The 60,948-nt window shown below is 38.9% G+C and overlaps 1 protein-coding gene and 1 long non-coding RNA gene across 2 annotated transcripts; one reads left to right on the top strand and one right to left on the bottom strand.

Annotated features, from left to right (window-relative positions):
• Window positions 1-2,257: 2,257 nt before the first annotated feature.
• On the bottom strand, window positions 2,258-7,416 carry LOC112172777. The gene is made up of 3 exons (XM_024310254.2): window positions 7,257-7,416; window positions 6,069-6,692; window positions 2,258-2,983 (listed from the first exon to the last, which is right to left on the bottom strand). The coding sequence occupies exons 2-3, from the start codon at window positions 6,608-6,610 to the stop codon at window positions 2,914-2,916; spliced, it is 612 nt and encodes a 203-aa protein (XP_024166022.1). The 5' UTR covers window positions 6,611-6,692; window positions 7,257-7,416; the 3' UTR covers window positions 2,258-2,913.
• A 19,421-nt stretch (window positions 7,417-26,837) lies between these two features.
• LOC112169432 lies at window positions 26,838-28,304 on the top strand. Its single transcript, XR_002924679.1, has 3 exons — window positions 26,838-26,976; window positions 27,991-28,055; window positions 28,264-28,304. It is a non-coding gene; the product is annotated as an uncharacterized LOC112169432 (long non-coding RNA).
• Window positions 28,305-60,948: the final 32,644 nt, after the last annotated feature.

Here is a 60,948-nt window from a genome sequence, read left to right as displayed (position 1 = left end):
CTCTTCTTCACGAAGGCCGAGTTTTCTACCTTCCTTTTCTCAAGTAAACTCATGAGGTATAATTTACTACCATCTGAGTTTAAAAGATTAACATGAATTTTAAGACTTTGACCATCCCATCTTGAACGTTTCAATTGTAATTTAAAAGTAGGAAAAAATTTAGTTTACTATCCTGTACTTTGCACTCAACATTAGTCCCTCCCCTTTCACCCTGCACTCTCAATTTCAATCAACTGTGTCCAAATTTTACTGTGCCGTCCAAACTAGCTGTTAAATGTTGATCTGGCAATGACCAACTGATTAACTGGGCCCACTTAAAGGGCTAAATTTGTCATTTCACACAATTTTCCTAAAAAAAAAATTATAGTTGAAGGACCCCAAATTTTGGAAGAAGACGACGACTTGTCGAAGATGGAAGGATGTTAAGAGGAAATACGGAGTCCATGAGTGACTCTGGTCTCAATCGCCGGTTGCTCAGAGCTCTATTCCTCCATCTCCGCCCACCTCCTCTCCCTCGACCCTCATATCAACACCTCGGCCTTGCCGGAGCTCTACAAGGTCGTTCTCCTCTTACCTTGCCTCAAGCCCAATCCCAGTGACTCCTCCTCCGTTGCTACTTCTCCAACCAAAACATTGAAGCCTGATCCTCGCCGTCACTGCCCACCTCATCTTCTCAGATCCGGTCTCTAACGATCCGGCCCAGTGGCTCGAGCTTTGCTTTGAAATAGATAATCTTCAGGGACTCATCCGCAACTGGAGCATCAAATTGGTCCTCCTCGTCATCCATTCTAACTCTACTAGTTTGTAAAAAACTTAAATCTCCCTGATTTATGCAAAGATTGCAATTTTATTATAGATTGATTCGATTCAATTCATTGTTTGATACGATTTATTGAGATAAAACCTCGAGTCTGACAGTCTGGAATTAAAAGGAAGGTGTGAAATTGGTGTGAATCATATTTGTAGTTTGATTCATTATTTATTGGTAGGATGGTTTGACTGTAGCATAAAAAAAATTCTTGATTAGTGAGGGACAGGAGGAAGCTTTTATTTTCCAAAAGCTCGATTTGGAGACTGAGTGTTGAAAGAGATCTGCTGCTCTTTACCCAAATGTATCGCATTGCAGATTTGTCAATGGTTTTGTGGGAGGCTTTTATCAACTGTCTCTATTTTGCTCTCTTTCTTAATTCAATTTGAAGCTTCCTGGTTCACGGTTTTGGGATTTTGGGGATTGGATTTTGTTGTATGATTTTCTCATCTTCTTATGAATGCAAGATTCGTTTTGGTTTGTGTTTTGGGATTGAAAGCAACAGACTTTAGAATTTGGCTTGGGGTTTGGCTGAAATTCACAAGCTGTTTTTGGTTTTGAAAAGCTGAAAAATTAGGTAAAGCTGAAAATTAGGTTGTGATGCCGAGTGACTTGGACAAGCTTCAATCTGCATCAGTTTTGCAATCTGGTTCGGTTCATAAAAATGACAAATTTAGCCCTTTAAGTGGCCCCGGTTAATCAATTGGTCATCGCCACGTCAACATTTAACGGCTAATTTGAACGGCACAGTAAAATTTGAACACGGTTAATTGAAATTGAGAGTACAGGGGTGTTGCTGATGAAATTGAAAAGAGAGGGACTAACGTGATGTTGAGAGCGAAGTACAGGGTAGTAAATTGAAATTTTTCCTTGAAACTAAAAGAAGAATATGAAACATGCTTTCCCTGATAGGAAGTATCAACCTGTGTTGCATATTTTCATTGCAGAAATTTGTAGATCAACATCTGAATCAAACACTTTTGGGGAATGCAAATGCCTTCCATCGCAACCATCCTTAAATACATTTCTTGTCTCTCACCTTGTGAGTATCACCAAGAAAACCAAGCACAAAGACCAACCGCAGGCAAGGAGAGTACATTTCACTAAATCTAGAAAGGGAATAAGGGATAGGTAATGAACAATTGACCAACTGAATAAGTCAGCAGGTGCTCCACCCAGTTTATAAGTTTAACACATTGTGTTAAACTTTCGAACCTCTAATAACAATAAAAACACCATTACACAACCAACAGACTTCAAGTTTATATGCTATTCTAGTATGCTCAATTCACTTCAACAAGTCAAGCCACCACAAGTCAATCCTCTATATGAATCTCTGATTTGTTTTTCCTTTTTCTTCTCAGAGCTTATACATGAACATCATCATGATATTGCTTTCTTTATAAAAAAATTAAAACAAAAATAAAAAAAACACCAACAAACAAAACAAACAAACAAACAAATTTTATTGAAACAAAACAGAAGAGGTACAATAAGGGAAAGGGGGACAAGAGGTCCACAAAATAGGAGCCAAACTGCAAAGAGCTCCAGCCAAAACAAACAAATAACAACAAAATGCATAAACAAACAAAGACATTTAGCACCCTTTTTCAAAATAATATCAGTGCTTTTAGATTATGGAGCATAGCATCAGTAAGGGACTATGGGCCATTTGTAGATTTTACTATAATGACCCCAAGACTCCACCAGAAACTCACATTTCATCCATGTTTCAAACATTTTAGGAGGAGAAATGAATAAAAAATTCATTAGACCAAATTATGTGAAGAAAAGAAACACATTAATTACGATAAATAATGAACAATGGAGTCACACAGAGAATAATAAACAAAACAACCCCAAACCTGGAGTGACAAAATTGAAACCCACAGCAAACCCGATATAGACAGAACTATTCAGTGTGATGAGCATAGCCGGAAAAATTCTCCTTGCTATGGTGGTATCCCGCATCAACTCAAAAACCACTTTTCTCCTTCCAGAAATAAGTAATCAACCGGAAAAGCACTGTTAGCGGTATGTTACCTGATGCATTGTCGCATCTAAAGAGAAGTCCAAGCCTAAATCATCATCAGGTACAAGCCAATCTACATAACCACACACGAACAACTTCTTTCATTCCCATTGTTGAATTCATCATCTGATCCATCCGCTTCACTGCCAATTGGATGATAATTCCAGTCAGAAAAAATGTATAAAAAAGTGCAAAACAAATACAAAATGAAAGATGAAAAAAACATATACTACTTGTATCACATAGGCTGCAAGAGAAACATCCTAGAAAGAACATAGAACATATGGAATGTAAAACTTAAGCTCTCAACATATCAGACAGGTATAGTAAAAAGATTTTTCCACAAGTATAATTAAGAGCGCAAACTGATCATAGCCAATCCTCTCGCTAGTTGTTTCTTTCTATTTCGTTACCTCAGCAGTTGATTGATGGTTGTTTACTTTTATTAACAGATATCGGAAGGAGGTCCTGAATTATATATGCACAAAGTTCATGGCTTTTATAGGAAACATAAAATTTTATCAAATTAAACAAAAGATGAATAACAAGAAATGGATTGACAAGATGTCCATCAAAGGTGAGCAGAAAATGAAAAAAGAAAAAGACAAAAGTAAACACATTAGCAATCAGTTGTAGCTCCCAACCAATCAAATATGGATTAGTCAAAATAGAACATCCATATTAGCATTGCAGCCCATGGAGTTTATTAAAAAAAAAAAAAAAAATACCGAATTCCCATATATTATGCCACTTCCTCCCCCTTGACTTCAAATTTTGTTGTTTCCTTCTAGGCATAATTATTATTTTTTGGATCATGTACTTAACCCCCTTTAGTATTTGATCTGTGTTTGTAGCTTACCCCAACTGGCCCCTGCATTTATCTCTGTTAAACTAAGTGGTCCTTGCTGTCAAGTAACTGTTTACTTGTACATGTGAGAGTACACCTTAAAATGCAACAAAATTGGCAGAAGAGGAAAAAGACGAACAAAATTGGCAAAAAGGAACAACCCCCACCTAAACAACTAATTGCCACTAAACAGAAATAAACACAGAACCAATTGGCTAAAGTGGTCAAACACAAGGACCATTAAGGTAACTATCCCTCCTTTTTACCAGACAACCCCAAAAGCATAAGCTGTTATGGAACCTTATATCTCAAACTAACACCCTCCCTCATGTGCAACCCCATCCTGCAGATGGAGAGGAAGCCAAAAGCAAGTAAATTCACAAGCAGGTAGGGAATGGAGGATTGGAGGTTATGATCCCAAAAAATATGCAACTAGGGCTATATACCATGATAGACAACCACTACAAGTCAACAGCTTGACTTGCTGGAAAAAAATAACTAAAATTTATATGTCAAACTCACACAAATTCCATCCAAGCAAAGCAATCAATCAAGAGGGCTACATCGCATATCTACAAAGAACAAAACATTCCCATTAACCACAAGAACCTAGTAACAACCATCAAGAATACACTTTCTTGGCAAAACTCGATCCTCCAAACACTTGAAGCAACCTAATCAAAAGTTTAAAATGGGAAGATAACAAGCACAGGGTCTTTCTTTTGAATGACTCACTAGTATTAACTTACAGTCCACAACCATGACCTCTACTTCATTAGCGACACTACGATTCCAAACATCCATGCTTTAGAGAGGGCAGCAGAATTTCAGAAAAAAAAATTGAAAAAAGAAGTTACAAGTAAAAGTTCCATAAGTATGACATGCAAAATTGGGGACGGACGTTAAGATATACAAGAAATCTGAAAATTATTAAGTATCTGTATTACTGAATATTTGTGTAACAGAGTGAGAAGGTGAAAAGGAAGCAAGAGAAAGAAAAGTAAAACACAGAAGAAAACAAAGATAGGAAAGAAGATTCACCAAACCATATCTTAGCCCATAACCAAATTTATCACCACTCACTACAACGAATTTAGACAACAAATAGAAAGAAGAAAAACCCTGAAAGTTATATTCCCAAGGAGAGAACATCTCGCTATTGCTTGTGATCCCCACCAATTAGATTGCATATCATACACACTTGTTCTAAGAAGGGATCGTCCACAATAATTTCCTAACAAAGCTATATTCTTTCTAAACATGTTTCCAGTGGAAAACCCGTTTTATCCTGGACTAGGTCCCAAATAACTAGATGATCTCTTCCGCTTGTCAATCCCCCGATACCAAAACCTCTCACAAATTTCTCTATATTGTCACCCAACTCAGCTTGCCAAAACTTAAAGTGAAATAGGTGGTAATACTAATCAAAACCAATTGAACCAAATTCCACCCAATAAGCACATCTCTTCCAGAAATCAAATCTTTTTGTCACTTTTTCCACCATTCTTTCACAAGAATTTATTCCTATATCATTTGTCAATAGACAGGGCCAATAGGCAGATAGTCCCTGACTAGAGAAGACTTAAAAGAATACTGTGGAGGCACCTATTTCTTCTTGCTAGTGATCTGCAGTCTTTACTACCTCAATCCGGCATCATCATCGAAGAATCGGACAGCAAACCAAAGTAATGACAAATTGGAATTGGAAGGAAGAGGAATGGGGATTGCATTAGAGTTATTATTCTCAGGAATCAGAATAAGAATCAAAACCAATATGATTACTAAAATACCCTTGTGCCATATGTTATAGTTTTTTTCATAGGTACTTACTACAAGACAAGAATAGAGTAAACTATTTCAATGCAAAAAATTGTCCTGCTAACAATAAGGCTACTAAGTAGTAAACGCCATGAGTGTAAACTATATAGTTTATGCTTTCTTAATCATTTTGCATAGAATAATAAAACAGGCAGTATCAGTAATCTAGTACAAGCATCAACAACCAATTGTTAAACTAGAGTTTTATTAAATTATCCTTAATTACTTTTCTAGTATTCCCTGATGATTTATCCCTACCACTACAAATCACAGCCCTCCTTGTTTCATGCTCCTTAGAGGCCTCTCTGAACCTCAGCATTCGCATAAATATATGTCATCACATAAATAAAATATTCAACACCAGACCTATCAAAGTACATTAAGAGAAAGTCAACAGCACTAGTGAGAAAACACCCAACTACAACTAGAAGCCACAAAGGAGGCAAGTTTCTGGAAAGCATGCCACTGTCATTACATGGTTATTCTTAATGCGCTTAATGCCTAAATCAAGCAAATTTTAAGATCATTGTAACTTATAATAGTTAATGAAAAATATCAATTACCTGGGTTCAAATTCTCTGATATCAACGAGCTCACTCCCACAAGTATCAGTCCACTGCACTTTTCTCCTTTCAGCATTGCCTGGAATTTGACTATTTGTTTCATGTTCATTAGAACTCTGGACAGGAACTGGTATGCTTTTTGATGGCTTCTTCAAGCTACTTTTGAGAGCAAGTTTTCTTGCAGTATGAAACTCCTCGGGGGTAGCAGCATGATCCTCGCCTTTATCAGAAGCAACAGACTCATGCAAGACATCCTGCTGTTGGGCAGGGCCCACTTTAAGGGGAGACGGAGTGTCAAGCCCGGCGGAAGCGCGACCAAAGCAGACAAAGGAGGCGCAACCGCGGGAAAGTCGGTTCTTCGTGGAAGCCAGCTGGAGGTGAGAGTCAGATTCTTGGTCCACCAACTGGTACTGATTCCACGGCGAAACTCTCATGGGTTTATCGTCGTCGTCCTTGTGACCCAAGAGTAGAAGGGCCAAACCTTTGCTATACCCAGAAGCTGAAGACGAGAAGAACCCTCCTCCTTCTACTGCAAATAACATCAGTTCTGCTCATCTGTGCACCAACATGAGTTTTTCTATCGAGTTGACCACTCTCCTAAGAAGAACCAGCTCTTCCACCCAACTATCATTCACAACAACTCACCATCAGACTAGTACGAAAAATATTAGCACTTGCAAGGTTACTGCACTAACCAGATTCACCCAATATAGCGAAAGCTAATATTAACTCAGATTAGATACATCATGTTGAACAATATTTTTTGTAAAAAGGTACTTCAATTTACATGGAAGTAGGAAATTTACAAACACACAAAACCACATGCATATAGCCAAGGAAAATCAACAATCACATAACTCACTACAGCTCCTAGTTAGTGAACATTAAGTAACTAATTTCCACTCGGTAAATAAACCAACAGTAAATTTAATATATATATATGTAAAAACAGTGCTGTTTGAATTCATTGAAATTTCAAAAGGGAAAGAAAAGCAAGCGTGGACCTAAATCAACTTGCTTTCACACTAGAACTTGCTAAACACGCTCAATTTGTGCGAAAAAGGAAGCGCAGAAAGGATCAAATCAAGTTGGGAATCTGCAACTAGTTTTTCCTTCTTCTTTTTTCAAAAAGAAGCACTAAATTCTTTTCCTTTTGAAGCATTAAGGGGAAAAAACAGATCAAAATACCTGAGAGGAGTTGGAGAAGTAGAGATCTCCGGGAAGAAGGAAGAATCGGCGGCTGGGGCTTGTTCGATGATGAGGGGCTCGGATTTTTTTGATTCGGACAGAAAGAAAGAAAGAAAGAAAGAAAGAAGAAAGAGAGAAAAATAAAAATGGAATAGGAAAAAGAAAAAGGATGGGGCTTACTTTTATGGTTGGTATTATTTAAAGGTTAGATAGGGATGGTGACTCCCAGGAACCATGATAGCGATGGGTCCTCACCTCTATAACTCTGTTAACTATATTAATTTCATTTCTATATATTTTCTCTTTTGTCTTTTGAGAAACTACACTCATTAATTCCAAGTAGAATTTCTCTTTTAAAAGTTGCGATTATAATATTAAAATAAATTCGTTGGAACAAAACTTTGAACAAAAACAATAATATCACCCGTAACTTAAGACACTCCTAACAATGAAATTTATTAAGAACAAATGGATCAACTTGAAGGGGTGAAAAAAACCTCTCTAAAACTTAGATCGCTTGGGTCTGAGGGGTTTGAAGAAATTTTTGAGGCCGGCGCTAGTCGCCTAGCCGATTAGGGGGTGCTATCGGACGGGTGATGCGATTGAGCCATTAACATGTGGATTTTTTGGCCTCTGGGTATTAACATGTTGGTTTTGGCGTCATTTTTCCGGATCATACTTTGTGGTCGGATGGCCATTGATCCCGATTCAAGAGACGTGTTGACGACGCTGGGTGGCGTGAACAACATCGAGTTTTGCCAGCGGCTTGGCGCAAGTCGAGTATTGTCGACAGCTTGGCGTGAGGGGATATGAGGCTTCATGGTGGGGTCTAGCTGGCATTTTTCCAGTGGTGTCTTCACAAGGCTTCGTGGTGGAAACAATCCCTTGTGGCTGTTGATTCGCTTGAGGCAGGCAGTGGTTTTAGTTGTGTAAAGTCAACGGCGATGGACCAGCTCAAGGTGGGTGGCATTTCTACTCAGGGGAGGTGAAGGAAAACTAGGCTGGGTTAGTTTGTTGGGCCTAGGGTTTTTTACTTTTCTTGGGCTTTTTAAGCATCAAATTAGTTGGATTTTTTCTTTCTAGTAGTTCTCTTTCTTTAGGGAACTTTATGTTAGTAGCTTAGTCTATTTTCAATAATTCTCTATTATTTTAGGGAGCTATGCACTTTTATGTGCTTTTAGCGAATTTTCTGAAGTATTATCGATAAAAGAGACTTGGTTTTCAATGTATCCAATGTCTAATGAGTGGACCTAGTTCTATGTACCACTGCGAGTACTAACACATCTTCTTGTCTTGTATGTCTATAGATAGCAGCAAAAGGGTATGTAATGGTCATTCTGGCTTGAGATGAATATATTGCCGCCCTTGTAGGTTTTATTCAAAAAAAAAAAAATGAAAGTTACTATAATAACTATAAGAACACTCGCTATTTCAAAATCAAAATAATTTTGCCAGAATTACTCAAGTTGGCTGTGGGATAGAACTCAAGATTAGAAAGACTGCTCTCTCCACCCATTGAGAGTGAAGACCGCCATCAAGATTAACATACTCGCTAGATTATTCATAACTACATATTTCAAATGCAAATGGGTGACATATTTTGTCCTTTGGTTAGTTAATAATATTTCCTTACTGTAGTGAGACAAGAAGCTTCACCTTATAAAGGCATAATGAGTCAATAATCATTCCCATATAATGCATAAAAATTGCTAGTTTTCTCATATTTTTCCTTTATGCAGTTAAGGATTGTTACTGATTTTACTTCATCACCACTTGATGCATTGGGTTTTTGTCACATTAGCAAGCTGGGGTTTCCATTCCAATGCATTCCTACAACTTTGATTCCAAAACATTTTTCCCATATGAACAATGAATTTTAGTCTTCTATCTAGCAACAAAGCTGACAATACTATCAGGGTCTTCTCGTGCTTTTTTTTTCTTTGTAGGTCAAATTAGTGTTAGGTCTTGTAGAACAAGCTAGGATTTTTCATTCCGAAGAACGAAAAATATGCTATTCACCTAGGTGAGGGTCACCTGGTGACGTGGCCGAACGACAGTCACGAATTGGTAGGCCTAGGGTATAGGTGTTAAAGTCTAACTAACGGTGCAAATGTCCTTGTTTGTTTGTTAACGTCTCTTTTTTGAAACGGGTTTGAAAGAGAAAAAAAAGGTTGTAACTTTGATTGAGAGAGAGAGAGAGAGGACGGGTAAAAAGTGGGTAACTCTGGAGCCGGCTATGTAAAAATAGTAACTCTTCACGACTTCACCGACACCGTGGTCGGATATAATATGTCACCTCTCCGCACAGAGACGCAGCTACCGGTACCACTGTCGGGAGCAGTCGTGGTTGATTCGAAAAAATCTGAATGGGAACCGCCATAAGCACAGTCGACTTCGACCGTCAGCCTGACCGGCACAGGTCTCCCGTTAAAGCGCGCAAAGCCCCGGTTCACACCTTGGAGACTATTCCAACGTCAACTGTCAACCGAACAGAGTTCGGCGGAATCGAAAGGAGGAATCAGGTCACGGTTATGGGGTAAGGGATTGACAAACCGGGTCAACTGGTCCAGCACTCACAGGTTGTTGTACACAGTGCGATATCAGTCTGCATATTTATACAACTAAACTTCAAAAAATGATGCACGGCAGAGATCAGTGGGTGACTGAAATCAACGGCTCAGATTGCACCGTGTAATGTCCATATATTTTAAATGAATTGTAAGAAAATCAGGAAAAAAAATATTGAAAACTTCTGAAATTCATAAGAAAGAACTTTGGTAGTTGAAAAATATTACGCAATTTACAACGGATCTAGCGCAACACATACTTTATTACGGAGCTCCCAAATAGGACATTCTCATTCAAGAAGTTTCTGAAAGATATGACCCGAGTGCAATACTATTTTTATTTATGTTTTTGTAAAAATGAATTTCTATAATTCCTAACTTCATAAATTCATTATAAATAGCTCAGGCGTCTGAAAAATTCCCCAAAAATTTTGACAAACTCATTGCATCACATAATTTATTTGAAATCTTTAAAGTTGAGATTTATCATTGTATCACTTATTGTGTCGACTTCGATTAATTTGGTCAACCGATTACACACTTATCATTCCCTAAGGGGGGTATACGACGGGGAACTAAAATTCTAAAATTATCTTCATTGGTTGATAGAGCACATACCCAACGATAGTGTGGGAGGTGACAGATCAAAAAAATAAATTATGAATTGTCGGTTATGAGCATATTAGTGTTATGCTCATATTAAGGGTATGTAGTTGACTGCTTAGATCTAGGGCGAACCGAAGGCGGAAGTGGCTGAAATTTTTACCACAGCCATATATTAGTATGCGGACGACATCCAACAGTTGATTTGAAGAAATTCCATCTCGTCCCCCATTTTGGTGATGGACGCCTTTTGTTTTCATTAACCTAGAGAAACAAGTCATACTACATTACTAGGCATAGAAAGATGAGGTGCGATCCAAAAATTCCTAAATGGACATCGATCAATCTAACAATGCTCGTACCCCAATACAACATTTGTATGTAATGTGTAAAAAAATTAGGCTGATCCGCATGGAATAAGACACGAAACGGAGCGGTCAACGCTGTGTACAATCTAACTTCCCTAAGGGGAGCTGCACATTTCGCTGAGAGATATGGTAGAATTTTGATAGCCCCTAATAGACCACCGCCCAACGATAGTGTGGGAGGTGAAAGATCGAAAAAATAAATTACGAATTGTCGGTTATGAGCATATTAGTGTTATGCTCATATTAAAGGTATCGAGTTGACTGCTTAGATCTAGGACGAACTGCAGGCGGAAGTGGTTGAAATTTTTACCACTGCCATATATTTGTATGCGGACAACATCCAATGGTGGATTTAAAGTAATTCCATCTCATCCCCCATTTGGGTGATGGACGCCTTTTGTTTGCAATAGCCCTAAGAAACAAGTCATACTACATTACTAGGCATAGAAAGATGAGGTGCAATCCAAAAATTCCTAAATGAAAATCGATCAATCTAACAATGCTCGTACCCCAATACAACAGTGGTATGTAATATGTAAAAAAATTAGGCCGATCCGCATGGAATAAGACACTAAACGGAGCGGTCAACACTTTGTACAATCTTACTTCCCTAAGGGGAGCGGCACATTTCGCTGAGAGACATGGGAGAATTTTGACAGCCCCTGATAGACCACTGCCCAACGACAGTGTGGGAGGTGAAAGATCGAAAAAATAAATTACGAATTGTTGGTTATGAGCATATTAGTGTTATGCTCATATTAAGGGTATCGAGTTGACCGCTTAGATCTAGGGCGAACCGAAGGCAGAAGTGGCTGAAATTTTTACAATTGCCATGTATTCGTATGCGGACGACATCCAACGGTGGATTTGAAAAAATTCAATGTATGCGGATGACATCCAACGGTGGATTTGAAAAAATTCAATCTCGTCCCCCATTTTGGTGATGGACGCCTTTTGTTTTCAATCACCCTAATTATGTAACAGTCATTATTGATTTACTAAAAACCAAAAAGTCAGGTTAATATTAAAATGGCGGTGTTTAACGATAATATAGTCGAGAGGAAGTAGTCACAGGTTCATTACCATACCCTCGCAGACAGCCCCCCTCCGCATATACTGTATAGGATGATTGTAATTGATACATTCCATCTCCTCTGGGAAAGAAATTTGCAGTGGATACTATTAGTGTAGTTTATTTGGGAGAGGATCTCGGAATTGACAGATGTTGGGCATCTAAATTTTGGTATGGATATTCTTCCACTGACTCAATCTCGACTTTCTGCGATCTGTATAATATTGAGGAAATTGATTGACTCTATTTAGGCAGTGAGAGTAGATTGAGTTTAGTTTGGGTCTTTTACGGCTGTAGTCTCTTGCATTTGATTTCAGCTCATACATGTAAACATCGGACTTGTTTATTTTCGTTTCAGCGTGAGTGTTTTTGATACTGATTTGCCGTTCCATTACCATACCGGCACAGGTATAATTCCAAACTCTGATCATCAAACTTCATGTTTTTGTCAGTTATTAAATGGGTCGATGATTGTGATATTTGGTTTGGAGCTGAGAACTATGTTATTTTCCAAAATCTACCGTGGTCAGACTTTTCCTATTAATTTCTTTGCGACGCAAGTAGATAGCTGTGTCATGTTATAGGGCAATTATATCATAATTGTCATATAATTAGTATTCACAATTTGTTTTCGCATTCTTATGAATGGTAGGATGTGAGCTTCAAGTCCTTCCTTCCATATGTCCTCATTAAGTGTTATATTTTTTCCAGAGATGAAGGACAGGATCTAGTTTTTGCGTTATAGGAATCCACTACGCATGTCTTAATCTGATGTAAGCTACTATACTTTCTGCATTGAATAATACGGCGAAGACTATTGTAATATTTAAGAAACATGGCAGATGTTATTCAGGTATTGATGATAAATGATGTATGTCTCGTTACCACATAATTTGAAGGCTACAATACAATACTTACATGTACGTATTTGGGAAACCTGGTTCATTTGTTAAAGGAATCATGGCCTTCATGTTTGCAGAATCTATTTATAATTCTTTTTCTTTTCAGTAATTGAATACCCAATTTATGCATCCACTGTTTGCATGAATCTTATGTGTTTTAACATTATTCGCAGCCACATAGCCAGCTCAGGCATCTCAAAGAGGGAAAGGAAAAGAGTTGATTCATACCAATTAGATATGATAGTGTGGGGATATAAACGCATTTATCATCTAATTATAAAAGGTACTGGAAACTTCAAATAATGTTGTGTGTCTTATTGTTACTCATATATCACGTCTACTGGTAAGATACACACGTAGTTTGGGGTCAATACTTTTCTGTTATGAAAATTTACTTACAGTATTGACATGCGAATTGTTATCGTCACATGACAGATTAGTTCCTTTCATGGAGGAGCTTGGGATGTGGATTATGGAGTCCAGTGCTGATGTTTATGTGGAAAGTAATGAAGTCCAGTCCATAGAAGAAGAACAATTTGAGTCGGACACGGATGACACTAATGTATCGATCTAGGGTGATAGGGCGAGTTGTTTACATTTCAAGGGGAAGCCATATGAAGATCTTGAGGCTGCAGACATGATAGGTGTGGAGTTTGGATCTGTTAATGAAGTGGATTCATTCTATTCATTTTATTCCCTTGCCATAGGTTTTAGCTTCAGAAAGCAAAAGTTGGACAAAGAGGTTGATACAATAGTACGAAGGCAGCTGGTTTGTAGTAAGGAAGGGATTAGAGAAAAAAAAAATGTCGTTTGGAAGAGCAGATTTCGGCTTCCTGTCTCCCTACTTCACGGAAGGGAGCCTTGAAAGCATCATTTATGCAGTCAGTTGGCATAGGTGCGAAGGGAAAAGCGCATCTTGGTGATGGGATGCAAACTCATGATAACTGGGCAGGCCATGGAAACAACAGAAATGGCTCACGATCCCACCGAATTACAAGAAGACATTGTAAGAAAACCGGTAAGATCTGAGTTGTTGAATTTATAACACAACACAAACATGCCTTTGTTCCAACGGAACTGAAATCCTTCCTCAAATCTCATCGAAACGTTTTAGACCATGCTTTGGCTCAAGTTACTTCTCTTAGGAAGGTGTTAGTCACCACTTTCCGTGCATATGAGTTGTTGGTTTATCAAGCTGGCGGGACATGAGTTTGTAGGTTTCACTATGAAAGATTTGCAAAACAAAGTTGATGAGGCACGTAAGGAAATGTACATTGATGGGAATGGACAGGCTGCTATTAGTTTCATGAATTTGAAGGCTTCAAAGGACCCTGGTTTCTACTGCTTGTTTAGTGTTGATGTGGAGGGAAAGCTTTGTAATATGTTCTGGAGAGACACAGTGTCAATGCTTGGTTACAATAGTTTTGGTGATGTGCTTATTCTAGATAGCACATACAAGACCAACATATACGGGAAACCGCTGACTGTTTTTGTTAGTGTGAACAACCACAGAGCCATAATTTTATTTAGATGCGCATTGCTTGTTGATGAGACGGAGGACACTTACAATTGGGTCCTAACAGCATTCTTAGATTCAATGAATGGAAAAAGACCAATATCTGTTATCACCGATGGGGACGAGGCAATGCGAAATGCAGTGAACTGGCTGGTACCTGAAGCCAGACATCGATTATGTGCATGACACATTACAAAGAATGTTGTTAAGAATGTGGGGAACGTGAATGTCCAGAGAGACTTTTGTCACTTAATTTTTGCTGGACTCAGTGTGGAAGATTGAGAAAAATCATGGCATTACATGGCCTACAAGCCAATCATTGAGTCTCTTCAATGTATAGCAAGCGAGATAGATGGGCGGAGACATTTTTCCAGAGCCACTTTTTTGGTGGTATATGCATCACCCAAAGATGTGAGGCAATGCATCGAAACATCAAAACCGGAGTTGGCAAGTTCATGAGACTATGTGAGTTTTTTCCTAGGATGGACAAGACAATTGCACGGATGAGATACAATAATTTGTATGATGATTTCAAATCAATGAACTCGGATCCTCTAATTGGTAGCCACATGCGGTGTATGCAAGAGCAGGTTGAGACAAAGTTCACACATGATATTTTCCTCCTTATCCAGGACCAGATTATGTTTGAGTCTAAGTTTGTTGTGGCTGATCATTTGGATTATCATAATGAAGCATCTACTTTATTCTTGGTCACACAATATGGGAAACTAGAAAGAACATGACATGTTAACTACCTACATGGATGCCAATGCATTTCCTTTAAGTTTTCATTTCAACTTTTTGAGTCCGATGGAATCTCTTGTTGCCAAATCTTCATCGTCATGAAAACCAAATTGCTCACTAAATTTCCCGATATATGGGTGATCCATAAGTGGACAAAGGAGGCATCTCCAAAAAAGACCCATTTGATAAGAAGAAGCGGTATTTCATCAGTTGACATCCAGCTTGCAAGATATGGACAGATGATGTCTGATTGTTCGGGCATATGTCACTTGACTTCCTTTTTAGATGATACTTATGAAGAAACTTTTGAAGCCTTTAGTAGGTTGATGGTTAGATTACAAAATTAGCAAGTTGCTCAGCATGACACAAGTGTTTCAATTGATGGTCTCCATGCAAATGTCATTCGCGATCCTACACCATGTCGTACAAAAGGGGCTCAAACGAGGACAGCTAACATTCTTAATGATGTGGAAGAGTCATCTGCTAGGGGATGTCAATATTGTAATAGACCTGGTCACAACGTCCCGACATGCCCTCTAAAGAAAAGAAGCTGATGTCAAATGTGATGTACATAATGCTACGAATCACGCTGCTAATTCAAATGTTGCTGAACATGAAAGGGGAGGTCATAGTTCGGTTTTTGCCTCCCCAGGCCCCATTGGATCAGTTGGTGTACGCCACTTCCAAAATGATGATGAGTTGGCCTTCCTTCCTCCATCAAGTATCCAACACATGATCCATCATGTTGAAGAGGCAATGACATTTGATTTCTTTTTCGGCCATGACAACATATTGTCATCTGTGTTAGGTGGGAATGGAAACCTTCGTATGGAAGATCAATCTATCTCTTCTAACCAACCAGGTGCATCACACAATACTGGGGGTCCAAACCCTTTTATTCATCAATGGTTTCATTGAGGTAAAATGTGCATATGGTACATACAGTTTGCTTTGGGAATTTCATGTACACCTCACACTGTGGCACAATAACTATCACACCAAATATGTCTTGGCAACAAGTTATAAATGAAACAAGTGTTATGGTAGATTTTTGTTTTACTTGATTATGTAACCGTCCATGTATATGTGGGTCAGTTATGTGTGATGGTACCCTGACTAGTTTAAGCGTCGGAACGATTTACCCGGTGTAGCCATATGTTTGGTTGACCTGTACTGCCTTATATGCATTATGTGAAATACCATCAATTGTCAAAGTCCAAAATACCAGATGCTGATACGGTTATACTAGTTTGATATTTTTATTCAAATTCTAATTATGTATTCATGTTTCCACTTTTACAGGCGGTTGAACGAGGACGCATCATCATATCGACGAAACTAGAAATTCAGCTGTTGCATGGAGAAGCACCATTTCCCTTTCACATTGCAGTGATTTCAACCGTTCGTCATTAGTATGTCATGAAATAGCTCATATTTGGATACCAATATAGAACTGGAATGATCCCTGCGGAAGTCATTTTCCGTTGAAAACATTGTCCTTATTTCACTTCACAAGTAAAGTGTGGATCTGAAATTTTTGCATTTTAGCACTGACTTTAGACTAATTAACTTGGTTGTTGAAGCTGTAATATCACTTATTTATGATTTTGTTACTTTACTTACTTCCAACAAAACATACGATGAAACGAAATATGTCAGGTTATGTTGTCTTCGTAACATGGAACAATCCCATTAGGGTGGTGTTAGTATGACTTCCCCAGCAATTAATGGTAGGTTCCAACTGCCATGACGATATAAGATGTTGGCGTTGGTTGGAGTTTCTTATATTCTACCGGTATCTTAAATTTGCCCTACATGGTCTATAATTGATTGAGGGAAAATCTCCACCAGAAATTTTGGTTCCAATAATAACTACGCACAATTTCATACCAAACATAAACATATTCTTGTTGAGGATACGGCTCCACAAACCACAATTAGGTAGCAACTTTTCACTTAATTGGAAAATTCAAATGAGCACCAAATCTAATTGACTACTTCCCTGAGTCCGTGTGATAACGTTGCTAATTGGTGCATTAAGCTTTTTGAAACGGTTGCGACTCAATTCATAACACAACATGTTAATATAACTTTGCTGTTATTTCTCAACAAAACAAATGGCAACATGGTGATCTTTCAAATCTGTGTCGAATTCCAATAAATGCAAGATTTGGGGAAGGCAAATTTCGATATGATCAAGTCCCTTAATTACAAAGGCCATTGCAGATGAGATTTAATTATCTTAGAGGGTATTCCTTAAAGGGTGGTCTTTGTGACTAGATATCAACTTTGAAGGTAATCTTGGTAAAGAGAAAACTCGTTAATGAAAATATTCTAAAGCAAAAATCTTATCAACTGGCAACTCAGTTCCGATAATAACCCTCGTTTGGATTCTGGGTGACAAGTATTTCGATAAATACAATCATGATGATACCAAACATGTAAGGTAAAACTCCACAAACCCCTTTTTTTTTGTCAAGTATTCAATTCCATGTGAAATCCAAGTGAGTATTAGAAAATCCAATTTAGGACTACCTCCCTGAATCTGTGTGAGAAGGTTGAAAATTGGTGCATTAAGGTTTTTCACATGCATGCAATTCTACTACCTTGGACACGACATGTTGCAGACACTTTGCATTTATATTATCATGAACACAACCAACGGTCAATCCCGTCCTTTAAATGTTTTTGTCAATGAACATTTAACATCACCAATAATCTACTTCAGCCTACATTGAAAATACATATGACGCTGCAAACCAATGGACATTTGGTTGTAGCACAAAAAATATTCCTAATATCTAAAAGCTCAAAAAAATTACTGACAAATGATGGAAACCATGATCTCCACACAGAACCAATTCTTCCAGCCTACTTACTTGATGATGCATCTAATAATTTATGAATGTTCGTTGACCTATTGAAGGTGACCGTTTTGGCCGTTCCTCACTCACCATTGTTTGGTAACTGCAAACCCGCACGAACCAATTCGGTGACATCATAGAGCTCATTAAGACCATGCTTTAAACATTCAACCGCCAAACTTGCTCGGTGGTCATTCAATATATATTGCCAATATAATTTGAATGGGAAGTTAGGACATATACTAAAATTTTAGTAGAGCATTAAAAACTAGCGGTGGGTTCGGTTCCGAGCTTAAACCGAAAACCGAACTGAAATTAGAATCGGTGCGGTTTTTGTATTTTCAGAAGTTGACACCGAAAACCGAACTGAACCGAATGGTTCAGGTCGGTTCGGTCTAGTTTCGGGGTTTTTTTTTTTTGGTAAACAAATTTTTATCAAATATACTTCTTTGGTATTGTAACTCAAGAAGTTTTTGTTTCTTCAAACCTGTAATAATAATCTATCACAATGTGTTTATAAGTTTACTAATGCATGTTTTGTACTTCAATAGACAATAATCTATAATTCCTTACTTTATAGTCCATATAATTCAATTCATATAATCTAATAGTCCATCAAGTTCTAGCATCAAGTCATCAACATATGAAATGATCAAAACATATAGAGTCCAAAGTTTATAACAGTCCATCATTACATCAACACTAAGTCACTAACCTCACAAATTAAAAATGTATAAGTTCACTAAAAGATTAAACATCACAAAAAGAATGAACCAACATCTATATATGAAGGAGAACAATGGCATGATCTCAAGCTCAGAAAGATGAAGTCTTCGACTTTGGAGGTAACATTCCGCTCTGACTACTCCCCACTGCAGCTCCACATGGCCTTAAGCATCTCTACATTAATATAAGAAGAATAATAAAAAGAACAACATTAGAAAAGAAATGCATACAATCATATATAACATAAATATATTACAACTTCATTAACCCAAAAAACTTTAACTAAGAAAATAGAAACTATTACCTCTTTCCGCTTCTTCACACAACTCCATCTCCTCAACAGTAGACATATGATGTAGATACACATTTTCACTCCTAAGCCAATTTTGTGTACATATCAAGGTCTCCACCATTCTAGGACTTAGGGAGCTACAGTATGGATCAATAATCCTCCCACTCATGCTAAAGGAAGATTCTGAAGCTATGGTTAACACCGGAATAGCTAGAACATCCTTTGCAATGCGGACCAATATAGGATATTTACAAACTCCATTGACCCTCCACCAATTCAACAAGTCAAAGCCTTCACCATCTCCTTCAATAAAATCTCCAAGATATCTATCCACATCGTTGTTTACAATCTCGGCTTTCTTTGCTCCTTCTCTTTCAATCTCTTTTCTAACTCCGTTAGACCATTACTTGAACTAGATATCCCCTCACTTGATACTTGAGAACCACCAACCTCACCAACACCACATTCCCTTCCCTCTTCCTCATACACATTGTAAAGGTCATACAAGAGATCTTTCACACTCTTTGTGTTAGCTTTCACCTTTTCATCCATATCCCCATCATCAAGAATCTCAAAATAGTCAGCAACTTTTTCAAGTTTATGATGTGGATCAAGAACAATAGCAATGAATAGATAATGATTCAACTTATCAAAGCTACCCTAATACTTGAGAAACTTTGTCTTGCATGGGTGATGCAATCTCAGACAAATATGGATTCTTTTGTTCTTGCAAGAGACCATAAATAGAGAGTATATCACCAAAAGTACTATGAACGGTAGGAGAATTAGAACAACATACCTTCAAAGTGATTTCATAAAATGGACTAAAAAAATCCACAAATTGCTCCTCATATTGCCAATCAACACTTGCCGTGGCCCTTCTTTTGGCTTTTCGCCCTTGTCACCTTAGAGTCATGCCCAAAAATTACCCACATTTTCTTCCACCATTCTATCAAAAGCTTTTTGGAAGCTCAAAGCCCGTTCCAACATCAAGAATGTGGAATTCCACCTAGTAGGGACATCCAAAATCACAAGCCCTTTGCACTTTAGTTTCACCCTTTCAACACATCCCTCAAAAAAATCAAGCCTTTGTGGGAAGGATCTAACATACCTCACCGCATTTCGAATGACACCAATGAATATTTTCATCACACTCAACCCATCATTGACAATCAAGTTAAGAATATGGGCGACACACCTCATTTACAAATTCTTCCCTCCATGCAAAAGTGTATTAGGGACACCCCAATCACCTATCCTCCTAATCAACTCCTTCAATGCAACATCATTTGACGAAGCATTATCAACGGTGATTGTGAGAATCTTCTCTTTACCCCATTCAAACAAACAATCCTCTAATAGCTTAGCTATAGCCTCTCCCTTATGATTTGGAATCACACAAAAATTTAAAATTCTCTTATGAAACACCCAATTATCATCAATAAAATATGCAGTGAGGACCATATAATTAATGTTTTGAATAGAAGTCCAAGTATCGGTTGTAAGAGATAACATATATCTACTCAATTGATCCATCAATTTTTCCTTTTCCCCCAAATAAAGCTTAAGGACATCCTTTGCTATTGTCTTACATGAAGGAATTCTCCAATAAGGAAGAGCTCTACCCATAAAACGCCTAAAGCCTTCTCCCTCCACATGAGAAAATGGTAGCTCATCTAATATAATGTACTCCGCACATAACATAGATAGCTCTTCTTGAGTGCATTCTATAGTACACAACTCAGTAGTTGGTTTTTTAAAAGAAAAACTTTTGCCTTTTAGCTTTCATCATCTCAATATTAGGGGGATACTTTGGACACTTGTCCATATGATTTATAAGGGAGGTTGTACCATTCTTCCTAGGATCGGCATAGAACATTTTTCCACAATAATTACAATTACCATTAATTCTACCATCCACCATATCCCTCCCAAAATGATTCCAAATATCTGACCTTTCTTTCCGTTTCAACTCCTCAAGGATGCTTTCCACACTTCCATCATCTTCAAGCTCGGTTGCTTGACTTCCTTGAGTTCCTTGAACTTCCGGAGTTGCAGTAGAAGTTCCTTCGTGTGGAGGTATTGGTGTTGTAGATTCACCAACACTAGTGTTGATTTGCAAAACAAAACAGAAACTTCAATTGACAGGACCCACCCCGAATTTCACCCCGAAATCCGAAGTAGTCCTGCGGGGCCCACCTTAGAAGAAATTCTACCAAAGATTTGGCAGAACTTCCCCTAAAAATGGACTACCCAAAACCTGTAGAAACACACAAAGCACTTCAAGCAAACCAACCTTATACTTCTGGAGCCACCCTGCTCCCCATTTCACAACATTCCCCAACTCACAAAACAAAAAACTCAACTTAACAACACCAATCCCAAAGGTTATCAGAGCAATACTAATACATAAGGAAATAAAAAGTAGAGTAAAGGATCAAGGGATCCTACAATGCGGAAGCGGTGACAATTATGCCTCAAATGTCATGTACGCCTGACCTCCACTAATTCGCCTGCAAATTGGGCATTTGAAACCGAAGGGCCCAGGGGAAAATACATAAAAGAACGTTAGCGTGAGTGGACAAAAATAAACGATTTTAAACCAAATGGATTTTTATACTTTCCCACATTTATTTCTTTAAAAATTCCCGATGCATGCAATGATTAGAAAAATACAACAAGAGGAGTTCCACTCATGAAAACCGACTAGCCCCGCTAGTCACAAACGATTAAAAGAAAAGGTTGAAACTCTGATACTCAAGGAAATAAAACCAGCCCCGCTGGCTAAAATAAATCGGACTAGCCCCGCTAGTCGAAAATAGTATAATGAGTAGGGGAAGATGATAGCCATACGAGTGAGCCACACGAGTGAGCCACTCAGGCTCGGGTGATAGCCTCCCAGGCTAAAGTACTCCCATTACTCCCGTAATATACCCTTATGCCACTATGTGTAGCGATAGGATACTGGGCTTCAGAATTACTGTCACAGAGACAGTAACCAGCGCCACAAAGGCGGAGGGTTTCGGTGATCCCATCACCTCGCCACAAAGGCGGAAGATCAAAGCTAGCAATGATAAGTCACCCAAAGTATGGCAAAAGAAAATCCAAAAACCTCATAAATCCATAAAACTTCCCCAACTTTCGTAAATGAATTTCCAACGACGTGTCTCACACGCCAAGATAATCTCAAATTCAAAATAAATAGGAGATAAATAAATATAAAGATTTACTCCATCGAAATCTCAAATCGCCGAATATAAATAGTATAAATACGGAAATCACATCGGAAATAAATAAATAAAAGAAAATAAGCATAATCCAATGACGTGACCCCGCACGCCATAAAACCTTCAAATAATCAAATATCCAAAACCATTCTTGAAATTAACCATATGCTCGGGAAATTAATACGATAAACAAATTATAACCTCGGAACCAATTAAATAAAAGCATGCATCATTCTTTGAAAAATAAAAGTCTACTCACAGTACTATTCCGACGATCACGTATACGAGTTCCTTCATCGAGCCAGAGCTCGGTATGACGCCCTGTACACGATTATTTTCCATAAGCAATAATTCGACAATTTAATACGAATCCCATAATCAAACCCTCACCAATCAACTCTCCACTTGTTCTCGGATTCAACCAAAATTTTACCTCTAATACTAATTCATCATCTTAAAGGTTCCAAGTCAGAACCAAGAGATATCCGATGGTCGGATTCTCGTAATTCGATAATCGAAACCCTAAACTTCAAAATTCCTAATTAATTCCAAGTTTCTCCAAAAATTACCAAACTTCACATACAAGCTCTACACAATTTATAGGATTTAATGGGCTAAAAACCGGAATTAAAACACTGCCCTACATGCCTCCACGGGCCACCAACAGTGGCAGCGCGTGGGCCCCACGCGCCACCGGCAACCACCTCCGATGACCACCAAATTCAGGCAGCACCACCTACTCAACAGACCCAACGTTTCTCTCAACTACAACAAAGCCAGAATATGCCTAGAACTACCTCAACAATTAAGGTGAAGATTATACTCGAAATGTGAACAGTGTCAAGAAATTCAAACCTTCGATTCTTCCTCCACGCTGCAAATTGTGGCTTGAGGCTAGGGGCAAAATGATCCTTGCCAAAAACCGAACCTTCGACGCCGGTTTGGTGGCCGGAGACGACCGGAAATGGAAGATATCGGCGTTGACCACTTCTGCTACAGTGAAACTTCGAAGACCCGATGCGTCATTTTCCGACCAAGTCGCCGTGAGTTACCGCTGTGGGGAGGTTGGGTAGGGGTAGAGGAGTCGACCGGTGCTGGTTGTTCTCTCCCAGGTGGCCGGAAGAGGGAGATGGCCGGAGTTGCAGAGAGAGCCGAGGAGAGGGAGGAAGGAGGGAGAAGAAGAAAGAAAAACTTACCAGCCACAGTAACTTTTTCAAATATATACTACTTACCATGAACAATAACTTTTACATATTCACTTATAACTTCCACATACGAGCTCCGATTTTTACGTACCACATATCCACGCGCTCGGTTTAACGTCCCCGACAACTTTCATGAGAACATTTTCTCAAATTTTGACCCTAACAAAAAGTCAACTTTTAGGGCCACTAAAAGTATTAAACCGAAAGTAAAAGTGAAAGTAAAGGTCATTTACCGTCCAAATGACTAGTAAACCGGTGAATTTAGGTTCGGGATGTTACAGTAATAACCAAAAAAAAAAAAAACAGAAACTGCAAACATAAACAATATACATAAACTGCAATAAGAGACAAAAAACAGAAACCGCAGTTTTTAAGCAGAAAACTCATACTACAAACAAAAACAAAATACAGGGAACTGGAATAATAAACCAAAAACAGAAACTGCATTTTTTAAATGCAAAACAGAAACTGCAAACATAAACAAAAAGCAGAAACTGCAATAAGAAACTAAAAACAGAAACTGCAGTAAGAAATGAAAACAGAATACGAAAATCAATGAGTCCCAGTTTGTGTGACCCAGTTTAGTATGCATTTAAAATTATAGAGTCCCACAACTATTGTAAATTAGTTTCACTAATTCTTCAGAAAATCAAATTAATAATATTTTCTATCAAGACCCCAGCTAGTTCTAGCTTTTTCCATAACTAGGGTACAATTAATCAACAGTACACTAATTATTGAAAAGTAAAAGTAGAAGATCCAAGAGCATTTCGATTTACAGTAACAGAAAAAAAACTTGGAAGAAAGTTGAATTAATCATACAACCGAAGCATACAGAATAATACAATCAGTTTCAAGTTGGACATGTAAGCAAGGATGAAATCATGATATTCTATATCTCAAATAATTTACGGTACAACTTCAAAGCACACCACATCAACAAATAGATTACAAAAAAATGCTACCTGAGATGAAGATGATTTATTCTTCGGGGTTGAGGCAGAACTTGTACCACATGACTTAGATTTCTCTATTTGCCTCTTCATTTTCAGCAATCTCAAGTCTAGAACTACTCAGCCAAAACAAATGCGAGTACCTGAAACTAACATACTCAATTCCATGTCCAGCAACAACATTCCACAATATACACAACATAACATAAACTGAAACCATTTTTGCCGCAGCTCTTACCTTATCCAGAAAGATCGCGCTATAAACACAACCCAAATCTGTAAGTCTCTTCCAAGCTAATCTACAACAATAATAGCACAAGAGAATGTCCAAATAAAAAACCATCAAGAAACCCCATCCACGAAATCAAGAAACCCTTTCAATTTGGATCAGATCTAACCTGGAATTCTTCAATCTCTGAAGTCGAGTCTCCTTCAATCTCTACTTGCTGCTATGGAGGAGAAAAGAACACCGAGTCTTCTTCAATCTCTGAAGCCGAAAAACACGAAATAAGAAGACAACATGGTGAAGATTCTTGAGTCATTGAAGACTTGAGGTTGAGGAGAAGAAAACACTACTAGAATAATGTACATAGACATCATGTCTTTTAAATCAGTTAAGATTTCACCCAATGTAAAATGTTTTTCTAACATCAGTTCTTAAAAAACTGATTTCTATTCATACAATTAACATCGTTTCTTATATTTGACTGATGTCTATACTTTTCATCCAAAATTTTTAAAAAACGCGGAAACGACCAAGTCTAAAATTTTGTAAGCGGGGAACGAAATTTTCATTCCCCCCCAACACTTGGTCAGATTTCCCACTATTTATATCAATTGTTTTCCGACTTTTCCCACAGTTCGTCATTTTTGGCTCCTAAACCCTAATCACCGCAACACCCCTCCAGCAACTGACCTCCTCTTCCTCCTTCTCCGCCTCCGACCGCTCTCCTCCTCCTTCTCTGCCTCCTTCTCTCATCTCTCTTCATTCCCAAATCCACTGAATCTGCCAATTGCTAAGAGTGGAGAAGCCGAAGCCGGAGCTACAGTCACCGTCTCTCCTTTCTCTCTCCATGGGCCTCCCCTCTCAGCCTCTCTCGCCTCGACGGCTCTCGCTCTCCTCGACTGTAACTCGGTAAAAAGTTGTCTGGGTTTTCAATCGATCTATCTCTCATGAACATCTTCATGATTTTTTGGGTTTTCAGTCGAACAGCCTCGAGCTCTTGGTTGCTCTCTTCCTCAAGCAGCAAAGCAGAAAACTTTCTGGGTTTGATTTCTGATTCTTCAAAGTTCGTGTCTTGGGTCTGTTCTCAATCTCTTTTTACTTGGTTTCTGTTTTGGGCTCCTATTTTTCACTTGCAGATTCAAATTTTAAGTTGTGATTTGCTTTGTTGGCTGGGGTAAGGTGTGAAATTTTAGCAGAGCAGAGATTGATTGTTAATTGCCTAATGGTATTAGAGCTTTGTAAGTCGCGTGCAGAGCAACAATCATTTTGTTAATTGGCTACGGGTCTAGTTTTAGACTTTATTTCAAGTGTTCAACTACTTCTCCTGTTGCATATATTCATTATTGGTTTTTGAATTCAATGATGGTTGCTTCTTCATATATTTATCTCAAAAGTGGCTTTGTAACTACTGATATATGTAATTTGTGACAAGAAATAGCTAAGATGCCTGTCACCTTTACGAGGGGGCTTCTTCTGTTGTGCTTGTGTATAGCAGCGGTGACGATGAGAACAGCAGAAGCAGCAGGTGGAGGAGGATACATAAGGACCCGAAACATCCCTTGAATACTAGAATCAATGACCTACTGAGCCGGATGACTTTGGAGGAAAAGATTGGCCAGATGACACAGATAGAGCGCAGTGTTGCTTCAGCTGAGGTCATGAACAAGTACTACATTGGTAATTAACTAGGCATTTATCAGTCTATTGTTTTACCTGTCAAACTCACTTCATCCAATAACATGTCCATTTATTTTGTGTTGTGTACAACTTCTTTATTAAATTTGGGGTGCATGGCTTGGCTTGCAGGGAGTGTCTTGAGCGGTGGTGGGAGTGTGCCATCAGAAGAAGCTTCTGCAGAAACTTGGGTTACAATGGTGAATGATTTTCAAAAGGGTTCTCTATCAACTCGCCTCGTATTCCAATGATTTATGGTATTGATGTTGTTCATGGCCACAATAATGTCTACAACGCAACAATCTTTCCCCACAATGTTGGCCTCGGAGTTACCAGGCAAGTACTAGTGCTATATCCAATCCAGAATGTATATATTACATACTGAATAACGTAAATCTGCTAGCCAGTTCTCATTGATTCCTCATGAATATGGATATTGAATCAATCGGTGGATCAACTGCAGGGACCCTGAACTTGTTAAGAAGATTGGAGCTGCAACTGCACTTGAAGTTAGAGCCACAGGCATAGCGGTAATAATTGTTACTCAACATTCATAATGCAGTGTGAAATTAGTTAAAATCCATTCTCATTCTATGTAAAATTCATTGAATAATTCAATCTGTGTGTGCATGCAGGTTTGTAGAGATCCAAAATGAGCTCGTTGTTACGAAAGCTGTGGTGAAGATCATAAGGTTGTTCAAGCATTGACTCAGATCATACCTGGATTATAAGGAGATATACCACCTAACTCTACAAAGGGAACACCCTTTGTAGCTGGAAAGTAAGAAACAAATTATTATAGTTGTTTGCTTATACGTGTTACCTAATATTCTTTAGCATTTCACAAGCTCAGTTCATGGTAGAACGTAGCATTAATTACAGGCCTGCTGCTACATTTAATTTTCACCTTTAATCCAATGAGGTAATTCCTCATAATTTGTTGTTTAGTATTTGTAACCCTCGCTCGGTCCATATCCGCTTCTGATTTTCTCTATCTGATGTGAGAGATCGAGGTTTGCGTACATATTCTTCTGTTTAATTGATCAGTGTTTGAAACCAGCCTCAACTCATTGATTTCAATTGTGGTCAGTAACTCCACTTGAGCTATTTAAAATGAAAAAGGTTGTATATTGCTTGCTAGACCTATGATCATGGTTTGACATGGACTTATTCTGTTGTACATTCACCTTTTGACTATATAAAGAAGCGATCTTGGCTATATCTATATGATTGATACGTTTGCCATAGTATGAAAGTTAAAGTTGGATTTATTTATCTGGTTGAGGAATTATGCAATATTCCACAAGCTTCTTTGCAGAAACTTTAGCACTCTGATTGTGACTAAAAAAAAGACATAATCCACAAGCTTCTTTGCAGTATTTCATAGTTTAGTAATTACAATTAAACATGGCCGACAAAGGAAAATATTTACAGGGTAATTCTAACCGTGATCTTGGTCGAGTATAGTTCATGTTTCTTTACAGGAAAATATTCTCATTCCAGCTGGAGTAAAATATTTACAGTATTTTGGTCGAGTATAGTTCATGTTTCTTTATTTTGAGATTCTCTATAATGTTGTTCTTGTTATAATATCACTTCAGCAACTAGGATTGAGTTGATAGTCTCATTGTAAAGTAGGTTTGCCTCTCAAGTCTTCACTCTTGACAAGCTTTTTGTCTAGTTTTGTTTCTTGCCGCAAGTGTCAAATTTCCTTTTATGATCAGATTAGTTAAAGTCTAATTTTCATTTTTCAGTTCCTATATTTTGATTCCTATTTTCTTTTGCTTTTCTTCAGATTTCCTCTACTAGGTCAGTTTACATGCCAGAATGCTATTATGGCTGAGCGCTTTATTGAAGCAGGTAGCGCGTACATTATTCTAATTGAAAATTTTCAATTAAGAACATTATTCACTCATTTATACTTTTAGTGCAAGAAGCATGCATACTATGGAATAGTTTTATACCCTCATATATTGTTTGTGCATTAGTCCCTAAAGCATGCATGCTCTAAAATCATAGTGATTATTTCTAGCCAAGTAAGCTGACTTGCCCCTTTTGCTGCTTGCAGGAGAGAGATCTTTTTGCAGTTCAGTGATGGACCAAGAGAGATGATATATTGTTCTTATTTTGCAAAACTTTTCAAATTATTAACAGCTTTCATTTTAGATAGAAATTAATGCAATTCCCCAATATTTAAATTACATTTGAATTTCATGTTATTTGTGGATCAGCTTTCTTGTACCAAATACTTGCTGTAAAATGACAAAAATGATGTCAGGAGAGAGATTTTACAGTAGATTGAAAACAAAAATCGATGTCAAAAAAGAGAAAATACATCAGTTACTAAACAAGAACTGATGTCAGAAAAGAGAAAATACATCAGTTACTAAACAAAAAATGATGTCTAGTATTACTATGGACATCGATATCGACCAAGAAACTGATGTCTCACATAGCATTGGACATCATTTTTCTTTAGGAACGGATGTCAGAAAAGAGAATGTACATCAGTTTGAAAACAAAAACCGATGTCAAGGAATAGAAAATACATCAGTTATTAAACAAAAACTGATGTCAACAAAGAGAAAATACATTAGTTACTAAATAAAAACTGATGTCTAGTATTACTATGGACATCGATATCGACCAAAGAACCGATGTCCCATATAGCATTGGACATCGTTCTTCTTCAGGAATTGATGTTAAAATGAGTAATTATATCAGTTCAAACTATACTACAGAATGTAGATTGAATGTCTAGTGGAATATTATGTAGCAAACACACGAAAAGCTCATAAACCACAAGCAAAAATTAAAGGGAACCGATGTCTAAAATATTGTCAGACATCGTTTCTAAAATCAGTAACAATGTTAAAATGGATAATTGTTTTGTTAGACCTATATTTCATTAAGCATCTAATGCTAAAATATGAAGGTTTGACAATAGTTAAACACACCAAAATGGTGATCACATTAATATTTTTACATCGGTTCTGAACCTTAAACTGATGTCTCGTTGCAAACTAGACATCAATTATGAACCGATGTCTTAGTTTTGGTGATCTTTAACATCACCCACTAAGACATCGGTTTTTTTTTTAACATCAGTTGTGGACTGATGTCTATGAACTTTATCCTAGTAGTGAAAATGAATCGGGAACTACTAGCTACACACAAATCGGTGAAAATCAAAGACGGATTGGATATCAACTAGCTCAGAATCTCAGATCGGTGAAAATCAAAGAGGGAGTTCGACACTTCGACTAACCTTACCGATGGAAAGAGAGATGGACAGTTGCTGTGAGTTCCTGCCTTCTTGAGTTCCCGTCTTTGTGTCGCCGGAACTGATTGGCGGCGTCCGGTGGTTGCGACGATTCGACTGAGAGATGAGGAAAAAGTCAAAGCCGAGAGAGTTTAGGTGGAGGAATAGAGGAAATGAGGATTCGACGAGGCAGGGCGACTCTAGCGAGGTAAGTTGGTCTCCAAACCCTAATAAAAAATGGCGTCGTTTTGCGGTAAGTGAATAGTGTTTCAGTTTTGAGGTTTGGTTCGGTTTCAGCCGGGCTGAAACCTAAAACAGAACCGAACAGATTCGGTGCAGTGCGGTTTTTGCATGTTCGGTGTTGTTTTTTTCGGCTACGGTTCGGGTATCAGTGCGGTTTTTTTTCTGTTTTCGGTTTCGCGAGCCCACCCCTATTAAAAACTGTCATACTGATAAGAATGACTTGCACCTCTGTATCCCAATTTTTTTGATAATGCTGCATATTTCTAATAACATAAACTCCACAATCAAAGTCATTCTTTCAGTTGCGTATTCACATTCTAAATCAGCAAAAGCCAAATTCAGCTTTATTTCATCTTCAAAGACAAAGTCCAGCATCTTCAGCTACATTTATAATATTGTCAGAGGATGAACTGAAAACATAAATCAAACCACAGCCCTCCCTCCCCCCACAATTGACAACGACAATAAGCCATCAGGATATGTGAAAAAACTTTCTCCTCCACATTCTCATTTATTATTCGTGACTTGAAATTAATGTATCACAAAACTGCAATGCTACATTTATTAGAAATATTTGTGCAAATATTTAGTTAAATGGACTTGACGCAATCTTAAGCATCAGGACTCTTACCACTTTTGTAGCATGTCCTATTGGTATGCTCTCTCTCCCACTCGGGTAACTATCGGTAATGATAGCGTGTCTAGATTTTTGACTAACCACCAATAAATACCAGTGCCCTTTGCCAAATGAGTCATGCATAGGAATGAATATCTGGATCCATTTGATAAATCATTAAGGCCGAACTATGTATTTTATGATTATCATACATCACTACAACGTCGTTCAATTTGGAAGATAGAATTTATGTAGTTCAACGAAAACCACATCCATATAGAATACCTGTCTTGCGTCTTTCATCCTCCATCTGAATCTATCCAATTTGCTTAGTTTACTTGCATTTTCAATCCAATCTTCGTGTGTTAGCAATTGGTGTGCAGATGTTGCGCTGGCCTGCAACGATGGTAACGATTATATTATATTCAATGTATAGCAAGTTTGCCTCCACTCAGCTATTCATTTACCAAACATCACCACAACCCAAAAACGTCCTTACCGCAAAGTAGGTTGGAAAATACCAGTCCACGGAGTCACGCCCATTCAAATAGCTTGCAAACAAGTTTATTACTTGCGTCGTATATAATGTTTAAATGATGGCTAGTTCAAAGTACATCCATAACATATGGTCTTAACAGATCATTTATGACAAACTACCATTACAAGTTTGCCACTTGTATTATCTCACATTGCTAACTTACAATGTCATCCAAGCATGTTTCTGGCCATAGACACTCCAGGTCTAATCGTGTCGCGCTCCAACCATCACAACTAGTCACCAGCTCATTGTCAAACCTACAAATATAAATATAAGGTACCGGGATCAATTGTTTGTTAAATCTAATTAATGCCGCATGTAGCAACCGAATCTTCGCTTGTTCAATGCATAGGTTAAATAGTTCAATTGATTCATTCTGTTAATTATACAATTGTAAGTGGTATAACGTGATTGATATTGGGTAAGCGGCTTGGGCATAAACAGGAAATTAAGGAGATCCACGGTATCTTTGGACGTGTCTTGTCGCATTTGAAACGGTCCTCCCCATAATCCACTCATGACAATTTCAAGACTTTTCTTTGGATAGTAATGCCTTACGAATTTGGAGGGATGCTGTACAATTACCCCTTTGAATATTTTCTTTGATTCCCCTTTTTGCAGGTTTCGGTGGGCCGTTTGGGCTCATCGAACACTTGGATTGAACACGATGCCTCTTTGTTTCTTGTTTCAAGCTCCGTTCCTGAATAACGACATGGCTATTATAATCAGTGCATCAAAGCACATATCCAATTCTTACACATATAATTCTAAACCAAGCAACCTAGTTCAATTTTATAAAGCATTAATTGTTTCATACATTCATGCATGCTGTTAGCACAAGAAAATTGGTCTTTCATAATCAATCATCCTCACATACTTTTACAACTCATGAATTTGGTTAACAGGATTCATGCATGCTATTCCAACGTCAAAAAATGCTCGGTCAAAATCAACCATACCCTCATAATTTTGTAAGTATTTCAAACACATATAATTCAAGCATACCGAGCTCATCAGGAAGATGGTTTCGGCGTCTTTTTTTCAATGGTACCAAATGGTTTGACACTTCATTAGAGTGGCCTTCTGATTCCCTATACGCTTTAGCGTAATTAGCATCTGACTTGAAATCATTTCCTTCCTTTGCAGCTCCCTTCGTTGTATTTCCTGGCCCTAATCTTGAAATAACATACTCCACAACGTTCTTGACAGCGTCCTTCTTAAATGACTGTAACATTGTTTTCATGTCCTCCATCGCATCCGCCATCTTCACAAAAGCTGGTTCCAAACCTCCGACCCTTTCCTCCATTCCAACTAATTGTGCATACATTCCATTTACGTTAACCGCAATAGCTTCCATGTTCTTGGCAAATAGCTTCTCCGCTCCACTATTTTGCTCAACTGCCTTATGCCTTGTCTTCTTAGGTTGATTATTTTTGGGTTCATTCTGCTGCCATGAAACACCATGCTTTTCCACGTAAAGCAACAACTTCATTACATCCCTTTTCGTCCATGCATGCAAAGGAGTAAGGCGCTTATCTACCCACTTCGATCCTAATGCAACCGCCTCAAAATAAAATACTTGGAGAAATAGCATACAACCACACTCTTACCTATACGATGTGGACTGCATTGTTATTACTGACTCCATGAGCTTGGTGTAACAAAAAGTCGCCCAATTCTTTTGCTTTATCTTGTTCATATCTACAAGAGGGAAGACCAATGATTGGTCTATGACATTGGAGCCATTGGGGCTCAACAAAGTTGACAAAGCATACAGTGTGATGCCACCTTGAAAGTGTCATCCGGGATATGTATTTCCAGCATTAAATTCTTCACATGGTAAATGTCGACTTCCCGGTGCCCAATTGCCAAATACTTCCATAAACTTAGCACCCTTAGGGCACGTTGTTAAGTGGGATTGGATGAGATTGGACTGCTTATATAGCTTCTATTACACTATCCCGTGTTTGGAAATAACAGGGACTCTACTTAATGAGACTCTGGAGTCCCAAAAACCTATAAACACCTTCTTCCACAGTGACGCCAAAAACCATCGGACTGTGGAAGCCAAATCTCTTTCTTCTACTCTTCTGCATGTCTCCTTCCATCTTTTGTGCAGGTTCAATTTCTCTCATTTCTCATGCTCTTCCTCTTGCCTTAATTGTTTTACAATCTCCCCTTCAACCCTTCTAAGCTCTCAATACAAGATTGGCTGCCAGCCAAAACGTACACACATAGTGAAGAAAGCACTGAACTTTGATTCATTTGCGATGAATCCCTGAGTTTTGGGAGGTTTGGGAAAGACCCAATTGGTATTTGGTTGTTAGCTTTAAAAATTGAACAATTTGTGCCATACCCGATTCAGTTCTAGGTTTGGAAGAGAGTTTTGCAGGAATTCGTTTCTAAGTTTTGCGAGGTCTGGGAAAGATCCAATTGGTATATGGTTGTTAGATGCAAAAATTGAAGAGTTTGAGAAGACCCAATTCAGTTCCAAGTCTGTGAGAAGATTTTGCAGGAATTTGGGTTTATTGATTTGCTTGCTTTTGCTTTATTTATGAGATTCAGATTTGTGTGTGTTGTGAATTATGAGGATTGTGCATATATAAGCGTGATTTGTTGTAGTTTTATATGGAATTTCTTGGTTGTCAGTGGAATCCTCGTACTCTGTCAATCTGATTTCTGGAACTTCTCGAATATTTCTTTCTTGTTGTTTATGAGTCCAATACAGCACCAAACATGATTCATGTATTACATAGCATAAGCCAGGTCAGAGGAGTCCGGGACTCTAGTAGAAATTAAGGTAGGACATGACAGTCCTGTGAAACAAACACCACCGTACATCATTGATTGATCCACTTAACTCCATATCTTTAACTTCATCACGGATCCCCATTATCCAGGAGAAATCACTCTGTCTTACATCGAATTGCTTGCCATGTATAGTGACTCTCTCATTCAGTGGGTCTAGACAACGGACCATCATACTGCAAACATCATCATACACACTTGTGTATCCAATTAGATATAGATTGCCTAGACCAATACCGACAGCAGCCATCAAGTGTGACCTTCGGAGCCATTTAACAGTTTCAACTTTCCTGGTGATATGATACGCGACTTCCATGAGGGATTTTGACCGTGCCCAACCGAGACTGAGTCTGATAGTTGGATTATCGTTATATTCGTTCCCTGTCAACTCATATTTAATGACACAAAATTCACGGCATGAATGTAAATAACCTCATTGCTGAGCTTTAAATAATACGATTGGTATACAGCGAGTTACTCACAATTTTTTCTTTTCCTTGTTCTGTTGTCATCTCCCTATCTATAACCACCTTCATTCAAACCTACCATGCATACAAAATAAATAGCAAGTTATATCACAAATATTGATATGGCCGGTTTGTACTTTTGTCTGGCCCATTGATGTTGTTGGCCCATGACCACGGTCGGTTTCATACTATATGAGCGGCCCATTCCCTTCGATCATGTAGTTATCAACTCTTCCGAAAACCCCATAAATGCATTATGATTATTGAACTTCACTTTGCACCATTGTAATTACTTGATATAATCGTTATTGCAATACATACGATTTTCTCATTTCCATCATCTGCACTTTCACATAATATCGGGTTTCCAATGGGATTAGGTATCTGATGATGTCTTAGTCTACGAGGTTATGAAAATTCGCCACTTAATATATCATTGTTTGCATTCCTTTATCAGTAATAGAAGTGATTATAAACTATTCATTACACTTCAATACCAGATGCGATGTGAACAAACTGACATCTACCATTTATGCGCATTGATGACAGATGATAGGAGGGGAAATCTACTTTCAATTAAAGCTTACCTCTTTAACGTAGCTGACTCCGTGTTCTTTCTGAAAAGGTTGGTGAGATATTAATGGCTTCCTCCAAGATAAACACAATGAACCACCAGCTTATCCCATAGTCAACTTACTTGGTATTGCATAATCGCATTCATCACTTTACAAACATTATTATTTGAAGTTGAGCTCCGAAATCCACATTAATGTGATTTTAAGTAAGGCGGCTGACGTTATAGGAGGTAGGTGAATGCAATTCATGTATGGTTGCAGTGATGATTACGTTCATCTGGTTGGTCCCCATCATAACTATCACAACGGCGTGTCATTTGTTGATTGGGCTAATAGTAACCTAGTTACCTTTATTACTTACTCAACCATACTTATTCGGTTTGCGCTTGCCATACCTAATAAATTGAGCCATCATCACTCATTTTCGAAAGCCCCCCCCCAATGGTCAGTTTGCTTGTAATATTTTATAATAACTTTGTATTAGTTCACCAACAATATTACTGGTAGCGGACGTTTGTGGAGTAGTGGTCAAATACTGCCATGAAAGTCATGCGATCGAACCGAGCCAGCACCTCAAGTTTTTTTTATGTTAATTATGTTATGATCTTCATTACATTTAGTTAAAGCTTTTTGTATAAATATACGGCAGGATAGTGTTATGACCACAAAAGTTGTGATCCACATTAATGTTGGAATTTATTTTTTTCATAAATATGGATCCGGTTTAGGAGGCAATTGGAAAAATGGGTCACATATGTTCTGTTGGGCCACTGGTTATAGGACATGTTTTATAGTGGTTTGTTCGGCCCAGATATCCGGTGTTCCCAAAAAAGATGTGACTATAAATGGAACCTATATATTAATTGAAATTTCGAACAACATAAAACAATAGGCTGAACTTCAAAGGTCAAATGGAACGAATGCTATCAACTGTAATGTTATGCAATTTTCAAAAAAAATTAACTGATACCATTTATATTACATAATTAGAAATCTGAAATTAATAGTTGACATTTGACAACCTAAATTGTTACAAAATGTTAGTAACAATTTAATTGTACTTTGATTTCGGACAAACCATCCATCACCTTCACGAATTGATAAACCACAAAGATTGAGATTGCTTGTACTACAAATTTTCAAAATTTAGTTTCATTTATTAGGACATGTTTTTTTTTTGCATTCGAACGACGATGTCATAATAATGTAACAGGGTTATACAACACTTAATTGCTCAAACACTACCTGGAAAAGCAGTGGACATGCGTGGACATAAGATAAAAATTTCAATTTTAATTATAAAGACGTTAACGTATACCAATTTGCCTCCTAAAGTTGTATGACTTATATGTTGCATTTAAATTGTTGAGGTTCACTCCAAAGCAACTATGAAGTAGAAAATGAATTTAGAGAAACTAACTGCTTGATAGAGAGATTGTAATGTTTTATGGTGGTTGTAAAAAATCCAGCCTATTTGGTTCTCATTTCGAATTCAATCAACTAGATCAAACTTAGTTACTCTTATAAACCTATATTTATATATCATGCACTCCAAAGAGCAACCCCTATCAATTCAAAGAAAATGGAAAAACTGACCGTTGGATGAGATTATTACTATAAATTATGAGTGTGGTAAAAAATTTAGCCAATTTCACCATATTTTCGAATTTGATCGAATTGATCAACTGTCGTCACTTGTATGTTTTCTTGGTTGACCGATGACTTGACGACCGCGAAACGTGTTTATTTTTTCACATCACGTCTATAAATATTTTATCGATGGATGTGCATGTACATAAGATAAAAATTTCAATTTTAATTACAAAGACGTTGGCCTATATCGATTTTCCTTTTAAAGTTGTATGACTTATACATTGCATTTAAATTGTTGAGGTTCATTCTAAAGCAACCATGAAGTAGAAAATGAATTTAGAGAAACCAACCGCTTGATAGAGAGATTGTAATGTTTTATGGTGGTTGTAAAAAATTCAGCCATTTTGGTTCTCGTTTTGAATTCAATCAACGAGGTCGAACTTAGTTACTTTTATAAACCTATATTTATATATCATACATTCCAAAGAGCAACTCCTATCAATTCAATACAAATGGAAAAACCGACCGTTGGATGAGATTATTACAGTAAATTATGTGTGTGATAAAAAATTTAGTCAATTTCACCATTTTTTCTAATCCAATCGAATTGGTCAACCGTTGTCATGATATATAGAATATATATATATATATATATATATATATACACATATTCTATATAGAAGTATGAGAACTTCACACACACACACACACACACAGATATATATATATATATAAGAATAAGTGTGTGTGTGTGTGTGTGGAAGTTCTCATACTTTCATTTAGAATATGTGTATATATATAAATACACACACACACATACAGCGCTTCTCCATTGTGGACGTCCACAGTTTTTCTTAGGTACGGATTTCTAGTTTTGACCCACTTTTCGATCATATTTTCTTATCTTAACCGTTTAATTTTTAGGTCCTAATCACCTATGCAAAATTTCAGCCAAATTGGTAATCGTTAAGGCATCCAAAACTGTCATTTACACGAACGAACCGAATCTGCCGAACTGGAACCGTTCGTGTACATTATTGTAAATTGCATTTTTAGATGCCTTAATGATCACCAATTTGGCTGAAATTTTGCATAGGTGATCTATACATTAGGACCTAAAAACTGAACGGTTAAGATGCGAAAATATGATCGAAAAGTGGGTCAAAACTAGAAATCCGTACCTTTTTTCTTAGGTGTGGATATCCGCACCTGAGTAAAGTTATATATATAGGGCCCTTCTAGTGAGGGATCCATTTTTTGAGTATTTTCTAGGGATATGATATTAGACCAACTTTTCGATCATATTTTAGCATCTTAACCGTTCAGTTTTTAGGTTCTAATGTGTACATCATTTCTGCAAATTTTCAGCCAAATTGATTATAGTTAAGGCATTCAAAATGGCAACTTAACACTATAAGTATGAATGGTTTAAGTTTGACAGATTTGGTTCGTTCATTGATTTATTCTAGTTTGATACCTTAGCTGAAAATGTGCAAAAATGATATACACATTAGGACCTAAAAACTGAACGGTTGAGATACCGAAATGTGATCGAAAAGTTAGTCTAATGTCCTATCCCTATAAAAAAAAAAAAAAAATCCTTTAGTGGAAGGACCCTGTATATATATATATAACACATACATATATAATAGTTTACGAGCTTTTAAGGACCGGGCCGGGTTTTTGCGGGCTTTTTGACCAGCCGGCCCTCTACCCACCAAGGTGAGCTTTTCTAGATTTTTTAACGGGTCCGGCCGAGGTTTTGGCCTTGAGGGCCGGCGGCCCTCCATCGGCCTACTTAATCTGCGGGCTTTTTGATGAGGCATAAGCAAATCAAAGTCCGGACCAAGTCATGTACTGAAAATTCGCATTGGGAACCTAAACTAACTCCAGAGGGCCTTCATCAACAAAAGCCGAAAAGGATGACATTACATGGATGCCTTGTTCATAACAAAAGCTGTAACAATAGTTCCCTGCATGTTCCACAATCACGTGTGCTACAATACAACTTTGAAAATATGTGATCACTCAATCAATGTTGCATATAGTCCCGAAGCACATCCAATGTGATGTGATCAATCAATGTAGCATATAATCTCGAAAGCACATCCAACTATTAGTCCAAATACTCGAACCAAATCCTTCAAACATTGTCATGATCTGTCCCTGATATATATGTACCTAGTAACTTTGCTGCACGTGTGACCTCATACCTACAAGACCAATAATGTATCTCTCCAAAAAAAAAAAATTCTAACCTTCATTTAGTACCGAAAGTATCTCTTCTATTAACCACACTCTTTCAGCACAACATCCCATTCTTAGCAGCTCGCACATTCTATAATCCTTCATCTATGGAATTTATTGTGAAATTGTGAGTAACTGCAAATGAGCAAGTTCGGAGGTTCTTCACAGCAAGAAGATGACATTGATGATGTGTGGACGCCAAAGTCAGCGGCAAATCTTCGGGTATTCCTGACTCGGGGTAAGAAAACTGCCTCGCCAACCGAAAAGGTTAAACCAAGATGTGCCAAAAAACTAAAGACAAAATTAGTATCGGTCGAAGATCATGAAGCTATCGAAAAAACCGATCAGTCTCTAGGCAATGTTAGCCACATTTATGAAGACAGGGTTGAAGAAGGATTCAACATGTTCATGATATTTTTCGCGTAGACAAATCTACGAGGAGGATGGGCCAAAGTTACAATGGCCGAAGCAAGGGATGCTGTTAGTAAGAACGACAATGTCAGTCATAGCGATAGTGACAAATAATTATTTCTGCCCTTGAAATCATTTGTTACAAATTAGAGGTTAATTCAACGATATATTGTTATTCACGACAAATCTATCATTAAGTTAATGTGCTATGAAACTGCGATATGAAACTGTACTAAATTACTTTGCCGCATTATGTGCATGTTCTATTGGAGTTGTCATTAAATGAGCTAAATTAAGTTCCTCATCACACAAATTTAAAAATTATTATAATTTAATCCATGACAACAGTGAATAAATTATTTATCCGGCTGCTGCAAATAAGTGACAAAACATTTGTGGCTGTTAATACCAATATATCTTCACAAGCATTATCGACTTATCTGAAGAATTGGTTTGCCAAAATGCATGATTGAGCAATTCGGGGGAATTTTAAGCGACACAAAAAATAAACAATAAGTTTCAGTGAGCCATGCTTTAGAGTAAACAACAGGAGTTTCATGAGGGGGCATTATGAGGGATCATTCCATTATTGAGAAAAATTCATGAAATTGGTAACAGCACCCATTTGATAAGAGACTTCGTAATTAAACAATATCTACTGTATGACCATCATGTCATGCTTCCCCTTGCACAATGAACCAATAGCAGTTACTAGATCATGAGTGGGTGACCGACCTATATTATTGAAAAATCATCAAAAGTTGACGAATGGTATACAGGAACTCAAATTGAAATCTAATTATCTATTTAGGAGGAATCACCACAGTCCAAGAGATAGAAAACAACATCTTATTGAAACCTCCTCCTCCTCCTCAACATAGCTCCGGACATTCTATATAGGTGCAACTATCCAAAAACTCGGTAAGAAATCATAAACCAAGGCTAGTGTTAAATCGTTCGATAGATGTAATATAGTATGATTTTGCATACACATGTGGTTTCGTAAGTCATATGGTAAGTAACGACAACAAACGGGTCGTCACATGTGAATTGCCTTTGTTTCAGACTCATATCAACCCGGATATGAACAAGAAAAAGGTGGTAGGTTACGTACAATGTTGACTTCAGTTTGTTGGTTGAATTTTATTATTGTCGCATGCATATAGTGAAATGTTAATTAATTTGATTTTGGGTTTCATTTTACATAAGTTATTCCAAAAGTGTTTGCAGAAAAACACTTGGAAAACCACCTAACAAGGAGGTCGGTGTTGTTGTTTCTAAATGGGATACCGGACCCCTCATTCGGATGTTCCCTTGTTAGAGATGGGACGGAATATTACTTGGGTAATGGTTGAAGTAGATGTTTGCACTATATTAGTGAGGGAAAAGAAGAGCTCAATTTGGTTTTCAATTTCGACGCTGATACCATGAGATTTTATATTACAAGATTATGGGGAAGAAGGCAATATGATTCGATCTATTCCATACCTTGGAAGGGGCACCAATCCTGTACATGTATTTGGAATGGAACAGCTGAGCGTAGAGCAAATATATTTTGTGGATAGTGGTGTCAATGATCACGTGGTAAGGTTTACATGATGTATTTAGCAAAAATAAGTAATTAGACAATCTTCTAATTGATGTGGGAAATATGTAGTAATTGGATTTACCTATATATATATATATATTGATGCTTAACATTGATTTAATATTCGGCTCAAATAGAAAATCAAAGTTCATAATCTGGTAAGATGATACCCAATAAGGTTTGTTATAAAAACTATATTATTTCAAAGTCAAAATGCATAAAGAATACGAGCTACCAATAACAACGATCTGCAATATAAATTAAAAGCAATGGAAAATGTATAGTTTGGGGAAATTAGGAGCAAGCTAGGGGATGAAATAATAAAGTAATTTTGTAGATATGGATTACAAATATGTCAGCCATTTATTGGGTGCTGTTAGGGGTAGGAGTGCAATAGTGCTTAGGGTGGGATCCAATGTTAGGACATGCACATTATGTGGTCTTACATCGTTTGCAAAAGTTATGTGTCTACACATCATGTGATTATTTACTTTTTGGCGTCTAATGCTTTGCTCGTTATTTTCATGCATTAAGGTTATCATAAGGGGTCCTTTTCGTGACCGATTACAAATTGTTGGGATTCCATATTACTTTACAATAAAGCTTGAAACTAACCTTGAAATGTTTTGGGAAATTAAAGTGGCATATTTTGGCAAACATGGGGTCAAGTTCCATTATGGATGGTCGCCATTTGTGTATGATACATCGCTAATAACTGCACACTATGTTATGTTCAAGTTACTTGAAGGCTAAACAATTTCAGCTGTAATCTTTGATCGCGCCACAGGGGTAGTAGTCACGCCTTCGTTGATCCGTGGCAACCAAGCCAATTATTCGAATGCCAGTCATTCGAATGCAGGTCCGTCAAACGTAGTTGGTGATAGGATAGAGGAACTCGTTGAAGGAGCAACTGAAGATGTGCCGATGGACGACGAAGTATGGATGGTAGTTAGTCAAGCCTATAATGCAGATAAGCTTGACGGATACCCATACTACAAATGCAATTTGCAGGCTCGTCATGGTGTAAGTTCTCATCTTCACCTTAACTGACTCAAATTTGAATAATAAAAGTTACAATACAAAATTAACTTGATAGAGATGATGGATGTGTTTGGAATTCAATACTTGGAAACTGTTATCAATTAATAGCAAATCATATGAGTACTACTTGGGAAATGCGATGACTGACTCCATTTGCTTCCAGGTTATACCGCAAAGTTTCTTGTAAGAACACTTTGAATTGGAAGAAACTTGGTGCACTATACAATCATTGGAGGGATATGCCATGATGATAAAATTGGTGTCGGTGGGAAAAACGATGTATATAACCAGACGATATAAGGCATTTTTGGAAAAATTTCAACTTGCTCCGCAGAAGTAGCATCACCTTGTATCTCATCCGACCGTATTATTTTCTGTTCATATAAATGGCTCACTATGGGGACGAGCTTCCTTCTTCGTTTCAGTATGTCGTATTTCAGGATTTAAACTTTATTGCTTTATGTCTATATGGTTTGTATTAAGATTGTATGTGGACTCATTATTTCTCTATGAAACGTTAATGTGGTCACGTGTGTATGAAGGGTATGACTTTGTAATTATGTGTATGCTAACAAAGTTTGGTAATTGACATTCTGTAATTGAGCATGAACGAGGGTAAGGTAGAATTGGCTTATCTGCCTATATGGCTTACCATAAAGGAATATTTCACCAAATCTTTAACCAGCATTTTGCTCACAGTTAGCCAAAACCATATATTTAATGTTATCATAAAAAGAAAGATTTTTTTTGCAATGCATAATAATTTATATCCCTTATTACTAATAAATTTATAAGCATAAAATATTAGAAGGAACAAGAAGTGTAATTAAAATTGATAACGGATACGAATGGAATAAAAATTTAGTTCCTTAAGACGTGTCTAGAACATCCCAAAAAATTAAAGTGAATGTGTAAATTGCACAACACCAACTGTGGAACTATATGGAAAGGCCCGAACGGGAAAGGTCTTATGCGTCGTAAATGAACATAAGAAAATTAATTTCAAAATAAAGTAGTCCATACTGTGTCGCTCAATCCCATAAACGTTAGCTTTTAGTATAATTAATACATTAATATTAAACTTTGGAAAATAGGTCAAGGGAAAACATTGATATGTGAACCAACATGGGGACATTGAATTTTCAAATTCGAGATGTCATGTCCAATGGAGAGCTGCAAATATGCCAACCCACATGGGCACCTACAGGTTTTTTTCAAAAATGAAGGTCATGTCATCTCAAAACATCAAACCAATGCAGGTTTTGTTGGTGTTGGTTTATTTACTTTAATTAATTAATAAAAGCATAATATCATGAAAGGGTGAGATGTAGGGACCCATGCATATAAGTCCATGACTTCACAGTTCAAACGGTCTTACTTCACGTTCTTGTGGAAAGTTCCCATTGGAAGAGGGTTATGAAAACGATTGGATAGTTTGATTAAAAAAAAAAAAAAAAAAAAAAATAATAAAATAAAATAAAACATAGAACCAAGCTATGCTATATAAGGATGTGGTGATTATCGTAGCAACCAATTCATATGGAGCGTCTTCGTTTCAGTTGCATTTATGAAATAATTCTGAAAACACATATTAGTTGTCTATCTTTTAAAATCGTATCAATTTATTAATCCAGTAGTTGCATTTTTCAACGGTAGTTCCTAATATATTGTCTTAAGATCGTGTATTGCAAATATATAGAAATATACATGCTAACACTTTATATTTTCTGGCCTTTTATATTGGGAACAATTGATGCTTAAATTGATATAGTTTGATATTTTTTGCATATGATGGACGTTGCAACTGCAAGGCAAAACAAGGTTGATGGCAAGCAACAGTAGTGCAGTTACGGTTCGATATGAGTTACCCTATTTCCACGCCCACATTAATGCAAATAAAAATTATGGACGCCTAGTAAGTTAAACTCTCATTCCGTAAAAGTTATGAGTTTTGTAGTTCATATGTTCCTTCATGTATGAGTTTTTGAAAGTGGCACATTTATATTAGATAGTAGCCTTTTATCATGGTTAATATTACTCATGATCTAGAATCATAATAGTTATGTTATCATGTATGCAGGAAGTTCCTAAAAAGTTTACGGGGCAACACTTGAGAAATGACAGCACTCCTTCTGCCTATTTGACTCTAAATGGAACAAATCAGGTGATATGGGTTTGCGCAATTCGGTGCAATGGGACCAATATGTTTTTCGAAAAAGGTTGGGTTCAATTTTTGGCTGCCATTAATGATGGGAAGACGATCCTTGATCTAATTTTTAAATATGAAGGGTAGAGTATGAAATTCCAGGAAACTCGATTTGATAAAAAAGAGAAACTAATGCCATCTTCTCCAAATCGGTCTTCGATGGAAATATCTTACTGCATAAATGGGTTGGAAAGGTTGAATAAACAATTTCTCTACATCATTGGACACAACCTTAGTGACCCTGTGGTACGCTCTTTTAATAAATTAATTGATGATTTTGAAGTACATAGTCATTATGTAATTGAAGTTACTCAAATATAAATTGATGAGTGCCCTAGTAAATTAGCGTTTCATTCATCAGATTATTTATTCTAAAATAATATAGCAGATTAATAGAATAATAACTGTACGTTGATAACTGCAGAAAATTACGTGCCGTCGATTTACTAAAGCGTTACTAGATAATGAAGTACTGGCGCAGTACACACTGTTGCTTGAAACGTGCCCTGAAAAAACCTAGTACATTAAGGTGGGCACCGTAATGGGTGTAGGAGGCATAAATTCATGGTGGTGCAATTTTGCTTATGAATGTGAACTTAGTGAATTACACTGTGTCAGGTTCATGTTGTTTAAGGATATGGTCATGTCGGCGTTAATATTTAATTATGAAAATGGTGAGTTGGTATTGCCGTCGTTTGAGTTTCGCCATGACGATGATGACCCATTTAGGCCAAGACCTTCCAATACTGAGTTGAAATAGTTAGTTCCATGGGGTTAGTCCTTTAAAACAGTTATTCACATGTTTTAGTTAATCATCAAATGCACTAGTCACTGTTACTGGATTATAATTTTCCACAAGTATATATGTTTTCATATGCATGCTAATTCAATAGTCGACTGTCAGTTCATTTACTCAAGGTTATCAAACGATAAATGAATTATATTTCTTATTCAACCCATTTCAACATATACCACAAGCATGGGTTCAGCAACAGGGACTTGATCTTGTGGGAACTTGGTTCATGGTCCAAACTGTACAAGGGGAGCGGTTGAAGTTGAAATGTGTGAAGACAGGTGACGCTTTATTTCAACGAAGGATATCATATTTTCAAAAATTATGACGGATTCCAAAAGAAGCAGACAGCTAAAATGTTTCGGGTCGGCCTTTATCACTTGGTATTCAATTTACAGTGACTATGGGGAAAAACCTTTTATATGTGCGGTTTGTAGGGATAATTGACATCTATCTCTTCATGGTTGGTGTGGTATGCAATGTTAAGATTTCAATACTTTCATATGACTGATGACTGTTATTTACATTTTTTGGTTTTATGTTTTTGACTTTCAACTGCATCTCTACACATTTGTGATGATATTGGAATGGTGTGGTTTGGGCTAGGGGGAAATGGAGTACTGATAACGTTTCTACTTACCATAGGCACATTCCGCGTGCATTTGGTTTTGGCCTCTTGTTAAAAGATAGAGTTCGAAACAACAATTATATTTCACAGTTGGCCTTCATTATGACATGTAACAACAAAAAACAAAGTCATAAACAGGAAATATTATTGTGACTAGGTTGGAAGGCATGTGGATCTTACTACAACCATAAGCGGTCAAGTTTGCTATGAAATCAACATTCACACAACCAATAACCAAACTGCAAACGTTTAAAGTACAAAAAACAAGCAAGGATACCGTACATTGATGAATAAGCACCAGTAATCATGCATCAAGTAGTACGCACTAAACTAAAACTACTACATACCAACTACTGGAATGTCCAAACTAAAATACAACATCAAAACAAAACAACAAAATTAAATACCACTTAGCTTACTACAATGCTATCCAACCCACATAAAACTCATGACCATGTAGAGCTCAATAATGAAGTTTGAATATCTTGAAAGTCTTCTCACCCACATAGACCAACTTGCCATGGTCGCCTTCGTTAATCATCTTACTTTTCACAATAGCAGGCCACCCCTTAGAAAGCTTAACATTAGTATTGGAAGGAATTGCAGCCATTGTCTAGTGCCGGAGTTCAGGGTCTATAATGGTAACATTATAGTACTCTACATTCAGGTAAAACTTAACAATAAACGACGAAATGTTCTGCATACGATAAATATACAATAACCCTCAAAATACAATGAAAACTTGAACATCCACATTTTCAGCAAACTATAAATATAAAGTAAAGTAAATGGTTCCAAACACTCGATGCTATTAAGTCAACTAGAGAAAACTGCTAACTAAATCCTTACGACGAACGTGATTTTTAAATTCAACCCTAACAGGCCGCATGAGTTGAATGGCTTGATTATCATAAATGTCACAACCCATCTCATCATCGGTGTTCAAGCATAGTTAACTACTTTATCCACCGGAACAACAATGGTAACATTAGCATTACCGGTTTTCTAGTCAAAAGTGAACTCAACTAACTCATTGTTGCCAAGATTGTTGTCCTCATAGAATTTGACCCATCCTTCCCTCAACCAAAAGCTGCCAGCTCCATCACGAAATAGCTGCACATCCCATCGTCTTCAATGGTTACCTTCAGCAGTTAGCCTTACACACTTATGAGTGCCGTAGTGCAAGAGATGATAATATTTTTCATGTAGCAACTGCATGTAAGCATATTATAGGTTTATGAAACTGTGTTGGCACCAAATTATGTTATGGATTACGAGTAGGGTTACAAGGATACTAAGGATTAGGTATGCCATCCCGGGAGCATTCTCCTCCAAAACTCACGGACCGTCTTATCCCCAACATAGGTATAGTGGAGTTCGTTCACTGCTCCATCAGCCATCACTAACAAGAAAGAGAAGATGAAAGTTTTAAAACATCAGTTGACGCCCAAGACCATCAAAACATCCACAGAACAAAGAAGGACAAAATTGTTTACTACGTTTGATAATCAATTGAAACCGAGTATATAAACTCACATATTGCATTAAATACAAATGTGCATACTCAACTTGACAAGCAAAATCGAAAATATATATCGAAATACAAATAAAAAAACTCGTCAAGGCAGCTACACGTTTTTGGATATGGGATATAGTGAAGTAAGTTGGATCGAAAAAGTAAAAGGTATGTGGGAAAGGCGGTAGCCGGACTCGTGAATGGTATAAGACGAAAGGGTAGCCTACTAGATCGGCATAAACATGATCCCATCTACATAAGAATGAAAGCATGCAACCAATTGGGTGATACTGTGCATCATTTACCCGACATCATGCAAATTGAAAACAAAATAAATGATAGTAAGGGGGGAATAAGGGACTCCTATTCCGACAACTGGGTACATAATTAAAGTAGACAACAACAAAAGGCCGCATGTAATGGAGTGGATAGGGACTTTGCAAAAGAAAAACAAGAAGAAAAGAGTAGATAGGGACACGTTGACTTGCCTTGAAGAAAGTTTTTTTGCCAAAAGTGGGAGTGTGAGATGAGATAGAACCCAAGTTGTTTGTGGAAGAAGGTTGAGCACATAGATTATGGCTTTAGAGAGGTTATGAGGCTATATATAAGCAATTAGTGGGCCGCATTTTTTTAATTAGGCTTGGCCACTTCCCTTCATTTTGGGTTGGACGTGGAAGGAAAAAAAAAATAGTTTGGCCTGGCTTGTTTGACTTAACCGAAGTAATTAATTAGTACATTTATGCAATCCGTCATAGGTTTATAACATGAGTCAATTGACTTCATTCTTACGAAAGCGTTTTCTATCTTACTCATTCAGCCCATAATTGCATCTTACTTCTTCAGCCCATTATTACATCGTGTCACCATAACATACATATCTGCTGGCCCTCTTTTTATTTAGGCCTGTGTATCACATCATACATCTTCAGAACTTCTTCCATTCAATCAACTAAGAAATTTAACAGACATAGTACAAATATTGTTCAACTGTATTTCATCACTCTAATACAATCAAGCAAATACTACAAATTTAAATTTATTGGAAAAATTCACCAACGGTGTCTGGACACTTAGGGGACTTTCAGAATGATACCTGAACTTATAAAGTTATCAATGTGATACCTTGACTCATTTTTTCATATCAACGTCGTACCTACGACCAATTTCGATCACGGAGCCGTTAATTCTTGACACATGCCACGCATGTGACTTGATTTTCAAGGGTAAAATTGTCTTATTACACTTTTATTAAAACAAAAACAAAAAAACAGAAGAAATTTCTTATTTCTTCTCTCTCTTCTCTCAACCCTATGTTTTATTCTCTCCTTCTCTCCTCACCAACACCACTACAACCAACACCAGATCACACCAGTCAATCAGTTCAACCAACACCATCGCCGCGCCCATCGAGCCCATTTTCTTTCTCATTCTCCGGCGAAACTCTTTTTCTTCCTCATGGTCCTATTCAGCAATGGGCAACCTAACCCCTTGCATCCTCGTTTTTCGGACCTCCATCGGCATCGTCAGCCTCCGACTTCACTCATAATTCTCTGGCCTACAATTGACTCTGATCGAGAGCTTGCATTCAAGTTGACCACACTGTCCTTAAATCTGTGGCTATCTTTTCCATTATGTTTTGTGAAAATCGAAACCCAATACGACATTTGGTGAAGATTCTTTGAAATTGAATTGGGCTGGTGTTTGGGAAATTGAAAACTTTACTTTCCGGAGTCGAAGTTGGGCTAGAGGTCGAAGTTGTCTGCTAGATCGATGAAGTTGCAGGTGCGGATGGTGTGGAGGTGGTGTTGCACGTTGGGAACGACGGAGAGAATGGCGGGGTGGGATTGGAGCTGTGATTTGAGAGTGGAGGGCTGGCAGGGTTTGAGTTTCTGATCAATGGGGTATACAAGGGAGTCGGAGGAGAGAACGAGAGTGGTGGTGGCTAAGTCGTCGACGGCGGCGGCGGCGGGGATGAACTCCGAGCCAGCGGCGAAGCCTTAGTGTACAATTTCAATTCGCTGTAGGATTTGAAGTGGAGGAACCAGAAACATCTGCGGTGCATGAAGGTGGATTTTGATGGCGATGCAGCGGTGGTGTTCGATCGACGGTGAGGATGACTTGGCAGTCTTGATGATTCAAATCAGGGGAAGAAACCAAAAAAGAAGAAGAAAGAAAGAATGAAAAAAAAATGTTGAGGGTAAATAGGTATTTTTGTCTTCATTAAGTGACTCACGTGCATTGCACGTGCAAGATTTAACGGCTCCGTGAATGAAATTGGCTGTAGGTACGACTTTGATACAAAAAAATGAGTCTAGGTATCACATTGATAACTTTGTAAGTTTAAGTATCATTCTGAAAGTCCCTTAAGTGTCCAGACACCATTGGTGAATTTTTCCCTAAAGTTATTACACCATCCATGTTTATAGTCCGCCAAATACTTGACAAATTAGGACCTCAAAGTACTATCACGCCGCTTTCAATGACTATGACATTTTCGTCTCGTTGGTGGACTAAATGCATTTTTTGCACCCACATTCGTGCTTCCAACTGAAGCACCAACTGCAGCAGCTAGGACAACACGACGATGTTCATTCCGGGGACTCTGTACTATTTCTAAAGCAACACGGTTCCGCTGGTCCTCATATACGAACTGTCATGACATTAACACAACTACCATTATATATGATCATTCATTTTAATGCATTTACTAATGACTTTTGCATGAGTGACTAACCCCTATTCACCATGGGTCAAGATAGTGCTGCATGTGCCTAATGACGAATATGCTGCTATCAAATGTTTGAGGATTTGTCGGGTTCCCTTCGGCCAAGGTATTGGGAAAGATGGAAAGTGGTAATAAACATCGCTGAACATTGTCATTTCACATGAAAACACCTTCTGCATTAGTGTCATCTAGCAACAGACAAACGTCAACCACAATTAATAAATCACATAAAACCTATTACTTGTTGTCATTGGTCTAAATCAAATATGGTGCTAATTTGAAATGGTATTACCACGTCTCGTGCATGATGCATTCTCCTACCGACCGAGTTTGGATCGGGATAGTTGTCCCACAATAATGCTTCCTTTTCATGTAGGTCCATGACCAATAAATACCAATAATCATCCATATTGTCATGCAGTGGGGTGAATATCTACATGACATAAGAAATTCGATGCCAATAAGCGAAATACACCCACATGTCACAGCACACCTAACTTTCTGTAAAAAAATAAAGCATTTATTACCTTCTCGCAAAAACGAAGACAGCGATGAAACCTCTTTAAGCCGCACATGTCAACCGTACTTGCAAGCCAATTTGCAAAGCAAGATTGCTCATCATTGCATCTAGCTCGTTCCTGTACTACACCAAGGTCAGTCATAGCTACAAATCATTTCAAACCACTAACATATATTTAAAATATGTACACACGATTGACATTTTTATACCCCGAAATATGTCGGAAGAAACCAACAATCACCGTCTGGTTCATCCAAGTACGCCGCACAAATATTTATAACTTATTCATTTTGAATACATACTGCATTACATCGATTGTGGAAACTCAATTCTATAATAAAGATATAAAATAACACTTCTCTCTCACCTTATAGGACAGTGATGTTGCTGGTGATAAACATTGAACTTCCATTCTAGTGACTGCAAATTCACCATAACGGGAAATTTCTGTGCTGCATTCAAACTACTTTTAGGTGCATCAATACACGTTAATTATATTCATGTAAAATGCAAGCTTACACCGATAATGCGTATTTGGCATTCGGTTTTTATCCTCATCACTAGCAACCAATGGCCATACAACTTACGAATGTTTAAACAAATGCAAAAACGAATACACAACCCATCTATCTTCATAACAATACAACGCCTCATTCACTGTTACTGCAAACATATTAAAAATTTCAGCTATCATTATTCCCATAATTTTTAGCAGCAATTTACATTACAAATGCCACAGACAATTCATTCTTTCCATCTAATCTAATCACAATTAATAGTCATGGAATTATGAAAATTTACACGTAAATACTATCAAATGACCTGCATCAACTTTACCTGATCCTTCAAATATTACAACTCCGTCATCTACCTAATGAAATCATTATTACGGTAATTACCAGGTTTATTGTACGAAACAAGAAGCAAATAAATCTTTTATGTTCACAACTAGGTGTTTGCCTGACTACATGCACGCAAGTCATTAAAGTTCAACTTTAAAATAATGAAATTGACACCCAACATAACAGAACATTAATACACTGACCATACGATAGTATTTTATCATCATAGGGACTGCACAAACATTAAATCAAAGGTTCCTATCCCCTGATATTCCTAACACGATGACATAAAGACAACCCCTTTCTACAAACAAACTAATCAATTCCATATTTTCCCTATATCTTCACCCAAGACTTGTCAATCTACACATGTCATATTTAATAATTTATCGCACGTATTGTTTCTAATCTGAAAACGAATTGTAAATTTCTATTTACCTCCACTTGTCTTCGCCTACAAAGTTTTTCCGAAATAGGAACCTCAATAGAACGCTGTTCTTCCCTGAAATCACACCTTCATTTGCACATGCACCAAATTTTTGTTTCAGGCTCTTATGCTTATGTTTTTGGCCTTTACTCTTCGCATGCTTCACCTACAACAAACAAAAACAAAAAAATTTCTTAATCTATTCTATTTTATCTACCAACAAAACCACTTGATAAATAGAGGATTGTAATAAAAAGGTGTCAAGTTCTGAATCCGTACCTCCTCCACCTTGTGTGCTTCTATATTGCCCTCCCTAAGCCGAGATATGTGCATTAATGGGGGTATTCCCATTCTCTTTTCCATGTATATCTTCTTCCCCCTTTCTCTACCACTTATAACCTCCATAACCTCATTAACAATTTCTTCGATGGTAGCCTCATTCACAATTTCAGACATATATTGTTCTATATGGCGCACTTTTTCCCCCATTCTCTCCAACTCGCACTCCATTAAACCAGTTGTTTCTGTCACCCTCCCAATTATTGATTTCACCTCACCCACCCTTACCATCATCGACCCAAACCCTTCTGGCCATGATATGTATTCATTTTACACGGATCACATCGTAATGCGCCATAATGTGTCTTATCTCCCTTCAGAACATCTGTTTCTCCACCCATATTAGGGCATATTTCATGCCCACTGGTTTCCTGCACTTTTCAGTGAGATCGTAAACCATTTGCATAATACACATATTGCAATTATAAATTCAACACATATGACTCTTAATCAACCCCACATACCTTCTCAACTCCCTTAGCTCTTCTCTGTTTACACTGGGGCTCCGTCCTCACTGTTTATTTGTGTCAATCATAGACGGTTATAAAATTAACACTTACGCTGACTACATTCAACACCTATTATTCTGAACCCATACACAATAATCTAATCATTATGGTATCATAAACAACATGGCAGTTTCAACACTCTATGAAGTCCTAATTCAATTGCCTCAACATAATCGAACGTTATTTTGTAACATACAAAATTAAACATTCAACTGTACAAGATATTTTCAAACCATTTTAATGACATTTCAATTACGTCTACAGAATACTTACACGCAATTCACTTGGACAGTGTCTCCTCTACTGGAATTCGGTGACCTCGATTTCGACTTCTTACCAAATGCCATGTTTATTTGGGTTTCGTTTCACAAGCACTGTATTTTTCCTTCTTCAGCGCCGCCTCCAATTTCACGGGGCCTTTGTCAGCAAAACGCTATTCCAATCTGTTGCTGTGGACGAAGATCTATTGCTGGAACTCCCCTTTTTCCTATCCCTGGTCGTTCTTGAAGCACAATAGCTATTTGTTCTACAACACCAACAGTGGAACGAATTTCTCCACCACTGTTGCAGATTGGTTTTTATTGGTCAGATTCAGTTTTGAGTTGTGGGTTCGATTTTAAGTTTGGAGGCGTCGAAAGTGAGAGCAGAGAGTGTGAGAGCTTAAAACAAACCTAAATCCCTAATCGAAATGGATACCCGGTCTTAAACGAGTCTAAACCAATAAGACCAGTAAAACAATTTTTTATTGAGCCGAACCACGTAATTTGTTTGTTGCTACTGTTCTGTTAGCGCGTGGCTTACACGCACCGTTTGTTAACAGCAGGTGAGGGTCACCCGGTGAATAGCAGACACTTCGTCCAAAGAACTATTCTTGCAACTTTGATTCCAAACTTTTCTTATATGAACCCGCAATTTTAGTTTTTAGCACTTCTGACAATATTGATGGTGACCACACTATCTAGGTCTCTTCGTGCAATTTTGCTTTATAGGTCAAGTCAACGTTAGGGTTTCCTTCAAGAACAAGCTAAGGTTTTCATTTCAATGCATTATTCGTGCAACTTTGAGTCCAAACTATTTTCCCATATGAACCCGCAATTTCAGTCTTCTGCACTTCTGTCTATATTGAAGGTGACAACACTATCTAGGTCTCTTTATTCAATTTTGCTTTGTAGGTCAAGTTAGCAGTAAGGTTTCCTTGTAGAACAAGCTAGGGTATTCATTCCAATGAACTATTCTTGTAAATTTGATTCTAAACAATTTTTCCCATATGCACCTTCGATTTTAGTCTTCTACACTTCTGGCAAAGAAGAACGATATTCTCAAGGTCTCCTGATCTGACAAAAGAAAATGAATGGGTGGTTTGGACAAAGTACAAGTGTCCTTATTTGGAGTTGGGAAATGATGATGTGCTTGTGGATCTTCTGACACATGATAAAATTGTGGGTTTGGATATGTCTAAACCACATATGTGGTGTCCCCTCAATGTGGATGTGTCTGATATACCCATTGAAAGGGCTGATTCTTCCTCTTTTGTCTTGGGTCCTAGAGTCGGTTCCTTTTGGATATGGGCCGAATTTTGATTTGTTAATTGGTGTTAATGCTACTTCACCTTCTGATTTCTTCACAACATCAATGTGATTTTTCTCCTCGTAGCCAAAACAAGTTCAAGGATGTTGTTCATTCTTCAAGATCTACCCTAGTTTATCATATTGACATATTATGATTAATGTTAAACATGGTCATTAATTCTTATAAGAACATTATACAGGAAGTTAAGTCCAATAGGACGGAAAATTTGAGTTCTCCATCTTCTTCCCTGTTGTCTGAGCATTGGTCTGCAAGTTGTGTAAGATTATCAGTTCAGTTTTTATTTCCTTATTATAAGGATCAAATGTCGATTTGTAAGAGCTATTATTGACTATAAGTGAAACTATTGAGCATTAGATGTGCAAGTTGTGTAAGAAAATTAGTTTAAGTTTTATTATGTTATTTTAAGGATCAAATGTCGATTTGAAAGAGCTATTAAAGACTATGTGAAATTGTTCTATAGTGGCTCTTTAGTGGTACTCTTAGGTGCCTTAAAATAAATACACGTGTCTTTTGCTCAAAACTAAAAAAAAAAAAAATATTTGTTTTAGGAAAACTGAAATTGGGAGAGAATTGAGTCGTGCTTTCATTGATAATAGGTGTTGGTATGCATATACCTCCCAGACACAAGTATCGGAAGCACAAGACTCGTATTGCCAATGCAGAAGTAAGGAAAGCTCCCAGCCGAGGGTCCTGATACCCATCGGGGAGATATCGGGAACCCCGATCATCCCACACCGAAAGAAACGGAACCAAGCTCCCACAAATCCACTACATTAAGGTCATCTCCAACAACCCGAAGAGGTAACTGTTTACTATCGCTCTCCATTATCATTATCTTATAATGATATTGACTCAGGCATTGGAGAGTTGAAGGCCGGCACATCCAGTCTTCCCTTTGACCTTTGTTGGTTTTACAGATAAGCGAGACCGATAGCAATAGTAGCAGACCAAGATACCCCATGGTTTAACTGGATCAGACCCTTCACTAGACAGCTGAAACATTTGGCGCTAAAAGGAGGGTTCGAACCTCTGCGCTGGCAGGACAACACACTGCCAATGGCTACCAGCACTCTCGATACTAGTAGTGACAATCCGCCCCGTGAGGCAGTGACCCGTGAGGTCCAGCGTAATCTTGAATTCTTGAGCCCGAACACCGAGGCACGTTCAGTTATGACCACTAATGTGACCACCGCACTTGAGATAGTGATGCGTGACCTAATGCAGACACGTGTACATGCTGAGGCCGAGCGCGCTGCAGCTCGCAGACAGGTCGAAAATATGACAAACCAGAATCGCATCCTTCAAGAGGCACTCTAGTGGCGAGTCGCGAGCAATGAGGCATTAGACTGGGCCCGTCAGCAGGAGACCCCGATACTAACCATTGGTGGGGTCCCGAGACTCGAAGCAGTCCTCACTACTGACCCAAGCACAGGTCTCGCTGGCACTTTTGTGCCACCAAGCGCAGCCTCTGGAAGCCCCACGGGCCCCACCCTAGGCAACACCAGCACTAGACCGCAAGTAATTTACCTGAACTCCCCTCTTTTCCCCAATTAGCTCGGCACAACGCCACCACTTCAGCCTGTACCTGATATGGCGGGAGCCTCGGGCACAAACGCAGCTGTAACCGCTAATATACCTCCACCCGACCCCAATACTCGGTTGTTACACCAAATGAGCGAAACCATCGCCTCCTTGCAAGGGTGGATTGAGAATGCCGAAAGCAGGACCAGTTGGCAACCGATCACGACGGATTTCAGGGAAAGATGGGACCGTTCACTCCCCGGATACAAGCCAAGAAGCGCCCACAGGAGGCTAAACCCTTCAAGATTGAGAAATACAACGACACCTAAGACCCATACCACCACTTGGAAGTCTTCAAATCCCTCATACATGGAACCCGATACATTGACGAAATGGCATGCCACACATTCGAGGAAACCCTAATAGACGAGGCCTTGCGTTGGTTTCTTAACCTCCCCGCTAATTCCATTGATAGCTTCCAGGAGCTCGAGGACAAATTTCTCCGCAATTTCATCCTGTGCAGCAGTGGTTATGGCACGACACGTGACCTATTCAGGCTCAAGCAATGACAAAATGAGCGATTGCGAGACTTTGTTCACCAATGGCAAAAGCAAGCCACACAGTGTCACTCCCTTGACCCAGCCCTAGCGGCATCGGCATTCAAACAAGCCCTCCTGCCAGGATACTTCCTATTGCAAATCAACACCAATCCCCCTGTGACATATGATGACCTCCTCGATGCCGCCACCACTTTTGTGCAGGCTGAGTATGACACATTTGGTCGCAACTCCAGCAACAATATGCATCCAGTCAATGTACCCTAGCTCCCCAACCTCAGCGAGACAACCGACAACAGGAATAAGGACACCAATAGAGACAAGAATGTCCAACACAATGAAAGAACCCCACGAGCGACCAAGTTGCATCGATAAAAGGGAAAAACAGTACGAGAAGAGCCTTGAGAAGCCAAAGTACAACTCACTAGGCAGTTGGTATAGCGATGCGCCATATGGCGGTACCCGATATAGGGATAATAGAAATATGAGGCACCCCGATACGAGATTTTCACCACCCTCACCGCTTCATACGAAGAAATCTGGAATAACCACAAGGACATCATCCTACGCCCACCGCGACGCCAACTTGGTCAGGCCAAATCGCGAGACAGCAAAGTCAGATCGTAGTCTGGGAGCACGATGCCGAGTTAGAGCCAAACTCTCCAAGGCAAATCCTGAAGCGCGTTGCCTAGTTGAAGCTCCAACTCGGCATCGCGCTCCAAGACCTGCCTCTCTAACTCTAGCAGACGCTCTTCAGCCTCTCCAACCCGGGCTCTGACCTCCTCCAAAGCCTTCAAGCCAACCTCGGCCAGCTGCAGCTTACCGGTCAGGTCCAGGTTTGACTCCCTCAGTGGACCAACAGCATCCTCGGCCTCTTGCCGACGAGACTCCTCCACTGTGAGTGATCGCTCCAACTCCATCCTTCTCGCGATCCCATCGTCAATCGCCCGCCTCATCTCTTCACGCTCCACTTGGCCGCGATCCAACGCATCCTGAAGCTTGCGTGCCTGCTCCCTCTCGGCATTCAGCTCCCCTTACAGTCGGGCTATCTCCCGATCAAAGTGCTAGAGCAACTCAATGGAAGCTTGATAATTCATGTTCACAGCCTACATCGCACGCCACACAATCAGAACATTCAAAAAAAAAAAAAACAAAGGGAAATGAAAGCAGACAAAATAATCATGACACATACCCTCATCAATCTCTCTTGGGCCTTCCGATAGGCAAGGAGAGGATCCTCAGCATTCACACAGCTACGATCATGATGGCAATTGCGCAAATCGACAACCATGTGTAGGATGGCACCATATGTAATGCCAATTTCGCCAAGACTGCATGCGAGACCCCCAACAACCTCGTCACGAGAACCCCGAGAGCCCCCACTTGTAGATCTTGAGCGTGCTACACCATCAACCCGAGACCTCTTGCCTCCACGAGTATCGATACTAACACCCACTGGAGAACTCCCGAGACGAAGCTATGAAGCAGCCTCTTCCTCGACCCAGCTTCATCAGTACGAGCATAGGTATCCGACACTCGGGTCCCATCCACCTCCCCAGCCTGGGCATGGGTCTCTGTCTCAGCAACCTGAGTACCCCCGACATCGCCGTCCCCAACCTCCAGTCACTCTTCAGGAGCCTTTGCCTCTGGAACTACATCGCCAACAGCTTGGCTAGTCACCTCAGCTTCACCGCTGTCAACAGTAATAACGTCTAGCGACACCGGACCCCCGACGTCACCACCAAAAACAGTATCCAACAGCTCTAAAACATCTTGTACTAAATGAGCCTTGGCACTAGTATCGCTTTGGCGCCGTTCAGCTTCCTCAAACAGCTCCTCGACGGAGATCTCCACCTCTACCACCGGCTCCGATGGCATGTTCACTGCACCACGCTCCACCCCTCCAGTCCAAACTTGGGGGGACTGCCTTGCACCTTCCTGAATCTCCAGGGACTGGCGCTCCCCAACAAGTACTTGGGAATGTTGACTCGCCTTACCCTCCCACTCCTGAGAATGCGTCCCTACCTCGACGCCTGGCTCTTGGTGGCCCTGAGCTACATGCCCCCTTAGCCCCTGCCTACTCCTCAGCTTGTTTGTTGAGGTACTCCAACACACTGTCGGGATACCTCAGGTACATCTCATGGGGCAGCAACATATTCACCCAATGACCAGTCACGTGTACCTCCTTGTCGGGAAGCTTGACATCACACCAGCTCGCCGTCTCTGACTCTCGTAACAACTCCCTGACAATGGCATTAGTATCCACCTCAACGTATGGAGCATCACTCTTGATCGCGGCCTCGCTAGGCATATCTGCTGCAAAACGAACAATATTAGCGAGATCACAAATGAATGAACGATTGGACATCATAAACAATGAAAAACAACCCCTCACCCAAATGCCTCCCCAGCTTAAACCTTTCGTATATCAGAAGCCTACATAGGCGATAGAAACCCCTCTTCCCTTTAGGGAACGCGCCCAAAACCCTCGCTACACCCTTTTGCTCTAGCGTGGTCAGGACAGCCTCTTGCCTCACTACAATACAAAGACATGCTGTTAGCACACACCAATGACAAAATTTACCAAAAACGCAATCACGATACTCACAAATAGGCTGGAAGCGAGTCGGAGCATGATGCACCATGTTCGGGTTCTGCCAACGACCTCCAACCAAGCAAGGCCTGCCCCTCCAGCGAGCGAAAATGTTCGACAGAAGGTCCTCAATAATCGCGCGCCCTAAAGTTCACACACCCACTGTCCCCGGCCTTTGTCGAGAACTACATCTTGAACATGGAGTTAAACTCGCCGATACTAGGACACTGCTGCCTGCTGAGCTTCCACAACACTAAAACTCCCATCAACTGCCTCAGAGCATTGGATGACAACTGCCCCACAACAATGTTGAGACAAGATAGCAAATACTGAAGCTCCTCTGGAATTGGGAACTTCAGCCCATATTTGAGCTGATACTCGTAAAAACACGCCCACCCCACCTTGGGGTGGCTAAAACGCTCACCACCTCTCAAGGGGCGTAACAGTACATTACCCGAAATACCCCAAGTCATCCTCATATCGGCGATCTGCTCCTCTGTCATACTCGAACCCAGCTGATCAATAGGAATCTCGCCAAGGAGTAGCCCGCCCACCTGGCAAGTGGGGAATCTCCAATACCTTGACATTCCCCTCTTCGGGAACCTCGGGTCCCGCGATATGCTCAACCCTACTTGAGACCTCATGAGAAGAACCCTCGCCACCTCCTCAGGAAGTACCCCCAACACCCCCACGAGGAGCACCCTCGCCACGACTGCAAGGTGCACCCTCGCCACCACTGCGAGAAGTGCCCACGACACCTCTGCGAGGAGCACCCTCACCAACTCTACTAGAAACGCCGACACTGCCACGAGAAACACCTTCACCACCTCCACGAGAAGAACCCTCCTGCCTACCGCGACCACGATGCTCTCGTGCCATACAGTGAGCGACACCCAAGATTAGTCAATCGTACGTCTTCTGCCTATCACCTTCCCCGACCCGCCCCATAAAATTTCAAAATCTAATAACCTAGCTCAGAGCCGCAACAGAAAATCTGACTAAGCCAAAAATTCACCCTCCCTAAAGACTTACCAAACCCACAATGACCCAAAACCTACCGACAACTCTCACTTCCGGCAAGCGACCCCTCAGCAAACCCACACTCCACACAAATGTTTTCAGAAAGAAACCTAGGAGAGTCAAGAAAAAGCATACCTGTTCACTCCTCCAACCAAAAAACATAGACAACGACGCCAACACCCCGGAATTCCAACCACCAAACGAAAGATTCCAGCTTTCTGAACACTAAAGGCTCTAACTTTACTCACCTCCCTCTCAGTCTCCAACAAAAGCATAGGAACAATAACCGCCCCATCTCCCTCCTCTGTCCATATATAGGGACCTCGAGAGTACAAGGACCGTTGGACATGCAAGGATGACGACGCCAGATCTCACCACGTGTCCGACATCTCTGAGTGTTACAGAGGTCATGTGCCGTAGCTGCGACTCCTTACCACTACGCCATTATTACATGTTACGAACTCCAGTACACCGGACTTCCCCCACACGAAAAACGAATGACAACAACACACCTGTCACCAGGGTATAGCATATGCGCCACAAGACGCATGGAACCCTACCATAGATTCGCAATAACGACACAATGACAATCGCGAGAATGACCTCCTCACCCCAACCAAGACTCCTCTTAACTGGGGACTTGTGACTAGGGGGTAATGGTAGTACGGAAGCCACGTGGCATGAACTAGCCTTACACTTCCAATACTTCTACCAAAGACAAACTCCCTACCTAAGAGAACTCTTGACGGGGGACTTGTTGGTATGCATATACCTCTTAGACACAAGTATCGGAAGCACAATACTTGTATCGCCAATGCAGAAGTAAGGAAAGCTCCTAGCCGGGGGTCCCGATACCCCTCGGGGCAATATCGGGAACCTCGATCATCCCACACCGAAAGAAACGGAACCAAGCTCCCACAAATCCGCTACATTAAGGTCATCTCTAACAACCTGAAGAGGTAACTGTTTACTATCGCTCTCCATTATCATTATCTTATAACGATACTGACTTATGCATCGGAGCGTTGAAGGCCGGCACACCCGATCTTCCCTCTGACTATTGTTGGTTTTACAGATAAGCGAGACCAATAACGATAGTAGCAGACCAAGATACCCCAAGGTTTAGCTAGATCAGACCCTTCACGAGACAGCTGAAACAATAGGGGTATCTTTATATAGAGGAATACAAGCATATAGATAGAGTTGTTCATGGAAACATAATCGTACAATGATTGGATATCTATGAATATCTCTGAGAATATCTCTAACATAAACTCTATTATAACTAGAGCAAGTAACCTAGAGTTTGGGCCAGACACATATTCTAGATTTACTTGAACACTCCCCCTTGTGCTGCCGAAACGTGGTGCTCCTCTCATTGCCTCTTTAAAAACCTTGCCGAATAACAAAAATCTAGTGGGACAAAAATAACCTCGGTCGAATGAGAAAAAGAGTACAACACACCGGTCACATTTTGACACCATACATGTAGACATCTCCCCCTGATGTTTGCATCTCCCCCTGATGACTACGGTCATAGGAGTTCTGATAACCTCCGCAAACGATGCTGCCAACATG

The sequence above is a fragment of the Rosa chinensis genome, chromosome 6 (assembly GCF_002994745.2).
Source record: "Rosa chinensis cultivar Old Blush chromosome 6, RchiOBHm-V2, whole genome shotgun sequence".
Lineage (NCBI taxonomy): Eukaryota > Viridiplantae > Streptophyta > Magnoliopsida > Rosales > Rosaceae > Rosa > Rosa chinensis.
The sequence above is the reverse complement of the archived record's forward strand: the minus strand, read 5'-3'. Positions and strand labels throughout refer to the sequence as shown.

What these genes read in the sequence shown, in the direction of transcription:
- LOC112172777 (XM_024310254.2), bottom strand. Translation starts at nt 6,610, where the DNA reads ATGTTATTTGCAGTAGAAGGAGGAGGGTTCTTCTCGTCTTCAGCTTCT. An exon ending in ATCAGAGAATTTGAACCCAG is followed by an intron (nt 2,984 to 6,068) that starts GTAATTGATATT and finishes TCCAATTGGCAG; the next exon opens with TGAAGCGGATGGATCAGATG.